We start from the raw sequence: 72,089 nt of genomic DNA on the forward strand, positions 1-72,089 counted from the left end.
CCCTGTTCAACCTGTCGAAATCGAAGAATCAGAGAATCATCCACTAACTGGTTAACCCAAATCTGATCAACCTAAGTCAACTTAACTTGCAACTCAGCTAATGGACTACCATCATCAAATAGACTTAGACGAGCAAACATCACCCTTAAATTAGACATCATTCTATGACTAAGAGCATCAACCACAACATTGGCCTTACCAGGATGATATTCAATGGAGCAGTCATAGTCCTTAAGCAACTCAATCCATCTACGTTGCCTAAAATTCATCTTCTTCTAAGAAAGTAGAAACTTGAGGCTCTTGTAATTAGTGTAGATGATACACCTCTCACCGTAAGATAGTACCTCCAAAATTCAAATCGAAGACAATCGCAGCCAACTCAAGATCGTGCGTGCGATTGTTGCCTTTGTGTGATTTAAGCTGTTAAGATGTGTAAGCCACTACCTTATCATATAGCATTAGAACACAACCTAACCTGATGTGAGAAACATCATTGTACATAATAAACTCTTTACTGGGTTCAGGCGATATCAGAACATGTGCTTGAGTCAAAATAGATTTGAACTTCTCAAAGCTCAATTGTTGCTCATCTACCCACAAAAAATGTGCATTTTTATGCAACAACTTAGTCATAGGAGCTGCAATAAGTGAGAACCTCTCAACAAATCTCTTATAATACCCCACTAAACCGAGAAAGCTTCGAATTTCAGACACATTCCTAGGTTATTTCCACTTGTGTACAACCTCAATCTTTTTAAGGTCTACACAGATACCCTCAGCAAAAACCACATGTCCTAAAAGAGTGACTTTCGTTAACCAAAACTCACACTTGCTCAACTTAGCGTAAAGCTTTTTCTCACAAAGTATTTACAAAATCACTCTAAGATGTTCATTATGATCACCTTCAGACTTAAAGTACACAAGAATATCATCAATGAAAACCACAATGATTGATCCAAGTACGGCTAGAAAGCCATATTCATGAGATCCATGAATGCAACTGGAGTATTTGCTAAACCTAACGGCATGACTAGGAATTTGTAGAGCCCATAACGAGTCCTAAAAGTGGTCTTATGTACATTAGCCTCTTTAACCTTTAACTGATGATACCTATAACGAAGATAAATTTTTGAAACATGAAACTGATCGAACAAGTAATCAATCCTTAAAAGTGGGTGTTTATTCTTTACTGCCAATTTATTCAACTAGCGACAATCCACACAAATCCTCATAGTAACATATTTCTTCTTCACAAAAATAATTGGCGCTCCCTATAGGGACACACTAGGCCTGATGAACCCTCGATTTAAAAGTTCCTAAAGTTATACTTTCAATTTCATAAGCTCTTTCAGTGTCATGCAGTAGGGAGCAATGGACACCAGATTTGTTTAAGGCAACACCTTAATACCAAACTCAACCTCCGTGTCCGGTGGTTACCTCGGCAATTGATAACTCTTGAAAAGGGTTATATCTCAAGCCTCTAAACTTGATGAATTGTCTTTACTTAAGTGGATATATTTACATTTCTAGGTTATTATTAGAATATCGCATAATAAAGCTTGGATTGTGCCCTGGATGTCATTATATGTTACTTTTTTGTTGGGAAGAAAGGAATTGGTTATTGTATGAAACAGGTGCAGGAAGGATAAAGAGAATGAAAAAAAGGAGGAAGGGAATGAAGGAAGTGAAATATTGCCATGGCTAAAGGTTGGACAAATTGCCAACAAAAATGCCATGGCAATTTTAGGAAGATGTTGATGTAACACTTAGTCCTCGTCACTCTCAGCCAGCTATATGTGTACGAGATAAATTCACTAGAAAAAGAGAGCAAATATGTGTGTTGAGAGAGGGGGAACTACCCCATAAGGAAGAAAGAGAAAGATAAGAAGTGTAGTTTTTTTTCTCTAGAAAAAATATCGTGGAAATTTGAAAGAAAAGAGGGTAACAAAAATAAAGTTTAGGAAAACACGATTCAATTTTGAAATACTATATTTGCAGAAATATTTGGTATCATCTAAAACGTTTTAACAATTCTAAATGAGTAATAAAAATCAAATCGATTTTAAAAGCAGTCCCAAGAGTCCAAAACAGTCCAAGAGAGTGGAAATAGATTAAGCAGGACAAAATATAAGGAAATGCAAAATAAATACATAAAATTGAGCTCCCGTTACACCGACCCATCCTATGCCTGAGGATTACCTGAGAATGAAACAAATAGAGAGTGAGTACACAAGTTTAGTGTGGAACTCATTACATATAATAAATCAGATACTCATGCTTAAACAAATTATAGAACTAATACAAACATCGATGCATAACAGATACACAAACAGATGCATAATAGATACAGATACAAATTTTACCCCCATTCGCTACACACCATCTCTAACCAACTATGCACAAAAATTAAGGTATTAAATACCCATCCAACCCTACACACTGCTAAGCAATCGTATGTCACTTTACAGAATATATGCAGACTAGCTGCCAGGTCAAAATGCGGTAACTCGCATGAAACTGATATATGTGGTTGAGCCACCAAATATGACAAATTCAAATAATATTAGCATATAATAGATTATGATATCACATATAACATACTACTCATGCGTTCCTAAATCATATTTAACACTAACAGTGCATCAAAAATTATGATTAATAGACCAATTTGTACCATAGGAACCCTATGGAAGGGCTACATTTGATTCGTACGATGAACATGGCCCGAGGGAAAAATTTCAGAATTTGGGTCCATACGGCCTACTTGGCTAGCCTATGTAGCCTACATGGCTTGGCACACGGTCTCACACACACCCGTATGGCCCACATAGCCAAATTGACCTAGACTGTGTGGCTCTTACATGGCCATGTGGCATTGACAATCTAGTTTTTTTAGCTTTCAGTCGATCGTGATTTTCTAGGTTTTCGTTACACACCTTAACTATTTTTTATGCAAATCCACCCATGAGACTTCCAAAACCTAAAAACGTCAATCAAACCATTAATTAAAACGATTTGTCACACCTGATACACAAATCAAAATTACCAATAACAAAGTTTTAATTATTAAAATCGACCCTAAACTTCGAATTGAATTATTTCCCTCAAGAAAATAGTAGCCCATGCACTTAATTCGCTGGAGGTTCGTCGAATATCACACGCTCCTTTCCTATTAGAAAACCAGCAATCAATACACACTTAAACAACTAACCTGAAACATGATATTTCACCCTAAATCAAACCAAAACACTCATAACACCATAACCACATCAATTTACCAAAAAGAAACACAATAATCGACTGTGCAAATGAATGGATACCAAAATGGAAATGAAAGCAGATAAGAAAGAACAAAATAAGAAGAAGAAAAGAAAGAAGAAGAAAAACAAATGATAGGGATAGATAAGGGGAAATACGTCAGATGTGACTGTGGGGAGAGAATTTTTATGGACTTTTTTTTCAAAAATACATTTATTATTATCTTATATTTTTTTAAACAACTTACTACTTCCCCCCACTAACACAACTACCCACTCCTATCAGATTCCCAAAGACTTCAAGATCCACTCAAACTCTACCACTTGGGTGGCTCAAGTAGAAATAGTAAAAAGAAATTCCTCATCGACACATGTGGGGTTTCAAACATAGGACCAAAGGGTAAGCTGACACCTTACCACTAAACCAGCAAGCTTATTCTGTCACAAGTTGAGTGAAGATAATATTTAAGTCAAATGAACAGAGATAGGGATATGAACAAAAATGGAAAAAAATTTCAAAAGTGATATTTGAACACATGACCTCAACACACATCCAAAGCACTTAACCACTGAACCAAATCATTTACTTCGAAAAAATTTAACAGACCAAAAATTTAACTTTTGGGGAGTTATAGAGAATACATATGAGGTGAAATTGGAGAGTTCTCAAGTAGGAAGAGAAAGTGAAAAGCAAGAAAATACTAATGCAAGAATGAGGAATAATTAGTGGACTTATTTCTTTAGAGGATTTTGTTGATCCTTTGAAAGGAGCTCAATTAACCCATTCCACATATGATAAAAAATATTTCTTATTCAACCAAAGACAAGATTCGAGGATGAATCTTTTTGAGGAAATGGGGAATGATACAAACACGAATGGGGTGAAATTTATTAAATACCATTCATTGAAGTTTCCAATTTCAAGTTTGTAAAATCAATCGACTTGAGTTGACTTTTTGGATGGGATTCAGTTATTTCTCGGTTGAGATGTCTCCATAGAATTTGAAGATCTATCTTTTAGCTTTGAAGCATACATTGAATCACTTGATTTCGAGTTCGATAACTCAAGTTGTAACCATTTTAGTGAAGACTGCATGAAACTAGAAAATACCTCACACTAGGCGGAATTGGCAACACCTCGATTAAGCCTCTCCCTGATATTGTTATCAACAAAATTTCCCCGCTATTAAGTGAACCATCTTCCTTGATAAACCATATTTATCAGATTACATAAATCCAATGTTGCTCGAAAGTCCTCTATCTATCGATCATCTCGAATACGACCTCTTTTTTTTTCCTGAAAGGAAGTATCTCATTAAAATCACCTAAAATCATCCACAATAAACTTTAATCCTGCCCTAGTTATTGAAGGAAATCCCAAGATTCAGCTGTTTTTTTTCCTTCTAATACCCATAAAAGCCTATAAATCTCCGGTTAATACTATAAGATATAATATATGGGGTTGAGAATTCTTCTCTTTTTTCAATTGACAATTCTTTTCTTATTTAATTGTTATTTTTTATTTATTTGTTTTTAACTATATCAATGTTCAACTATTTGTCTAATTTAATAAATGTAATTCATATGAGGTAGATATTTGAAAAAAAAAATTTAGATAACTATTTAATAATAAAATCACATTAGTTTGTTTAAATTTAATATATATTTATACTATTAATAAAATATCTTACTGAGTTGGTGTTACGAGTCAACCGGGCATTAACTTGATTAAAAAATTACAAAATGACCTTCCATATTTAAAGTAAGTTATATTATTCGAGTGCAGTTTAATCTTTTTAATTAAAAAAAATACATATAGTGGGATTTAAATCCATACCAATTACATTGAAAAACTTTAAATTCACCACTCAAACAAATTGAGTCATCAGCTCAGTTAGAGAAATTACAAAAATACTCTTTCATAGTTAAAATAAGTTATATTATTCAAGTGTAATTTAGTCTTTTTATTTAAAAAAAACAATAAAAGTATGAATATGATGAGATTTGAATTCGAACCAATTGCATTAGTAAAATATTTAATTTACCACTTAGCTAAAACTTTATTTTGATATTTTAATTTTAATTTTTATCATGCACACTTTATTACGTATATCAATTGTGTATCTATGTTAATGTATTTCGTTGAGTTGGTGTAACAAGTTAACTCGACACTCAAGATTGATGACAACACCATAATGAACAATTTTAATCTAATTTATTTTCATTTTAACATCGCACATATTTAATGTGTTATTATTAAGGGTAAATTACCAAAATAGTTACTTTTGTTTGCCTCATGTTACATTTTAGTTACTTTTGTTTGAAATGTTACGTTTTAGTCACTTACGTTATTGCATTGTAACATTTTAGTCACAGAGCCGTTAACGGTGTAACAGTAAGCTAACGTGACACGTTAAATCATCATTTCAAACAAAAATTTTAGGTTAAATTCTACAATTGGTTCATATATATATATTTCATTTTGAGCAATTTAATTTTTTTTATGTTCTTTTAACTTTCCTTTTTTTTTCATTCTCTTCTACTTCTCCCTCTGTTTTCCTCCCTTCCTCATTTCTTTTAACGTAGTTTTTCTATATTTTTCATTTGTTAAAACTAGTCCACAATCTCACCTCACTCGAAAAAATTAAATTGTTCAAAAAAAATAAAAGTATAGATTCTAATTTTAATAAATGAAAAACATAAAAAAATTATGTTAAAAGAATTAGGTAATGAAGGGAAATAGAGGGAAAAGCAGAAGGGAATGGAAAAAAAGTTAAAAGAATATAATAGAAAAAAATTACTCAAAACCAAAAAATATGAGATCGATTGTATAAATTAACCTAAAAATTTTGTTTGAACTGATGTTTTAACATGCCACGTCAGTTTATCGTTATACTATTACTGAAAATTAATGGTTCAGTGACTAAAATGTTATAATGCGATAACGTAAGTGACTAAAATATAATATTTTAAAACTAAAATGTAACATAAAATAAACAAAAGTGACTATTATAATAGTTTACCTTATTATTAATTAGTTTCAACTCATATATTTTATTATTATATACTAATTTTAAATATTTATTTATATTCTAAATTTGTACTTTCTATATGTATATGGTGTGCTTTAGGAATAAAGTACACTAATTAGATCCTACCCGATGTTAAGATATGGAAAAAATTAAATTTTTTATTTTCTGGCAGGAGGCAGGTACGCATCCCTTGGAAATGGATAAAATATTAAAGGACGAAAAAAAAGGACGGTGCCTGTACGCTTGCTCCTCTTTCCTTTTTCACATAATTTTCTAACCTCAGCATTTATTATTCTGTCACATTTTCTTTTTCCTATTTTGTCCATCGCATACCATTTCTATTTCTCTAACTCTTTCATATTTTCATGAAAAAGAACCGAAAAAAAGTTTAAACAGAAACAGTTACACCGAAAAAGGAGTAAATGGCTCCACTACTTCTTCCTTCCTCTCCAATCCACTCCTTTCCCGCCACTCCAAAACTTAGCTTCCGTTCAAAACCACGCCCCATCATACGCGCCGCTGCGGGACTTGAAGTTGATTCTTTCACGAAGAAGTCAGGTTACCTTTTCCAGCTCAGTGCCTTTGAGGCTGAGTCCTTACTCGATTACAGCCCTTCACGAATCGCCGCTATTTATAGAAGAAAACCCCTGATTTTGTTGCGTCGGCTTATTCAAGTCGGTACTACTTTTGGAAAATGGTTCGGAGTTCGATATATTGATAATCTTATGGAACGATCCGATCAAATGTTCAAGGTTTAACTTTAATTACTCCTTACGTTTAAAGTAGACTCACTTTCTGAGAAAATTGATGCTGACGTCGAATTTGTTTGACTCCGTTTTCTAAATTTTTACGCCATTAGAATTATGTGTTGTTACTCCCAAAAGTTAAAAATTCAATTTTTTATTATTCCAAAATTTTAATTTCAGCCGAAGGAAGCCTTACATATTTTGAAGTTTTCTTGAAATTTTGATTTTTACTGTTTCTGATTTGCAGGTTAGAGCTGCCGAGCTTCGAAAAATTCTGGTGGAACTTGGGCCGGTATATTATTTCAGTATTGTGCATAAGATTCAGTTATAAAGCGTTTGTCTTGCATGTTAAGCTCGGGGAGATTTAAATTTCTGTTAGTTCATCTATTAACTGATTCCCTTTATAATCAAACCGACCATCATTTGGCTGATATCTTTACATTTTCACCTGTCCCCTATTTAAATTTTACTGTTAAGTTATGATTTTTTTCTACTGAACATTGCGCTTTTTTGTAGCTTTGTTTTTCTCAAAATTCCAGTTCATCGGTACTTAAAAAAGTTAAATGGTACAGAAAATTCAGTCAATGTTTAAAATATTTGTGGAAAATAGTGGAAAAAGGTTCACAATGTTTTAGAGAATGCAAAGTGCAGCTGAACAAATGATTCGATCATCATAGAGATAAAGGGAAAAAGGGAGCAGGGGCAGCAGGAAGTAAAAGCTTGTTCACTTTAAATGTCACCTGAAAATTCTAGAAAATCATGATATAGATATTAATGTGATGTTTACTTTATCATTCATGTTTTAGCCACTAGAGCGGTTTATGCTGTCATTTCATTTTTCTGCAGATCAGCTATACTTCCCATTTTTCCATTAAGATGCACTGTTACTCAAATTCAAATTCTTTCTGGGTCTGTCTTAAATGTATCTTTGAAAAGTTGTCTGAAAAAAATTGTTAAAGAGAATTTCTTCTATGGAGTTTTCTGCCATATAGACTTTTCTTTTGGCCATAAGCTATACTGTCTCTTAATGTTTAGCCTCTTTTTACTAACACACAAACAATTATATACTATTGTGCTTGGATTTAGATTGCTAATAACTTGGAATCACCTTTGATTTGATTTCATTTTTAAAGAAATTTAGTTTTCTTTCTTTCTTCTTTGTAGGCATACATTAAAATTGCTCAAGCTGTTTCATCACGACCTGTAAGTTCTCGTAGCATCTAGGATAAGTTTCATGTGCTTCACAAATTTACGTGCTTTCTAATTTTCCTTTAAACTTGTGATGCATGTTGGGTCCTCTGTCTGCTTTGGTTTGTTAAACTTGGTTTTTGCAATGGGTCTTCTTGTTATATGCACTCAAATTATAGGAAAGGGCTTTTCTACTATAATGAAAAGCTGCATTTTTTTATTATTGATAAACTCATCCTTTTGGCTTTTGAAGTTCATATGAATATTACAGGAACTAATCTCTTGTACTGTCCGAGTTCTTTTTCCTTCCTTTTTTATGGGTTGGAGATACACTTTTTTTAAACAAAGTGGAGACAGAAAATGACAGCTGAAACTAGATTTTTATTTCTATTGAAACTACCTTGGTTAATGAAATTTCTACATTCCTGTTTGGTTCCTTTAGGGGCAAAGTTGCATGGTCTCAGAATTTAGGAACAGCTAATAGTTCTATTTGGTTAGTTCAGGATCTGCGTTTCGAAGGAATCTTCTGTGCACTATGTTAAAGGCTTAGTTTAATGTGCTAATATAGATTTCGAACAAGAAGTTTCCATGTATGTATATATATATATATATATATATATGAAAGATAGTTGATTGGATCCTAACCACATATCATTGTTCTTGAAGATAGTCTCTGGAATCTTTCAAACTTGATTAACTTCATCCCAGAAGTTATTTGTTGAGAACAAGTCACTGGAAAGCAAATCACAAAAAGAAAATTTTGATGAATGGTTATTTGGAACTGTATTTTTCATCTCCTCAATCATTTTAAATATCACTTAGCATGATGATGGATATGTCATTAACTGCACCCTTGGTTCTTCAAATGTAGTTTTACCTATTAAGTTCACATTTACTTTCCTCGAACAGCAGTTTAGCTTTAAGTTTGGCCTCCTATAAAACAACTAGCAGTACATGTAATGTAAATTGATGGGTTGGTATTTTAACATGGAGGCTGATTTATTGACTTATTTTCTTGTTGCAATATGTTTTACTGCCTTTCTGTACTCTCTAACTCTGGTTTTCCTTGATCTTCTTTTTATTTGTGTCACTATCATTTTAGGTATGTCTAGGATAGGGTAATGGATAAGGCATTCCTAAAGTTTGTGGCCTTGGCCATTCCAAACAAAGATCATTCTACAGAAACATCAAGTTTCAGAATCAGTATTGCTGGTATCTGGCTTAGACATTGTGCTTGAAAATTAGATCGCACATTCCTGTAGCTCTACGTGTAGGATTTGATGTTGATGGGTCAGTAATCACTTACAATCTGTTTTAAGCCTTTCCAGCAACATCCTGAAGTCAACTGCATGCTTCATATAGGGCTTTCTTAATGCTCATACTGCTTTGCATCATATGATACATAATGTGCTGTATTCATTTCCAATATAAGAACCTTTCAAGATGCTTTTATGTAGGATCTGATACCACCATCATATTTAGATGAACTCTCATTGTTGCAAGATCGAATAACTCCATTTTCTACTGAAGTTGCACTTGATACTATAGAAAAAGAACTTGGTTTACGAATAGATGAGCTTTTCTCTGAGATTTCGCCGGAGCCAGTTGCTGCTGCATCCCTTGGACAGGTTGTATCTACTTATATTCTCAGCTTACCTATCCATGAGTGCTTTCTTTCTGAGTGTTTTTGGAATTTTCTTAGAAAACTAAACCCAACATTCAGTACTCTCTCTCAAGTAGGTATATCAAGCTAGGCTTCGCCGTAGTGGACAGGTTGTTGCTGTCAAAGTTCAGAGGCCTGGTGTTCAAGCTGCAATTTCCTTGGACATATTAATCCTACGCTTTCTAGCTGGGGTGGTTAAGAAAGCTGGTAAATTTAATACTGATCTTCAGGTAATTTTGGGTTTGCATTGCTCTTCAATTGAGTAGAGTTTATTTCCCTGCAAATATGTTTCTGGATCCAGCCCATCTAGTTTAACTATATATTTCTGCTTATTATTCATTGACTGGTATTAACCAAGAAATATGCCCCATATTTAGGCAGTCATTGATGAGTGGGCTTCGAGTCTTTTTCGGGTATGTACTCATTTCCTTCTCCCCTTACGTGCTTTAACTCTATCTATTAAAATGCGGAAACAGCTTCTAAACTTCTTTTATGTAGTTGCAAACGATGTCTATTGATGTCTTCTAATGCAAGGGCATCTTGCTTTGAATAGGGACCTGTTAAAACATTATAGACCATTAGATATTTAAGTTTAGCCTAGGTGTTAATGCTTTAAGGCCTGAGCTTGCTCAAATGATTGAAATCAAAGCTGTTTCAAAGGGTAAGATCAAGTGATTTTCAACTATGCTTTTTGAATTTGCTCTCAATTTATTAATCCATCCGAGAGGAACACATACAAAGAATAGTAGATTTTAGGAAAAATTATCAAGGACTTGATCACTCTAGAATTATTTGAGTTTCTCAGTTTACAAGTAAGTGGATGAATAGATGTTTAATTTGTCTAATTTTCATCTTTGAATATTCCATGTTATAACATGATTTTCCTTGTTGATGAACTTGAATGTTTCCTTTTAACTTATCAAAAAGCTATGAGAAATATACTAGAAAAAATTGATTTATCTTACATCAGGTTTTTGGATTCAAATTAGGTCTTTTCTCCTTTTACACTGTTACCATTTGTTTTAGGTTGGAGGCCTTGACATGTTATCTTATTGGCGCCAAAATTGTTCATCAATCTTTTTTTTTTTTTTTTTGTGTGTGTGTGTGTCCATTTCTGTTAGTTGTTCATTTGAGGAGGGTTGTTAAGTTGTCTTATCATCCGACAATTTTAATTTGAGGGTATATTGTGGGCTTATGCATATGGAGTGCCTTTCCATCTATTTTGAATTGGTTTTAACTTGGATGAATTGATAAAGAGAAGCTAAAAGAGTTCTACAGTTCTTTAATCAGTGCATCTTGGATTGTGAAAATATGTCTTACTTATTGTCATTTTTCAGAGACTTAATGATGGTAGAACCTGATATAAACATATTATGCAAGTGCATGAAATGGGAGTCTTTGGTGAAAACAGTTAATTGTGATGATAAATTCTCCTCTTTATAACTGTACAGTGGAATGTTTGTATCTCAACCCATGAAATCTTCTCAAAATTGATCTTAAGTAGCTAACTCAAAATCTTTCTTACCACTTTTTCTTCGTGAGCATTCTTTTATCTTCCTTTATCATGTTCATTATAATAGATTGCCCTTTTATCTATAAAACGTATAGTAAAATATCTTTTGTGGTAGACAAATTTTAAATTGTTATAAAATTTGTCTATCTAAGTCTTTATCCCAAACTATCTGAAATGTTATTTTGCTTCTTCCAGAAGATGCTTAGAACTTCATATTGAATACAGGTGAATCACATTGTATGCAGGAGATGGACTATAGGAAAGAGGCTGATAATGGACTCAAGTTTAGGTAAGAGCGTTGTAACAGGTGTGCCTCATCTCATGACCTGGAAATTTTCACTGGCTAAATGTATGACGATTGAGCTCTCATTATGGTAGTTTTCTGCATTCTTAGTTGGGCGGGTCATATTATATCCATTGAACTTTGTTGGCTGTAATGATCTATATAATTATATATATTATATAATTACATTAGTCACATGGTTATGGTTCATCCGCTTTATTAACCTTTACATCAGTAAATGCAGATCAAAAGTCATTTTTGTTTAGTCAACTGCCCTCTCTTCCCTTTTCCTATATTTATTTGGGGACTAAAACTTAATTGACTACAAGGACTGCAAGAACTTAACAGGACAGGGAAAAATCTTTAGCCCAAAACCTTGCCTATTGATAAAAAATGCATGTTTTTGCTTATGCCCTCTGTCCTCGTGGTACATAAATCTTTATTTCAGCTGGATGATCCAAATCTGTAAGATGGTGGTTCATATGCATGATCAATGATACAGCATTTAGCTTTATTTCTGGAGCTTAATTCCTTAATATGATGCTTTCCAATTTTTTTCTTCTTTGATGCCATCTCTCCCTCCCTCCCTGTCTCCCTCCTCGTGGTACATGATCTACATAAATCATTACTTTATTCCGGCTGGACGATCCAAATCTAAAAAAAGGTGGTTCATATGCATGATCAATGATACATCATTTACCTTTATTTCTGGAGCTTAATTCCTTGATCTGATGCTTTTTGTAGAGATTAGAAGAAATCTTATGTAATCTTTGACCTTAGGTAATCAATATCCCTTGAGATTAGGATCCCTTTAATTTAGGAGACAAACCCCCTTAAGTTTAATATTTAGTTTCTATTCTTTTGTATAATCTTTTCCTATAAGTACTATGGTGCAACATACTGCTGGATATATAGAAAATAAAAAAAAAATATTTTTTCTTCCACTCAATTCTTCATGGCATTAGAGCTGGAATAAAATTCCCCACTGTTTATGGTTGAATCAGTCATTTTTGGAAGTAGCAGACCAACAGCAACAACAGAGAGCACCGTGAGTCTTGGTGGAGATTCGTTTCATGATTCATTGCAGCTGACCCTTCATAAGCTAAACGGAAAAAAAACTACTTGGAGTGGGCTCAATTTGTGAAGTTGGCCATTGACGGAAGGGGGAAGCTTGGGTGTCTGACAGGGGATATGAAGAAACCAGAAGAAGATGACAAACGGCTAGGCATATGGCGGTTCGAGAATTGTATGATCATTGCTGGCTTATTGAACTCTATGGAACCTTCAATTGGTAAACCTTATCTTTTTCTTCCTACTACAAAAGATGTATGGGAAGCTGTGAGAAAAACCTATTCAGATGTTGACAATTTTTCTCAAATATATGAATTAAAAACCAAGTTATGGAGGGCTAGATGAGACAGAGAAGTTACAGAATATTTCAATGAAATGGTGTCACTATGGCAAGAGTTAGACCATTATTATAATGGTGAATAACATTGTTCTTCAGATAGTGTAAGATTCATGAAAGAAGAAAATGATAGAGTCTATCTTTTCTTAGCTGGGTTAAATTGAGATTTTGATGAAGTGAGCTAGAATCATTGGAAAAAAGCTGTTACCTTCTATTAGAGAAGCCTTCTCTGAAATTAGAAGAGAAGAATTTAGGAGAAAAGTCATGTTAAAACCTGACCCTGATCGCAAATCTGCCATTGAAAATTCTGCACTGGCTACAATGAGAAATGACTTTGAAAATGATAGGAAAAAAAGGCCATTGTGTGACCATTGTAAAGAACCATGGCATACATGTGAAACCTGCTGGAAAATGCTGAAGACGGATCTACTCCAGGCATTGACTGCCGAGCCTTCCGAGCAGCAGGTGCAGAACAGGAGCAACAATCTACTAAGGAGACACCTCCCTTTATGAAGGAGCAGTTAGAACACCTGTATAGACTTCTCCAATCTCCGCAATTTCAAGTTGTGAATCTCCAAACCAACCAACTTCTTCCGGCTCTTTTGCTCAATTAGGTAACGTTGCTTCGGTTTTCCTCAGCGAATATAAGCCTGATTGCTCTTGGATCATCAATTTTGGTGCAACTGATCACATGACAAGTTGCTCCCAATTTTTTTCAACTTACACACCTTATGCAGGAACCACAAAGATCCATATTGCTGATGGTTCATTCTCGATAGTTCCCGGAATAGGAACCATTAAACTCTCCCCTTCATTTTATATGTGTTGAAATATGTGAAACTCATATATTTTGGGATATATTGTTAGGTATATAAATCTTAAAATAAATCATTTGAGATATTCTAGTAATATTTTATTTTATCTTTTAGTAGTTTATTAGAATAAGGGAATTATTTTCCTTATGTTTTAGTAGTTGATTAGAATAAGAGAATTATTTTCCAATTAGGTTATGACTCTTTTCTCTATTTAAATTCAGTTGTTTAGTTAATAAAAGATAGGACAGTTTTATTAAATGCTCTCTTGAAAACTTTCATGGCATCTGAGCTAGGTTATCTCTAGTAGCATCATGGTTAAAACAGCCTTTATTGGAGATAAGAGATCTAGCAATCAAACAGAGGAAGAAAGTTTTACCGTTAAAACAACTAATGAAAATTATGAGGGCCAAAGTTCTCTAGAAAGGTCTCCATTCACTAAGAAACAACTAGAGCATCTATACAAGCTTTTTCAATCACCACAATTTCGGATGAATTCTTATCTTCCTAACTTATCCAATAATCCTTCTTCCTCCTTTGCCCAATTAGGTACGAATTTTTCTTCTTTTTTTTTTCAGTGCCAAGCTTTCTAAAACAAACACGTGGATCGTTGATTCCGAAGCTAGTGATCACATGACTAGTAGTTATTTTCTTTTTTCAACTTACACACCTTGTGCAGGAAACAAAAAAATCAAAGTAGCAGATGGGTCGTTCTCAGCAGTAGCCGGGAAAGACAGTGTTAAAGTTTTGCCTTCCTTGGTTTTACATGATGTTTTACATGTGTCAAGTCTAGTTTGTAATCTCATATCGGTCAGTAAATTATCCTAGTCCTCGAATTGTCATGTTATATTTGACTCCTCTATGTGTAAATTTCAAGACATAGTCTCAGGGAGGATGATTGGCAATGCTACAGAATCTGGTGGAATTTACTTTCTTGACGACGATCATCTAAGTCAACCAACAACTACTTTCTGTTTAAATTCTGCTTCTAGTTTTGATAAGGTTATGATTTGGCATTATAGGCTTGGACATCCTAATTTTTACTATTTAAGATATTTGTTACCTGATCTATTTAAAAATAAAAGTCCTTCATATCACTATGAATTGGCTAAACATCATCGGTCATTCTTCCCACCTCAAAAATATAAAGCTTCCAAACCTTCTTCGTTAATTCATAGTGATGTTTGAGGACTTTTGAAAGTCTCAACTTTTTCAGGAAAATGTTGGTTTGTCACATTTATTGATGATCATACTCGCATTTGTTGAGTGTTTTTATTAAAAGATAAGTCTGAAGTTAAAAATGTGTTTCAGTTTTTTTATACTATGGTGAAAACATAATTTGGCGTGTGAATAAAAGTACTTCGGAGTGACAATAGTGGGGAATTTTTTAGTGACCAATTAGATGTTTTCTTAACCAAACATGGTATAGTCCACCAAAACTTTTATACAAATACACCACAATAAAATGGGGTTGCAGAAAGAAAAAACCGACATATTTTGAAATTAACTAGAGCTTTGATGTTCACTAGTCAGGTACCACATTATCTTTGGGGCGAAGCCTTGTTAACAATTACATATCTTATTAATAGAATGCCTAGTAAAGCTCTAAACTATAGAACTCCTTTCAATTTCTTTAAAGATAACTTTCCTAACTCTAAATTGATCACAGATTTATCCCTCTGAGTTTTTGGGTGTAGTGTTTTTGTTCATCTTCACAACCAAGGTAAACTAGATCCTAGAGCAAAAAAATGCGTCTTTGTTGGCTATGCTTCTAGTAAAAAGGGTTACAAATGTTACGATGCAATTGATAGAAAGATTATTGTTACCATGGATGTCACATTTGTTAAAACACAATCTTACTTTGATTCTAATCTTCAAGGAGGGAATTATAATAAGGAAGATTCTATAATTGATTAAGAAAATACTAGGAATATACAACATAGGGATTCTAATAATGGGGAAGGTGAATTTATGATTAACACAGAAATTAATGATGTTAATGTTGTTAATGAAAAGGAGTATGAAGGTGTAGAGTCTGATCATGAGAATAAAGAACAAACAAGGGAGTTAATTATTTATTCAAGAAGAAATCGAAATCAAGAAAGTGGAATCCACCAGATTCATCACCAAGAATCCGACCCGCAAGTTCTTGTCAAAAGTCCAGGTAAAGCTCATAATCCAACCAATGAATTTTCTGATTTAGATATTCCAATTGCTAAAAGAAAAGGTGTTAGAAATGTTGTCAAATATCCCATGTCTAACTTTGTGTCCTATAAAGCTTTGTCTTTGACATTCTTAACCTTTGTTTCGTGTCTCAATACTGTGAAAATACCCAAAAATGTAAAAGATGCTCTACAAGTTCCTGAGTGGAAGGAGGTTATTTTAGAGGAGATGCGCGCTCTTGAAAAAACAGGTACATGGGAAATAGTGGAATTACCTGTAGGGGAAAAAACTGTGGGCTGTAAATGGGTGTTCATAACCAAATTCAAACTGGATGGATCTTTAGATAGATACGAAGTCTGACTGGTGGCTAAAGGGTACACTCCAACATACGGGATATACAAGATGCTCCAAAGGTTCTGGAATGGAAAGAGACTATTCGAGAAGAGATGAAAGCTCGTGTATGTTATAACACATGGAAAATTGTAGAGTTATCAAAGGGGAAGAAGATGGTTGGATGCAAATGGGTATTCATAATCAAGTTCAAATCAGATGGGTCGATTGAAAGATACAAAGTGAGGTTGGTCGCTAAAGGTTCCTTTGGGATTGACTACCAAGAGACTTTTGCACTAGTAGCCAAGTTGAATAATGTCAGAGTTCTTTCAATTGCAGTGAATCTTAATTGGCCTCTTCAGCAGCTAGACGTGAAAAATGCATTCCTTAATGGGGTTCTAAATGAGGAAGTTTATATGGATTCATCGTCAGGGTTTGAAAAAGAATTTTGAGCAAAGGTGTGCAAATTAATGAGGTCTTTGTATGGTTTAAAATAGTCACCTAGAGCATGGTTCAAGAGATTTACCCTGCTCATTAAAAAATAGGGGTATTCTCAAGGGCAAGCTGATCATACTATGTTTATAAAGCACTCTAGTGAGGGGAAGATTGCTATTCTGATTGTATATGTTGATGATATCATCCTCACACGAGATGATGAAGCATAATTGAAACTGTTGAAGCAAAAAATTAGCATCTGAATTTAAGATTAAGGACTTAGGAAACTTGAGATATTTTTTTGGGTATGAAGATAGCTCATTCAAAAAGAGGTTTGACGGTTTCATAGAAAAAATATGTGGATGACATGCTTAAAGAAACTAGAATGAGTCAATGCAAACTAGCATAACACCAATCGATGGTAATCTAAAGTTTGGAATATCAATAATTAGTAGGAAAACTCATTTACGTATCTCATACTTTGCCAGACATTGCATTCACTGTAAGTTTAGTGATTCAATTAATGCACTCACCACATGAAGAGCGCCTTGAGGTAGTTTATCGTATATTGAGATATCTAAAAAGTTCTCTTGGAAAAGGGTTATTTTTGGGGAAAAATGAGCAGTGAGGCATCAAATTTTACACAGACGCAGACTGGGTAGGTTTGATTTCAGATAGAAGGTCCACCTCAGGCTACTGTACATTTTTTTGGGGAATTTTAGTGACTTGGAGAAGCAAAAAACAAAATTTCGTAGCTCGTAGTAGTGTTGAAGCTATTTATTGATCTATGGCTCGTGGGATTTGTGAAATAATGTGGCTAAAGAAGATATTGGAAGAATTGAAGAAATCTACAGCCATGCCTATAAAGTTCTATTGTGATAACAAGGCTGCGATTAGTATTGCCCATATTCCAGTTCAACATGACAGAACAAAGCATGCTGAGATTGTCTAACACTTTATCCAAGAAAAGATTGAAGCTGGGATGATTTGCTTACCTTTTTATTCCAACTTCACAAGAAGTTGTGGGTATCCTTACCAAAGGATTATCGAAGCCTTCTTTTGAGTCTTTAATTAGCAAGTTAAGCATGACAGATATCTATGCTCCAACTTGAGGGGAAGGGTAGAGATTAGAAGAGATCTTTTATAATCTTTAACCGTAGGTAATTGATATCACTTGAGATTAGGATCCCTTTAATTTAGGAGATAAACCCCTTAAGTTTAGGTTTTAGTTTCTAGTCTTTTGTATAATCTTTTCTTACAAGTATTATGGTGTAACACACTGCTGGATATATAGAAAATAGAAAGAAAAAGGAGAAGAAAAATTTTCTTCCACTCAATTCTTCACTTGCATTTTTTTTCTTCTTTGATGTCATCTCTCTCTCCCTCCCTCCCTTTCTCAGCAATCTGCAACATTTGTTCATGTTTGCTTGTTCAACAATGTCTTCAATACTTAAGCATGCAATCTAGTGACTTCTTACTGCTCTCACCTTGGTAAACTTTTATTGGAAAACGATCATTTTGGTCGACTCAGGTGTTTCTTTTTCATATGGGTATGCTTCGTTATGTAAGTACTTTCTTTCCACTAGGCACACCTGTCATCTACTGTAGTGAGCTTCATGTACTTGTGGTTCTTTTGAAGCTGATAGGCAGTGGGTGATGTTCATAATGTCCTTAAACAAACAATACCGATACGTTAGTTTTAAAAGACTCATTATTATATATTTTTCATGACTTGTCATTTGGTTTCACTGTATCTTTCAATTGGGAGTTCTTACTGTATGTCTTTTATCTCGTCAAGAATGTTAATCTTCAATCTATTTCTTCGTCGTTACTTTATTTAACTAATTTTTCCTTTTTTATTTTTTTAAAGGTAACTTAATGCTCTAAGCTGCTAACCACTATTGTGTTTTTCTTAAGCAGACGTCTATATGGTGGTTTAAAAGATGTTTTTGTTCCAAACATAAACATGGAGCACACAACTCGCAGAGTCCTTGTTATGGAATGGGTGGAGGTATTGTCTGTATAGTCTGTTTTTAAACTAAAGGAGTGAGAACCACAAATTTATTACTGAAAAATGAAAAGAAGGCTTTGAATTATTCTTTTGCTGCATGAATAGTAGTATCTTATGTTTGGTATATGATAAACAAAAGTTATTTGCAATGTTAGTAAACAACTTTTTTGCCTATTTCTTCCTCCTCAACATGAAAAAGGACATGGACATGCCACCCATTTTAAGTGTTCTATATTGTTTTCGTTCACCTTTTATGGAGAATCTAGAGCAGGATTCTATTAAGCCTTGCATCTTGTTTGAGATATTTCTTCCACATCAATCAATTAATAAATGCATATTCATTCTGCTTATACTTTATTGAAATGAGCCTAAATCTCCCTCCCTGTCTCTTATTCTTTCTATTTGGAATGGCAAAATTAGTGTTCCTTGAATAAGACAAGTTTCATTGTGTCTGACTCCCATTCTTTTCTTTGTCCACCTATGAGTAACTACATCATACTTCAGGCATACTTTTTTCTGGATTCATAGAATAACATGCTCTACCTCATTAAAAAGTGATCATTATATCTCTTAAAAGTGCGATAATACTTCTTGTGTATTTACTTGATGTTGTGCTGATTGTCTTTTATTTTTATTTTAGGGGCAAAAGTTGTCTGAAGTAAAGGACCTATACCTAGTTGAGGTCATTTTTAAAGCTATTTGCTATTGTTTTATTATTTAGCAATTAATGTCAATAATTCTGTTGTTTGTGTTGTGGCTTAATGACTTCTGAATATCTTTTCCGTGATGCTTCTTAGGTAGGAGTTTACTGCTCATTCAATCAACTTTTAGAGAATGGGTTCTATCATGCTGATCCTCACCCAGGAAACCTTTTTCGTACATTTGATGGGAAACTGGCATATATTGGTATTCCTCTTGAATATGGATAAATTTTTGGTTAATTATAGTCGGTTTGAGGCTTCTGTTTTTAGTTTTTATTATTTTTGCTTGACATATAGATTAACATTTTTTTTTTGTTATCTTTTAAAATTTTCCTAATTTTAAAGATGATTTCATTATATATTGACCATGTTGTCGTTTTATAAATGCTTTTCACTCTCTATGTAGAAATAGAGATGGGTAACTTTTGAAGGTTGATAGTTTGTTGGGATGGCTGTCCATTAAATTAGTTATTTAAAATTTGTTTATTTCATATATTTTTAACAAATTTGCTAATAATATGGGAATGATTTTTTAATTGATGTTAGCAATCACCTTGCTACATTTAAATATCCAATATATTAGTTTTCTTCTTTTCTACTTCTCTCTCTCTCTTTGCGTGTGGGGATGGGGGATTTGCCTATTAGCTATACTCTTCTACCCCATATAAATAACACCTGAACCATTATCATCTATCAATAATTGCTAAAGGTCCAGAATTAACCTTTAATATCTTTAATGACCAGATTTTGGTATGATGGGTGAATTTAAACAAGAGTTCAGAGAAGGATTTATTGAAGCTTGTCTCCATCTTGTAAACCGTGATTTTGATGCACTGTCTAAGGATTTTGTCACTCTCGGGTACTGCAATTTTCACGTTTTCCAATTATATCTGAAAAAAAAATTATTATATTGATTCAACATGTCGAAGCCTGGATTAATTATTAACTAACAGTACTTACCGGGAATCTTATTTGTTTTGGTTAAATTACAGGCTTCTTCCACCAACTGCGGAAAAGGAGGCTGTTACAAAAGCTTTAACAGGTTTCCTTTCTATTTCTAGATGAGACTGCGCTCCAAAGATCTGTACTTTTAGAAATTGATTGCCTCTCTGAACTAATTAGTAATTATCGCCTCTCCTTGATCATCTGTCTTTAGGTGTCTTCCAGGATGCAGTTGCCAAAGGAGTCCGAAATATAAGCTTTGGAGACCTTTTAGGAAATTTGGGAACTACCATGTAAGGAGTTCTGTTTGATTTTTATCATATGCATTGAAATTATGTTCATGTGCTATTCTCCAATGTTTGTCCTTGTTATGTTGGTAATTTGTATGTTTGTAAGTGTGTAGATCTTCTCTCTAGCATGTGCAAGTCACGTATGAACAAAGGTTGATTACTTGAAACAAATAATAATATATTGAAAGCACTGAAAATAGAAACTAGGGACATTTCTTGAAGTACGTAAAATTAAATAGACAGGAAAGTGAGGGAACCCACAAAAGAGATGCTCCAATGGTGAAGAGAGCTAACTTGTGAACAATGCCATGCTACCAGGAAAATTTAAGATGGTTAGTTCTGAGTTAAAACTGATGTACAGTTGAGATGAAATTTTGATTCATTAATTCAGGAAGCATTTACTTTTGCCAGTATAAGAATTGAAAGCACATCTGTAGGTATAATACAGCTTGTTAAGTGATAGGAGCTGCAGAAAAAGAATAAAAGGAAAAGTATTTTATTTGCAAACATGAGTGCAAGAATCTTAAACGCCCAAACATTGTTTGTGTGGAGTGGACAAATCTCCAATACAATGAACAAAATGACTTGTGCTGAAATTGAACCGGTTAAACAGCTTATTTATACTAGTAAAGCCTTAAGACATTTCCTCAAACTCAACAGAATAACATATCAAAAGAAAGTGGCTGTGCAGAATCTGCAAGTAGTTGCAGATTCCCCTTGATATTAGGAAGTTTGAATCTGCAAGTAGTTGCAGATTTCCATTGATATGAGGAAGTCATGTAGACTTTGCAAGTTGTTGAAGATTCCCCTTGATTTTTGTGAGACCCTATAATGGCTGACTTCTTCCATATTCATGTGATGCTCATGTGGTAATTTATATTTTTCCTCCTAGGGTAAGTTTTTAAGGGAGGTGTCGTATCATTAAACTTTCTTAAAGAATTCTAGCCACTAAAAACTGTGCTGGTATTTGTTGTGTAATAAAGAGTTGAAGGCTCAAGGAAAGTTCCACTTGTCCATCTGGCACGTGCCCTGTCTTTTGGAAAGCATAGACTTGCATGAAAAAAACAAAACATTGAACCAGTTATCTCTCCAATAGATTTTCCTTATTACTACCTGCATCAGCAGATAATTAGTTGTTGAAAATCAGAAACGAAATTAGAAGAAAGAAATGAAGAATTTGTGTTTATTGAGAATGAGAAAATACATGGGTATTTATACAACATATGTAGGCCTATCTAAGGAAATATTATAGCTATAAATGAGTAATCAATCCCTAAATATCAGTAATATAACTTAATCTTGATTTGGTCAGCTTGATTTGATCACCTGTCGACACTCCCCTCAAGTTGGTGCATAGACATCACACATGCCCAACTCACGAACTAAATTGTGATAGGTCTTGTTGCTCAATCCTTCTTTAAACACGTTAGCTAACTTCTCGTCAGATGTCACATGAATTAAGTTTAAGACACGCACTTGTAGTCAATTTTTCTTTGATAACGTGATGATTGATCTCTATGTGTTTTGTTAGATAATTTTAAACTGGATTTTGAGCTATGCTTACAACAACTTTGTTGTCTCTGTATAAGTATAATTTTTCTTTTCGTGGAGAGTTCAAATCCTCCAACACTTTTCGTAACTACAAGAGCTCACAAACTCCTTGAACTGTAGCTTTGTATTCTGCCTTAGCACTTGGTTGAGCATCTGCAGTTTGCTTCTTGCTTCTCCAAGTGACTAGGTTGCATCCCACAAATGTGCAATACCCAGATGTAGACCTCCTATCATTTAGAGTTCCAACCCAATCTGCAACTGTGTATGCTTCTATTTGGAGATGACCATGTTTAGAGAAAAGAAGACCTTTTGCTGGAACATGAATCATGTACTTGTCTGTCTGAATATGAATCATGCATGAACTAGCTTATTATATTGATTGCATGTACTTTGTCTGGTCTAGTGTGTAAGAGATAAATCAGTCTTCCAACCAATCTTTGATATATCTTCTTCTCCATTGACTCTCCAATCCTTGTTTGCAACTTATGATTACTCTCCATAGGTCATTCTGCAGGCTTGCAACCCATCATACCAGTTTTTTTCCAGAAATCTAGGATATGTTTTCTCTGTGAGATGAAGATTCATTTTTTCTTTATTTGGCAACTTCAGTCCCTAGGAAATATTGTAGCCTCCCTCCCTCTTTTATTTCTAATTCCTGAGCCAACCACCCTTTTAGCTGAGTCATCTCTTCTTTTTCATTTACTGTCATTACAATGTTGTCAATATATACTATAAGAAGAGTGATCTTACCCTTGTAATGTCTTATGGAGAGGGTATGATTATCATTGCTTTGTTGCTAACCAAACGAGATCATGATTTTGTTGAATCTGTTAAACCATGCTTTTGGAGATGTTAAGTCAGTTTGGTTAAATCGGTTAAGACTGTGAAGGTTGGTCAGTTTGATTATAGTAGGAGGGTCTTTGGTTAATTCGGTTATGTTTAACAAAACATGATCAAATCAATTGATTTAATCGCTTGCTTGCCCTTATTGATGCCTAAACTTTGCCACTTGGTCTAGGTTGGTGCATAAAGGTTTTCTGGACTAAGTTGGTAGTTCTACCATTACACGCTTTGCCCCTAAAAGTTAGCACTATTAATTGTTTGCTAATTTAGCATCTTCAACCACTTAGGAAACATGTTGGTTAAAAAAATTTAAACCATGTTAGCTTTTTGTTATATATCTCTTTGCAGACGTGTAATATACATATGAATAATTTTTAATTTCTTTCAGTTTTCAGTAAATTAAATACATTTAATAAATAAAACACTTTAATTTTTTTACTTTCTCATCCTTTAAAACCCTCCCAAAAAGACGTAATCTCCTTTCATCTCTATCTCAATTTTTGATGGAAGCTTCTTTTCGTTCCCTTTGATCCATTCCAGCCCTCTTAATCCTTGCCCAAACAAAAGCTGTGCCCTAGACCCCACAATTTAAGCTTTCCTTGCCTTATTCAGCACCGTTAAAAATGACTTGAATCTGTATGGCTGGTGAGTCAAATTCGTGGGTTTTAGCTTTGTTCCGGAGTTGTAAGCATAACATAAAAAGATTCCTTACAAGAATTGGTGGTGGGGGATGAAACTTCGACAACGTCAGTTTGAGACAACAAGAAGTTCAAAGGGAAAAATGGAGTGAAAGTTTGAAGACGCAGTGCAAATTGTATTTCATCTTCAAATCCATTAAGTTGTATTTGCCAAGTTTTTGGTTTATAAAAGAAAGTGAGAATTTGTAGCTGACAGAAACTTATATAATTTTTTATATGATCTATATTAATTTATAATTTATCTATAATTTCTTTAATTTCATTACTTTTTCATAATTTATATATTTGAGGTTTTATTTTTTAATAATTTATTTATATTTTTTGAGATTTGCAAAAATTATATATTCTTTTTTGAATTTTTATTGTATTTATATGCTTTTATAAAAATTGATTTTTTTTAATATTTATAGTTTTTTATTTTTTATTTTTGAAACTTTTAAACTAAAGTTGGCAATGTTTTGACATTATTAATAATACAGTGAGAAGCGATTGTATGAAACTGTGATCTCAGGTCATATATATTCTTTTCCAATATGAGAATGACAAATCGGATTTTTCCTCCTGATTTTTAGCATTTTTAGTTGGATTTGAATTTTTTCAGGAGAAAAAAAAACTGAAAATCAGGTGGAAAAATCTGATTTGTCATTTCCCAATTGGAAAGGGATATAGATGACATGGAATCACAATTTCATACAATCCTTTCTCATAAGACAATAGGATGATGTGGATTAATTTAGGGTGATGTGAATTCAACATGACACGCTTTGATTAGGTAATGGTTGCTATAAAAGTCTTCGTCAAACAAAACTTTACCAACCTAGACCAATGGTCCATTTCAGGTGCAAAATATGCATTAACCCAATTATTTACATTGACAAACTGCTTTTGGTGGAGATGGAATCTTTGGATGATCGAGCGGAAAGAATGGCTTTTTTCTATTGGGAAAAGAAAAATAGCTTTATTTGGTAGGAGTAAGAAGGAACTATTGCTGTGGGTGAGCAGATTAGTCATCTCAATAAGTTTATTGACTAGTATTGTGTTATATGATCTTCTAGAGGTGGCACTTAAATTGTTCTCAGAGATGTTCCCAATATTCATGATTTCATTTTCAATTTTTGGCAGGTACAAGTTCAAATTTCAAATACCTTCATATTTTTCTCTGGTTATTCGTAGGTAATGGTTTTCCTTAGAGATTTGATGCGTCTTCCATACAACTTCATGCTGTTTGTTCAGAAATTTAGAATCTTATATGTTGCCATGTTTATGCCTATTAATTGGTTTACTTATCCTTCTCTAGTCTAGCTGTATTGGAGGGAATTGCAATAAGTTCTGACCCAAATTACAAAGTTTTGGGTAGTTCATATCCATGGATTGCAAAAAAAGTATTGACTGACAGTTCACCTCAACTGAAGTCTTCTTTGCAGGCTCTTCTTTATAAGGTACATGTATACTGATTCTTCTTTATTGAAATGTTATTGTTTACTGTGTTGTACTTTACATCATGGACATAGCTTACCAACATTCTAATTAGGTTTGTAATCTGTTAGGATGGTGCTTTCAGAATTGATCGTCTTGAATCCCTATTGACAGAGGTGAGATTTTCCAATCTTTTTGCTTACTCACCATACTCCCCCCTTTGTTTCTTCTCTCTCCTTTTACCACACAGATTACAACATATGGCATCCTGTTGTATATGTGAGAAACAAAACACTTGATAAATTTCCTATTATCTTTGGTCCAGTTTTGCCTTTTTGTCTTATTCCTGCAAAACAACCGCCACTGGAGTTCTGAGTTTTAAACAGTCCCAAGTATTGAAGGAACTATTTCTGCTTCCCAGTCAAAAAGTTAGTAGTATATTTGTTTGTATCTGCATCCTTCAAACAATTAGGTCATCTTCAAACTATTTTTTCTCACCAGTCTAAAAATTTAGATCAGATGTGTATTGATTAGGAGCTTCTTTCAAACAATTAGGTCATTTCGTGCAGCTTATACTCATGGACATTTTCTTCTATAATAATTTCTAATCTTTCCCTTTCCTATTTCTTTTCCTTCTATGAATATCCCTGCACCTTCCTCAGTTTATTCTAGTCCTAAAATGATTCATATGGCAGTCCCTTCGTGCTCGAACTGAGAAGGCCTTGGTTAAGATACAAAGAGAAGAAGCAAATTCCAGGGTGGTTTTTAAGGAAATCCTTTATTTTACATTAACAGAAAAGGTATCCGGAAAATTGCATCTCTATATTATATGTATACTTTTAATGGCCCAATTGAAGTTGATATTTTTCCTTTCTTTTTTGGCAGGGCAGCTTTGTGAGGGAAATACTTATTGAAGAGTTCGCTAAGGTATGGTTTGGGGCATAGATCTCATACATGCACCCAAAAATTACTAATAGTAGTAGTAAAAAATTAGATGTCTATTATGTTAAAGGTTATGTTAAAGGTGATCTGCCTAATTTTTAGGAAATTCTGTTGAAAGTTCTGTTGATATATCTGTTCTAAAACTAAAAACAGAAATAGAAGGAATTTATGCAAATGAAAATAGAGAATAGAAGGAATTTTTGTAAATAAGAATAGAAAGAAATTCATTGTTATTTTTCATTGAGGGATTCTAATCTAGGCTATTTAGAATTTGTAAATTACTAAAACTTAGGTAGCAATAAACTGGGAAATGATACTGAGTAATTAAGAAAAATAGAAATAAAATAATATCCCTTTGCTAAATCCTAGAAATCTAGCAATTAATAAATTGATGAACTATCAATACTCCCCCTCAAGCTGGTGAAAGATGCTCATCATTCCTGACTTGTCTGGTAGCACTTCAAAACTTGGCTTAGGTAGCCCCTTAAGGACATCTGTTGTCTGTTGGTTGCCCGGCACAAAGATCAAGGAAATTACCCATCCTCTATTTTTCTTTGATAAAATGTTGATCTATGTCAACATACTTTGTTCGGTCATGATGAACTGGATTATGTGCAATACTTTGGCTGCCTTATTGTCATAACATAGCTTCATAGATCCCATATCAGGAACTTTAAGTTCTTCCATTAACTTTTTAACCAAATCAGCTCACTAGTTCCTTATGCAAGGGCTGTAAATTCAGCTCTGTGCTACTGCAAGCTACAACTGGTTGCTTCTTGCTTCTCTAACGGCACGTTTGGTTCACTGGAATTGAATAGGCATAACAGTGGTTTGGTTGGATGGAATGGAATGGAATGAGTATTGTAATAGTATTCATACGTTTGGCGGAGAGGAATAGATATAGAATAGATCACAAATAACAATTTTACCCTGAGACTGAGATCACACCAAATTGGCGCTGAAAACAAAATCAGAAGAGGAAAAAGGGGCAAACCCCTCAAATAGCCATACAAAAATGTAGACTGAGATCACAAATGGAAGACCCAACAACTTCAAGAAACCCTAACTCATGGACGAGTTTAGAGAAAAAACACTTTCAAGAGCAGTTAATTCTCCTATTTAGTTGAAGCTATTATCGAATCCATTTACATCACTGTCGACAGTCATCGGAAGTTCATGACAGATTTTTTATAACATCAGCTTTCTGAATTTTGGCTTGATTTTTTTTCTGAAAGCTTACCAATAAGCCTAGATCTATAGAAAAAATGGTTGACTTTCAATGAATTTTCGTGGTCCACCTCTCTACCTGCCCCCTCAAATTTTTTTATTTATCGCTGTCTTCTATTTCAAAATTTCAAGCTCAATGCCCTTTATTTTTAACCAAAAACCTCTTATTTCTAACTTTAAAAAGAAACCCAAAAAGTCTCTTTCCTTTTTTTTTTTTTTGTTTTATATCTGGTAATCCATTTGCAGATGAGGTTGAAGAATACCAATTAAAAGCTCAATTAGGTTTTCTCTTGTTTTAGCTTGAAATAATGTAGGGAAAAATTGGAAAAGAAAATTTGCATCTATTCATTGTTGTGCAGAATTGCCATCTTTGGTATAGTTAAAGAATAGCTATTACGGGAGCATTCGTAATCAGACTGTAATGCATATTCAACCGAATAGGTAATTCAGTGAACCAAATGACTGAATAACTATTCCCTTAAGTATAGACCTGGAGTTGAGATGCTATTCATCCCAACCAAACGAGCTGTAAGTAACCAAATCCCCCACAATAACTTGATGTGGACTTCCTATCTTCAACTGAAACTGCCCAATTTGCATCAGTAAATGCCTCCACAATTCTTTGCTTGTTTTTCTTGAAAAACATGTGTTGACATCTTACTGCTGTCAGTGTTGACAGCTTAGGCAATAATTTCTAACAGCCTATGCTTGACTAAGTGGCATGATCTTAGGAATTACTGATTATTAGGGATTAAATTACAGATTATTAGGGTTTTCTTGGATTATGCACAACTTACTAATTTCCTTAGATGCCTATATTGCTTGTATAAATACCTATGTATTCTTTCATCTGAATTCATAAGAGAAAATCAGTTTTATCTCTAAATTACTTTCTAATTTTGAAATTTCCTTTGAAAATACTTTGATTTCTTCATGGTATTAGAGTTATAATTCCATATTTAAAGGACCAATTTTGAAATTCTTAGATTCTCTTAAACCCTAGAATTATAAACTTGGTATGTACCCCCTTAGCCCCATTTTTACTTCTCATCGTCATTCATAGGAGATCCACAGCATCATTTTCAGCAAAACCCTGAAGTCTGATAGCATCTCTTTGCATGAGTCTCACACGTCGCTAGAAGCATTTATGCCTTCATCCACATGTTGATGTGTGAAGCACACCCCTTGGAGGTGGTTTTTTCGATCATCATCGTTAACTTCCTTGGGTTATTTCCTGCCTCTTGCTATTATTGGGTCCACTAGTGCTGGTTTGAGTTCTTTCATTGGAGTTATATTTGGGTAGAAGATTATCTTTTTGGTGGTTGACTATTCTTTCTCTTTTCCCCTATTATTAGTGTAACAGCTTTCACTCGTCCTGGCGTACGGTACAAATGAGAGGTGTTACCGGAATACAAACGTAATGGAAATTTTGAATCCCTTAAAATTTCAAACCTTAAAACATTTTATTAAATCATAAAATAACGATTAGGATCATTTGAGGGTTTTAGAAATATTTTAAAACCATTAACAAAAAGTTTGGGAGTGATCAGAGGTGTCCAAGACCTAAAACAAGCCACCAAAAGTCCGAACGGGCCAAAATAGTGTAGTGGGAGACAATGTGGTGTATGATTTGTGACATCGCATAATGCCGCGACATTGTATTACTTGGCGTCGCGGCGCCACTCTATGTATGATCAATGTCACAACATTGCGAGGGACGATGTTGCAATGTCTGTATGATCAATGTCGTGACATTGCGAGGGATGATGTCGTGATTGTAGCAAAGTAGCTCAAAAACATTTTAAATTATACCAAAACACCATCAAATCACACCAAATTGTTTTAATTCATTTCAAAACAATAAAAATACTCATTTGAACTTAACTTCACCTTAAAAACATGATCAAATCAAATTAACACCACAACTTATCCTATAAGTGTTAAAAACATTTATACACATCAGGAAGTTGACAAATATAACATGAAATCCACTTGGTCTATATACATGTCATTTCAAACTCTTTCAATACAAGGAGAGCAAAACTAAGTTATCTAAGTCCTTCAAACCTCGCACAATTCATTTAATAAAACATTGAAAAGCTTTTCTTATTATGGGACTTATGAATATATCATTTAAGTTTATTTCACTTGTTAATTACACTAGACTTTAATTAAATTCTTGTTTCATTAATTCATTTACTATTGGGATCAATAGTCTCTCTTAGGATCTTCTTTAATTATTCTATCACTTATACTTATTAAAAATGTCATTTTGTTCGTGTTCTTTTTAGCTAACATTGTAATTATAAATTTCAATTTTTGGTAATTTATAACACTTGGTACACTCTAGCAAAATAGGACTCGGATCCTTAGGATTCCAACCAAACATCATACATTTATTGAACTAAAAGTACAATCTAAACATCGCACCAAACACTAAAGCCCTCGCTATGCACAAAAGTGCTATGCCATGAGGCGTAAAGCATTGTCTTCAAACAAAACGCTATCTTGGCAACATGGGCAAATGTTTATTTGATAGTTTACTCCATATGTCCGAGTGAAACCCTTAGCTACCAATATGGCTTCGAACCTCTCAACTGAACCATCTGCCTTATATTTTATTGTGAACACCCATTTGCATCCAACCAGTTTCTTTCTCTACGGAGGGGTAACTAGTTCTCAAGTCTCATTGTTTTCTAGAGCCTTCCTTTCTTCAGTCATGGCATCTTTCCAGCTTAGATCGTTGAAAGCTTTTCGCTAATCTTGTGGAATAAACATACAGGACAAGGCAAATGCTTTATAGGAAGGAGACAATGATTCATCAGAAATAAAGTTAGATATAAGATGTTTGGTTCAAGACCTAACACCTTTTCTTTGAGCTATAGGTAACTCTAAATCATTAGTGGAATTAGGGATTATGGATGACTCACTGATAGGTAGATGCTTGGATTTAGTAGGGTGCATGATATCTTCTACCTTATTCCTCCATAAGTCCTCAAATTTGGCCTATCTAGATGTCCAATAATCTCTCCCTGAATAGATTCTTCCCTCCGGATACTATCTTTTGTTTGACATGGAGAGTGGTTAAAAAGATTTTTAGAAGATCCTGTCGTGTCTACTCACTCCAAAATTAATAATCCATGACTTAATATGGATGTGGGCATTAAAAGGCATTACCTAATTTCACAAAATTAGATGTTGCATTAGCGGAAAAGCTAAGTTGGGGCAAAAGACACTTTAGATGTTGAATTTCATCTAAAGAAAATGTCCCGATGGAAGTCTATTCGGATGAATTGTGGTTTTAGATAGGTTGGCTTGACAATCATAGAGGAGTAGGGTAGTGCGAGACGCGTACAGGGAGGTGGGTCACCAGAACTTGGGGTTTTGTCGACAGTGAGGTCCTAAAGCTTCTTAAGGTTGCGATGAGAGAAGAGAAGGCTAGGGTGGAAAGTATCACATTTGGGTTTCTAGTGTTCTAAAAAAAAGAAAGAAAAAATGAAAAAATAGGTTCTCAAATTTTGATTTCTAGCTCTGATACCATGAAAAAAGTGATGGAAATGAGTAGTTTTGAGGGTCTTGTGAATGATAACTTGTATTTCATCTCAAGAATACAAAGGTATATATATAAATTATGTAGGTCTAAATGAGGAAATAAAAATCTATACAATAAGTAAGATCTCTAATAACCAGCAAAATAAATCCCTAAAACACAGCCTATTAAGGCTATCAATAGTCAACAAGGACTAAAAGAATGTGGCATCCATGGTTATTGAAAAGAAAATTGTTTGAGGACCAAAGCATCAATACCCATTTTTGTTGGTGCCTAACCAAGAAAATACATTTTAAAGCTTGTTGGTCTAACTCTTGATGGCATTCTATTTATTAGGTAAGTAGCAGTAAGAATGCCTTCCTCTCATAAGTATATAGGCTCTTTAGTTATAACATTTAAAGACCCAAGCACTTCTAAGAGATGCTTATTTTCCTCTTTGCCACTCTACTATGTTGTGGTGTATCAGTACAAGAGCTTTAATAAATGATTCCTTTTTCCAACTAGCAGGCTCCCGAAGTAGGTTAAAGTACTCTCTCCCATTGTCGCTTTGAAAATTTTGCAGTTTTTCTTGAATTTGAGTCCGAACCATGTTATATACTCTTTTCCCTAATTTTTTTTTAATAAATAAGCCCAATAGAAACGTGTCTGATCATCAATAGATATGAAAATTGAAAATGGACCATAAACTGGTTGATAAATAAACCCATGTACTTCAAAATTTGAAAGTTACGGTGGCCTAACCTATAATGCCATAAATCATATCATTACTGAAAACTGACCATGAACTGGTTACTTAAGCTTGTCGACATGTAGAACTTCCATCTTCAAAATAAATAGAGCCCATCACTTTCCCTAGCATTGCCAATCGTCTTCCCCGAATCCATTTCCTGAAATTCACAGTGATTAGGAAAGTATACAGCACAATTACCTAGATAATGAGTTAGCTTACTAATAGATAACAAATTGTAGGAGAGATTTGGGACATGAAGTACGTTATAAAGTATAAGAGATTTTGAGATGGCTACAAGTCCTTTTCCAGCAGTTGGGTGACTAAAGTTAATAGACACATTGATTTCCTGCACATGGACTATAAGAAGAAAATAATTTAGAACATTCTGTCATGTGATCATTTGAGTGACTAAAGTTAACAGACACATTGATGCCTCGTTTCGCTACTAGTGTAATAATATGAGGAAAAAACTTATTTATTACATATGTATTACAATAGTTAGACATAAAGCAAAGAATAGTTAGTACAATTTTAAACTTGAAATTAGAAATATGAGTAAAAACTCTTGCAAAAAATAAGATCTCTTCAAAATAAGCGAAAAATAAGTCATGAAAGTGGCCAAATATTATCAATTGAATTAGTTTATTACTAACTCATATACTAAAAATGCGTAAAAAATAATACTTATACTAAACGTACCATTAATGCTATGGTTTGAAGATAATTACCATTTTGTGCTATGGAACAAGTGGAAGACACGCTTGATAATTGTGTGCATTGAAACAATTTACACAGTAGATATTGTGATGTCTCAGTAGTTCCTTCTAAACTATTCAAAACATTTTCCAAAGTACCATTGATATTGACATCTGAAGATGTTGAAACCCACTCTCTAGCCATGGCTGTTTTAACTGTTAGGATCTCTTACAAATTGGCTTTGATACCATGAACAAAATGGTTAAAGAACAGAAAAATAATGTATGAAATCATTTTCACTCTATTCAGAACTAGATTTACATGGGGAAATTCAAACCTTAAGAATCTACATAAATCTCAAGAAATCTCCATAGATCAAGGACCTATCACAACTATATGATTCTAGATCAGATATTACTATCAAATCCAGATTTATTGGACTAAAAATCCCTAAGAATCTTGCCTAAAAATTTGGAATTTTCTACATCAACTAATAGTGCTTGTATTTGGTATCAAATTGCTTTCTGAAAATTGGTACAGGGTTTGGATGCACTTGGATTAGCAACACTTGATTCGTTGACTTCTGTGGCTACAACAAGAATACCCTTTACTGGATCCTCAGTCTCTTTTATGTCCAAGGAAGACATGATCAACTTGAGAACATTTCACCGCCTCATGTTTTTGTTGGCAGGTCTTGAAAGCAATAAAAAATCCTTTGAGGTGAGAGTTTAAGTATTTGGCATATCATTTTAGAATGTACTGAACAGTTGACAAATGAAGGGGAAAAAGGCAAGTTTACTTATCTTTGATACAAGTCCACTTGTTTAGACGAAGATGTTGAGGCCTTGTGGATTTTCTAAATCGTTAGAAGTTGATGGACCTATACGGGTAGACAATTAAATATTACTGTGAACATGGAATTTTGATGGAACTCTCAGATTATATTTAAAACACTTCTAACAAATGAATATGTTTGCAAGGTTGACCACATTAAAAATGCCGCACTCAGATAAGTAAATATAATCTTGGATGGTAAATCATATTCCACTTTTGTACACTATTCAAAACCCTATAATTAAGCTCAGTGCAATGATGTATAATATTCTTGTATAGTTTCAATACTTTCTTAATGTTGGCGTTCCTCTCTTTCTGTTGACATGTAAATCCTCCACAACAGCAAAAGTTTTCACCTCTATGTAACTACTGCTAGGAGATCAGTGTTAAATCAAAGCTCATTGAATCTTAAACCCTAGTTCTACTTTCTGCAATAGCCATAGTTGTAGAACTGAATTTTCTCCTAACTTGGACCACCTCATAGACTAGAAAAGGATTACTCAAATGTGTCAAACATCAGTCATTGTTCTACCGAGGCTTGTTATATTGAGTTAAGCTTATTAAAAATAGATGACTTTCATAAATAATATTCTGTTATAATTGGTTATGAAATTGAATATCTAGAAGTGAAACTTTGATCTGTCAGGAATGTAAGTAGATCTGTACTTCTGTAATAATTTTAGAGCTTTGTTCATAAATCTAATTAGGTTCATACAATTTATAGATGTACTATTATCAAGCAATCTGATCCTATATACTAACTGGAATGTTGATCAGCTAACATTGTGAAGAACGCATTTGATATCTCATAAAACGTGAAATGGTCATTGCATTTCTTATGCTGCCTATAATCTAGTGAGGCTAGTACTTTAAATTTATTACTGTCTTGGAGGATAGTCTGACTTCAAATTCTTATGCTTTAGGAAGTTAATGGAATTGGCAACCCCAACAATAATCAAAGCGCATACCTGGAGGAATCATCACTGCTTTCGTATCAACCTGCATTAGTTTCAGAAATTCTGGCCATGCTTTCTATTATTCCTGAGGTAATCATTAAGAGGAGACATGTTTTATAGGATCCTTACACCAATTAATTCATTTTTTCTTTTTTATAACCTCAACGTTTGCTTGAAACCATTTGCCTCTGTTCCATTCAGCTGTATGCTTTCAGCCCAAATTTTTGTGCAGCTGGGGTTTTCCTTGGCTTTGGTTCCTGGCCGTTTCTCTCCTGCTTTTAACTTTTACAAGCTGTTTGATATCATGTATTTCTATTTTCTGCTGTTGTGATTTAGTTTATTCTTCCAATACCTCGTCCAGATTGGTGCTTACAATTTTAATAGAATTAGCTTTATTATAATGATAAAGATTCTTTAAGTAGATCCACACTGCCTTGAACTGTAGAACTACATTCATATGCTTGAGCATCTTTTGTATGCATGGAAATCTGCACCCTATTTAGCTATTACTCTAAATGCATGTGGCAGCTGCCGCCTGAATTGCAACAGCAACTTCTTCGCTTACCAGCTGATCTGGCTAGAAGGCTGATTTCCCGTGCTTCTGCTCGGACTATCCAGAGAATCTTTTTATGATTCTTAGTTACAGCTTTTCATGATTGTCTCAACTGGATGAAAACTTCAAGCAACTGCATAAGGGAGGGTTTTGATCGAAGCAACATTGACTTGCAAATTAAGATGTCAACAAAAAAGTTGTTCAAAACGAGAGCTTTCAGTTGGAATGACATGTATGTGTCTTGTAATTTAGTTTCTTTTCCCAAGCATCTCTAAATATGAAAGTTAAAGCTTATTACAAAGTCCCAGCTGAGCATGAGCAGAGCATTGCAGGAGAATGTTCATGTGAGATCTGAAACCAATAAACAGTGGAATTTTTTTTGTAAAATTACTGGCAATTCAACAACGGTTAGTCTAAACTTTGATTGTTTTGGAAGTCCTGGAAATTTTGCCTCTCTGGTTCATACTGTTTTTTTTCTGTTTGCAAGTTATTTCATAAGAATTTTAATAGTTGAAATCCATTGCCCTGGTCTGGGTCTACTTGTGGGAAAACTGTAACTAGTTAGCTATTCTAGGAAATTGCTAGATAAGAGACTCTGATGGATTGCATCCTTAGAATTAAGCCTATGTTGATTTTTTTTTCTAATTTATTAAGGTATAGTATGTGATCTGATGTAGTAATTTATGTTTTGGATGGTAAGGGTATATATTCAACAGTAATATTCAGATTAAAGTGTAGAATTCTTATTTTCAATTTCCAACACTTTTCTTTTCCAATTAAACATAGCAGTTTTCAATTTTCAGCATGATATTAGTTTTAGGGTTCTTTCCTGGGGTTCATTGTTTTAGCCTTAATTGCCGTACACCTTGTCAAGCTTAGTGACCTTCTTTGCCTTGTTTCCCTTTTGCCTAACCTTGTTTAATCGAGTATTTAAAAACTCTGTTAGCCTTCACTGTAAATTTTTTTTCTTCCCTTCCTCTCTTACTAGGGATGGTAAAACTCAAATCACTTGATGAATTTCAAACCATTTTACTTTATGTACAGCCCAATTATTGCCCGGGCCCAATTAACAGAGCCCAAACGGCCCAATAAGCCCAACAGGCCCAGAACCCAGTCAAGGGTTTCAGAAAACGGAAACCCTAGCCAAGCCTAGCACCGCGCCCATCCCTTTGCCATCATCATTCGTTTTGTCCCATCGCCACCCGCCGCTACTAGCTTCATCAACGCCTGCAAAAAATGATAAAAAAGGCAGGAGCACGCAACAGAGAGTGCAAGACAGCAAAATACAATAAAAATACAATGTAAAAGGCTATAAAAGCCAAACAATATCTCTGTACAATTTTTTTTTACACAGCGTTTTGAATTCAAAAAAAGAAAAACAGGTCAAAAGGTTGACTCCAATTTATTCTTCTCTATTCTTGTTTCTTATTTACTTTACTCTTTTTTTATTGTTTATTTTTTTTTCGCACTCGTTCAACAAAGAAAAAGGAATTGAAAGGGAGAGGAGAAAATACCTTACCGCTTCGACGGGCTGGTGTCGGAACCCCACCCTTACCGTCGTCGGAGTCGAGCCAAAAGGGGCGTCTCATCCCTTTTCCTTTTGATCTCGCGGTTGAGAAGGCTTAGCTTAGGGGACGCCGCAAAAGGGGGAGGCCTAGGGGCCGTTCTCGTGCAACTCCGGCCATTGGCCATGGAAGCGGAGATGGGGGCCTCAGCTTAAGGGCCGAGAGAGGCGTAGGGAGGAGAGCATTCGGGCTCTCAGTTTTCCTTTTTTGCTTTTTTTTTTATTTTCTTTTTCTTTGTTTGTTTAAAAAATGAATGGAGGCTATCAGATTAGGGTTCTTCTTGGCCCTTATGTGATGTTTGAAACGACGCCGTTTGGAGTCTGATCAGTGACTCCAAAACGGCGCCGTATTGGGCTCGACCCGCGCATTGACCCGATGGACCCCAAGGATCCGCGTGTTTCGGACTGAGGGTCTATTTACCCTTTCAGTCCTTCCGATTCTGGGTTTCCCTCCAATCTGGTCCTTTTTTTTTTAACTTTCCTCCCCAAGGATTTTGCTTTGTTTTTAATTTAGTTCCGCTTTTTATTATTTTATTTTAAAATAATTATTTTTTATCTTAAAATTAATTAGTTTTATTATCATTATTATTATTGCTTTTATTTTCTTATTTGCCTTATTATTTATCCATTTATACTGTTTTTGGATTATGTTATATATATGCATACTTATACACATATACTTACATTTTCATACATTTCATAATTATATATATATACATATTTTTATAACATGTATACTCGTATAACTTTCCAAGTTTACTCACATATGTATAGCTACTTAGATATATATTATTTATATTTTATACTTTAATATACGAACACACATATTTTATTTTTATGAGCATTTATACATATTTATCTTTTATTATTTTATGTATATAGCTGCATGTCTATATATATATATTTTCAATTTTCATAAATATATACTTATATACTTTATATCTTATACCTTATATTATATACGTATTTTTAATTTCCACATCTATATACTTTATATCTCATTTATGTATATATCCTTGTATACATATACTTTCATATACTTTATAATGCATACATGCACATAATATATATGTACGTTTTATTTTCATAAAAACATATACATATACTTACTTTTATACTTTATATATTTCATAACTTTATGTATATACATAAACGTACACATACATATTTACATATATTTTTACATACATAGATTTTTCACATTTTTATAATTTTACACACACACATATATCTTTTTACCTTTTTTATAATCTTACTCATCTATTTATTTGTTTCATTTTCATTATTGATTTGAATGAATGCTTTAATTTTATTTACTCGTATACATTACTATTTCGTATGTTATTGATTCGTACTTTGTATTTATCTTATTTTTGTTACAATCGCTCGTATTATTTTTGCACTATTGTATTCAATATCGTTTTGTTACGAGTATTAACATCGTGTTTTATTATTTCATGTTGGATTAATTTATTTCAATGCATAAACTACGATTTTTTGAATAAGCAAAATCTTGTGTTTAGATTTGAGAATGTCGTACCCTAACTTACTGGGTCTCGATTTTCCCAATAAATCTAAATACACGAATCTTTTCAAACTCAAGTTTTAAACGATATCGGGAATTTAAAAAGGATCGTGTCCTAACTTACTAGTCGTGATTCCTTTTCTAATCCAAGATAGTTAAATACTTTTTAAATAAGCATTTTTTTGTATATTGGGAATTCGAGATATTGTGTCCTAACTTACTGGATACGATTCTCTTTCTCGATTAACATAAAATATGCTTCTTTTCCCAAATTTTTAATGTTTAATACAAGGATCGTACTTTTAATTCTTTCAAGTTCTCAATTTTCAACATCAAGACGTTAGATAATTAACTAGGTACCAATTTCTGGGCGTTACGAGGGTGCTAACCCTTCCTCGTACGTAACCGACTCCCGAACCCGTTTTCTAGATTCCGTAGATCAAAATCGTTGTTTTAATAAAATTAAATTATTTATTAAAAACAACCTCTTTCCAAGGTGACCCAATCACACTTCAAAAAGGATTGGTGGCGACTCCCATTTCATTTTCAAAACCCAAGTCGACCCCGTTTTTTTCCAAAAAATGGTGCCAACAGCTTGGCGACTCCGCTGGGGACATAAATAAGAGAGTCAAGCCACGAGTTGATTATCTCTTGTCTTTTTGTCGAAAGTTGAAAATTTGATTTAAATATACGATCCTCTCATTGCATTTTATTTTGAGTTATAGTTTTTTATCATGTTTTGTATTTTAAATTTTTTATATACCTCTGCACATTGCATTGCATGACCGTTGGTCACACCTCTTAAGTGGGAGTGAGAAGCTACGCCTTCGTGAGGCTTTCACCTCCGCATGGGATAGTGAATCGCTTCCGGGATACATCCGTACCTATGTCTTCGTGAGATTTTCATCTCCGCATGGCCATAGGGAAATGTATTCCCCTGAACTGAACTCAGTCCGTATGAGCCTATAATGGGTGAGGATTGAGGAATCTGCTGGTTCAGGTACCCTACTTAGAACCAAACCACATGTAATGAGCCATAAGAACCGACCTAGGTAGAGCTACGCCAAACCTTAGTGCTTACCTAAATGGATGCTATGTTTATCGTCATTTACGTTAAATCTTGTTCTGCGTAATACTATTTTTGCTTTATTTTTTATTGTATGGCATTGTCATTCTAAAAGAGGTGTCGATTCATGTTCAGTGTCTAAAACGAAAGCTTATCATGGAAAAGGGATTTCTTGATAAAGTAGAAGATAATGCGGCTGTGCAAGTATGGGCTGAGACGACACAAAGGGAGAAAGGCGATAGCCTCACCGAAGGGCACGTGTCAGAATTGTGGGATTTCACCGTATCAGTGTAATCCAGAATGACCTTCGAGAAATGAAAGAAGTCTGGGATCAGTGGGATGTCGAGACCAAGCAGCTGTTCTATTGTAACTACGGTGACCTACCTTATCTGCTCAGTGTCAAAGTGGACAAGTATTTATTCCGAGCCCTTGCTCAGTTTTGGAATCTTGCCTACAGTTGTTTCACTTTTGGGAAAGTAGATTTGACGCCTACTATGGAGGAGTATACGACCTTGCTTCGGTGCCCAAAGTTTCAAGTCGACAGGGTTTATTCTAGAGCTGCTTGTGTCCCTCCGTTATTAAGGAAATTAATGAACATCACTGGGATGAGCGAGAAGTGGGTCGCTGCCCAAATCCAACAGAAGGGCGACAATAAATGTGTCCCTTGGAAAAGCTTATGAGATTTGGTGCTTGTACATCCTGACGTAAAGAAAAGGGTCGATGTTTTCGCTTTAGGTATCTACGGGCTAGTGGTCTTCCCCAAAGCTTTAGGGCACATAGACGAGGCTGTATCTGATTTGTTTGATCGGCTTAGTAAAGGGGTTACGCTGGTTCCGGCAATACTGGTTGAAACTTTCAGATCCCTGAGTGCATGTCGAAAAACAGGTGAGGGAAGGTTTATTGGATGCGCACAGCTTTTATTGGCATGGTTTCATAGCCATTTCTGGAAAGTGGAAAAGGTCTCTTATCGAGTATTCTCTAACAGCTACTCCCCTCTAGAGGAATTGGTGGCCACGCCAAAACGGGATGATATTTCAGAAGAAAGATGGATGGAGATACTCTAGAATCTCCAGGATGAAGATATTGAATGGAGGGCTCCTTGGTTAATTCCTGATGAGATAATGTACCGATGTGGAGATTTCGACTGGGTTCCTCTGCTCGGGATATGGGGAGCAATCGGATATGCTCCCCTACTCGTATCCAGACAGTATAGATCATGACAATTCGTACCAGCAACGCAGGGGTTGGCCTATTGTGATTTTTCCTATAGGGAGGACAATTACAAGAAAAAGGTTCGAGAAGTGTCTAATGCCTGGAACCAAACTCGCCGAATGAAGATTTTAGCCGTGGGTCTGACAATGACCCCCGAGTATAGCCAGTGGCGTGATCAAAGGGTCAACGATAATATCTCGACGTCAAATCCAGAAACTGCTCGATCTTTAGAGGAGCACCTACAAGTATTGCCCTCTGAGAGAAATTATCAAGTAAGAATTTGAAAAGAGGAGTTTGGAGATAGGGAAGAAAGTAGAGCAGTTAGAGGAAGAGAAAATGCAGTTAGGACTGGATTTGGACATTCAAAGATTAGAGGCCGACAAATTAAGAAAAGGAAAGAACAAGGCAGAAGAAGATTTAGACAGCCTGAAGACGGATTACAAGAAGTTGCGTAGGTCGATAAGAACTGCTGGCTTGGGTAAAACGCCAGAACAATGGCGACAGGAAATTCAGGAGGAAAAAATGAAAGCTAATCAGTGAGAAAAGAAATTTCAGAATACTCAAACTCGAGAAGTTACTTTGGGAGAGAGTCTACTAGTCTGCCAAAACGAGAAGACGAAGTTGAATGCCCGAGTAACTGAACTGGAAAGGCTACTTCACCAAAACCGTAGTCGTAATTCGACGGTTGAATTAAAGGCAAGCTTGCACAAAATTGAAGAATTAAAGGGACAAGTAAGAGAGCTCGAGGACCATTGCAAAATAGCGAATTCCGAATAGAGCTTCTGAAAAGAAGTAGTGAGCAGTGGCAAGGGTAATTCTAGCGGTCTCAAGATCAGATTAGAGACACAGATTATGTTATGGGTGAGGTAGTGGTTCAAGTACGCGAGGTAGCTGATCACCTGCAAGCCCCAGCGGTTCAAGCTGATCTATTAAGTTTAAAGTATGAGTCGGAATCGGACCGGGGCTGAGAATTAGCTTGGCTTCTTAAAAAGGTTAAGACTTTGGGTATAAGGGCAAAGCCGTATATGTAATCTATTTTATGTAAAGAAATTTCTTCTCTAGTAAAGTTTTCTAATGAAGTTGAATTAGAATCAGTGCCTCTTTTTGCATTCATGCATCTACATATCATCATATGCATCAAGTTTTAAAAAGGGAGCCTAATTAATTTAAAATTATGACAGAACTACCCTGGAAACTAACAAAATTTCGCCAACTGTTTATCACTAAGGTACCCGTCGCAAAACAAAAGCCATGGATCAAAGACTCGAAAGACTTGAACAACTCCAAAAGGAGATGCAAGAACAAATGCAAGAGCGGTTAGAGAAGATTCAACAAGATATGAAGAACGAAATGATAGAGTCTCAAAAAAGCATGATAGCTGAATTAACGCAGTTGTTCAAAGGGGGAAGCGACAAAGGAAAAGACCCTGTGGTTAATACAGAAGAAGAAAATAATGATAGCCCTCTCTATCCCCCAGGTTTCACTCCTCCTCATGCGCAAACCCAAGCTGAGGTGCAACCACGCAGATCATCTGTTACTATCAGGCCTCAGTAGTTTCAAACTGGTGCCTCAATGCCAGTAAATTTCCAAACTGGAATAGGTTCTCATCTCGGAGAAGCCCCTGCTAATCCCATAGTACCCGATTTTGACGAAATGATGGGAAAAGAGAAAACAAATGAAGAACTGCCGAGCCGATTGGAGGAAAGATGTAAATGGCTCGAAGAGCAATTCAAAGCCATGGAAAGTAGCGAGAATTATCATGGGATGGACGCTAAAGATCTAAGCTTGTTACTAGATTTGGTCCTCCCTCCTAAGTTTAAGATGCCAGAGTTTGAAAAATATGACGAGACAAGTTGTCCCGAAGCTCATATCACTATGTTTTGCCGAAGGATGACCGGGTACATCAACAATGAGCAACTGTTGGTTCACTGTTTTCAGGACAGTTTGATCGGGTCAGCGGCTAGATGGTACAATCAATTGAGTCGAACCGAAATCCACTCCTGGAAAGATTTGGCGCAGGCCTTTATAAAGCAGTATAGACATGTGATGGATATAGCACCCGATCGAATTGTATTGCAAAACATGGAAAAGAAAACTAATGAGAGCTTTCGCCAGTATGCTCGGAGATGGAGGGAGGTAGCAGCACAAGTTCAACCACCACTTTTAGAGAATGAGGTAACCATGCTTTTTATCAATACCTTGAAAGCTCCATTTCTCAATCACATGTTGGGCAGTGCCACTAAAAGCTTTTCAGACATAGTGATGTCTGGAGAAATGATAAAGAACGCCATAAGATGTGGCAAGATAGAAGCAGGAGAAAGTACTAAAAGGTCGGCTCCAAGGAAGAAGGAGCACGAGATAAACAATACAAGCATGTTTAACAAGGACCATTCTAAAACAATCATGGTGGGACAAGCCAGAGTAGTAACCGTTAATCGGCAAGGTTCTTCGAAACAGGAATCTAATCCAAGGCCAAATGTAGAGAGACTTCAATTCACACCCATCCCAGTGACGTATAGGGAATTGTACCAGAGCTTATTCGATGCACATGTGGTATCTCTATATTACCTGAAACCAATGCAACCCCCATACCTTAAGTGGTATGACCCAAACGCCCAATGCGAGTATCACGCGGGGACCAAGGGGCATGCAATTGAAAACTGCACTGCATTCAAGAAGTTAGCTGAAAAACTTATCAATTTGGGGATCGTAAAGATTGGTGACTCATCAGGACCAAATGTAGCAGAGAACCCGTTGCCCAATCATGACAATAAAGGGGTGAACGCGATAATTGAGAGCGGAAGAAAGAGAGTCAAAGCCAACGTAGCCGAGATAAGGACCCCCCTTGAATAGGTTTGGAAACAAATGGTGAAAAGAGGTCTCATCAGGCAAAATTCAATAGAAAGGTCTGAAGGAGCAAGGAAGTTTTGTGAGTTCCATGTAAAAGAAGGCCATGACACCCAAAAGTGTACCGAATTTAGAACTATGGTGAAAAGCTTAATGGATAGCAAAGAGTTAGAGTTTTATGAAGAGATTGATGGACTAGAAGAAGGAGAGGTTTATGCTACAGAAGAAGGATCTACGGGGAAAGCCCAAAAAGCTAATTACCCGGTGGTAATTATTTCAAAACCAATGAACAGAGAATCTGGAATACAAATAGCACCAAAGGTCATAATCCAAAAACCTGTATCCTTTCCCTACAAGGATAGCAAAAAGATTCCTTGGAATTACAACTGCAACGTAACAATCCCAGGAGAAGAGAGCTTGGTAAATGCTTCAAGAGAGGATGAAGGATTCTATACACGAAGTGGAAAACGCTATGATCCGGCAAACGCAAGAGTGGAATCTGGAAAAGGAAAAGCCTTAGCGGTTGAATTGGGAAAAGCAAAGACAGACAAAATTGAGCCGCGTATCAATCAGCCGGTAACTGAAAATGAGGCTAATGAATTTCTAAAATTCTTAAAACATAGAGAGTACAGCGTGGTAGAGCAATTACATAAGCAACCGGCTCGTATCTCGATGCTTGAATTGCTCCTAAGTTCAGAGATACATCGTAATGTGCTGATTAAGGTGCTAAATGAAACTTACGTCGCTGATGATATCTCAGTGAATAAGTTGGACCGTTTGGTTAATAATATCAGTGCCGACAATTTCATTTTCTTTAATGATGATGAAATACCGCCCGGGGGAAGATGAGCCACCAAAGCCTTACATGTTTCTACTTACTGTGGGAAACATATGTTATCAAGAGTGCTAATTTATAATGGATCAGCCTTGAATGTTTTACCCCTATCCACCTTAAATAGGTTACCGGTGGACAGCTCTCACATGAAATCATGCCAGAACATAGTGAGAGCATTTGATGGTACCGAAAGAAAGGTGATGGGAAGAATAGAAGTACCTCTCTTGATTGGCCCAAATACGTACGAAGTGGATTTCTTAGTGATGGATATCAAGCCTTCGTATAATTGCTTACTGGGGAGACAATGGATTCATTCAGCAGGGGCGGTGCCTTCATCATTACACCAGAAGTTGAAATTAGTGACAGAAGGCCGTTTAATTACGGTTGACGCTGAGGAAGACATCATTGCATCGGTAACCAGTGACGTACCATATTTGGGAGTGGATGATGATGCGGTCGAATGTTCTTTTTGATCCTTAGAGTTCGTAAATGCAACTTTTGTCACTAAGGGAAAGAAAATCCCAATGCCCAGCATATCTAAAGCCACAAGGATGGGACTACAAATGACAGTTGGGAAAGGAGCTGTGCCTGGAAGAGGACTGGGAAGATGCCTTCAAGGAAGGATAGAGGCACCAGTGGTGAAAGACAAACAAGACCGTTTTGGTTTAAGATTTAAACCAAATGCCAAGCAGAGAAGGAAAGAGTTAGAGAAAAGACAAGATAGGAGGAAGGCGCGTTTGAACGGAAAAGGAGTTGATTGGGAACCTATGGCTTCCCCCCACATATCCAGGACATTCATATCGGGAGGAACCATGTATTCTGGACTGAGGACTCCAAGAAAGAAGACCGCAGAGGAAATGTTAGGAAACTTAAGCATCAATGCCATATTTGAAGAAGAATCTGAAGAAGGAAGTACATCAGGCATCTATCCCGTTGAACCTCGGAATGTTTTAAACAATTGGACTGCAGAAGAAATGCCTGAAGTTTTTAGAGCTTTTCCAGAGTAATATTCAAAACATATTAATTATTCTAAGCCTAGAGAAAATGAAAACTTTTGTGAACTGAAATGGGCTTATATGTGGACATTGTGATTTCAATGAAATATATCTTCGCATTTTGAGTATATATTCTTTTAAAATTCTTTTCATTCTTTCATACGAATAGTCATCTTGAATGCTTTTATTCTGAATCATTCTTTTATTCATGGTCATACTAAATAAGAATCCTTAAATTCATACATTCCCTGTACATTCTTTGATACCTATAACAGGTCCCAAGATATCAATGATATGAGTGACTCTACTATAGACTTAGAAAATCCTTTTGAACGAGATATGTGTTTAGAGGAATCTCAAGATTTTGAAGATAACACAGATTGCAACCTATATCCAGACTTGTTGAGGATGGTAGAGCAGGAAGAGAAACAGATTCTACCTCACGAGGAGACGATAGAGACAGTGATCCTGGAAGAGGGAAAGGTGGTAAAGATTGGCACGTGCATAGCTGAAGAAGTGAAACAAGACCTTGTTAAATTGCTTCGAGAGTTCAAAGATGTCTTCGCATGGTCATACCAAGATATGCCGGGGTTAAGTACTGACATCGTAGTTCATCGACTTCCTATAAAGGAAGATTACAAACCAGTTCAGCAAAAACTCTGAAGAATGAGGCCTGATGTTGTGTTAAAAATAAAAGAGGAGGTGCAAAAACAATTCGACGCTGGATTCCTGCAGGTGGTCAAATACTCCGAGTGGGTAGCCAATATCATTCCTGTCCCTAAAAAAGATGGGAAGGTACGAATGTGTGTAGATTATAGAGATTTAAATAAGGCTAGCCCCAAAGATAACTTTCCCTTGCCGCACATCGACGCCTTGGTAGACAACACGGCAGGACATTCGCTGTTTTCTTTCATGGATGGCTTCTCTGGATATAACCAAATTAAGATGCATCCTGAGGATATGAAGAAAACTACATTCATAACCCTATGGGGAACCTTTTGTTATAAGGTGATGCCATTTGGGTTGAAAAATGCAGGGGCAACGTATCAGAGGGCCATGGTAACACTGTTCCATGATATGATGCATAAGGAGTTAGAGGTCTATGTTGATGACATGATTGCAAAATCTAAAACAGAAGAGGAACATGTGCAGGTCCTTAAGAAATTATTTATGAGGTTGAGAAAATTTCAGCTAAAGCTAAATCCAGCAAAATACACATTTAGGGTCAGATCAGGAAAATTGCTTAGGTTCGTGGTCAGTGAGAGAGGAATTGAGATTGATCCTGACAAAGTAAGAGCAATACAAGAATTACCCCCGACGCGTACTCAAAAAGAGGTTCGAGGTTTTCTAGGAAGGCTGAACTATATTGCTCGGTTCATCTCACAGCTAACTGAGAAATGTAACCCCATATTTCGCCTCCTCAAGAAACATAATCCTGGTGTATGGGATAAGGAATGTCAAAAAACTTTTGAAAAAGTCAAACATTACTTATCCAATGCCCCAGTGCCGATGCCACCCTGCCCAGACAAACCGCTCATACTGTATTTGGCAGTATTTGAAAATTTCATGGGATGCGTGTTTGGTCAACATGATGAATCAGGACTAAAGGAAAGAGCAATCTACTATCTCAGTAAGAAGTTCACTGAATGTGAAACAAGATATTCGCCAATCGAGAAATTATGTTATGCCCTAATCTGGACAACTCGGAGACTGAGACAGTACATGTTGTACCATACGACCTGGTTAATCTCCAAATTGGACCCTCTGAAATACTTAATGGAGTCAACCGCTCTGTATGGAAGAATCGCCCGATGGCAAATTCTTCTATCTGAATTTGACATAGTCTATGTAAACCAGAATGCGGTCAAAGGGAGTGCAATAGCGGAATTCCTAGCAAGTAGGGCTCTGGATGATTATGAGCCATTGAACTTCGATTTCCCAAATGAAGATTTGAAGTATATCACAACTATAGAGAAAGATTTCCAAGAAGGTGGTCCTTGGAAGTTGAGTTTTGACGAAGCTTCAAATGCTATAGGCAACGGAGTTGGGGCAGTACTCGTGTCTCCTAGTGGGGATTATTATCCTTTCACTAGCAAATTGGACTTTGACTGCACAAATAATATGGCTGAGTATGAAGCTTGCATTATGGGCATCCGGGAAGCCATAGAGCGGAAAATTAAGGTGCTAAAGGTATACGGGGACTCTGCATTAGTAATTTATCAGCTCAAAGGGGAATGGGAAACAAGAGACCCGAAGTTGGCCCGCTATCGAAAATTGGTTATGGAATTGATTGAGGAATTTGATAGTGTCACCTTTAGTTACCTCTCGCGAGATGAAAACCAGATGGCAGATGCTTTGGCCACTTTAGCCTCCATGTTTAAAGTGAACAAATTAGAAGATATGAAGCCTATCCAGGTCAGCATCTATGAGGCTCCAGCCCATTGTTGTAACATTGACAATGAAGAGGGAAAGGATGATCACCCTTGGTACCATGACACATTACGATATGTGAAGAGTCGTGAGTACCCTGACCATGCGACAGAAAATGATAAGAAGACATTAAGGAGATTAGCCATTGACTATGTCCTAGATGGGGAAATTTTGTATAAAAAGGGAAAAGATCAAGTATTGTTGAAGTGTGTGGATGCTGTCGAGGCAAAGGAAATTTTGGAAGAAGTGCATGAAGGTATCTGCGGAACGCATGCCAACGGCTTCACGATGGCCAGACAAATTATGAGATTTGGGTACTATTGGTCCACCATGGAAGGGGATTGCATTACTTATGCCAAAAGGTGCCATAAATGTCAAATTTATAGTGACAAAATGCATGCACCACCTTCACCCCTTCATGTTATGGTTTCTCCATAGCCTTTTTCCATGTGGGGAATGGACGTTATCGGGCCAATATCTCTAAAAGCTTCCAATGGGCATTGTTTTATCTTTGTGGTTATTGATTACTTCACTAAATGGGTGGAGGCTGCTTCATATGCAAATGTCACGAAGTAGGCAGTTAGCAAGTTTCTGAAAAAAGAGATCATATGTCGATATGGGATGGCTGAAAAGATCATTCCGATAATGCGATGAACTTAAACAACAACTTAATAGCGGATGTTTGTAGTCAGTTCAAGATCAGACACCACAATTCGTCACCGTACCGTCCAAAAATGAATGGTGCCGTGGAAGCAGCTAACAAAAACATCAAGAAAATTGTAGGAAAACTGACTGAAACCTACAAAGACTGGCACGAGAAATTACCTTTTGCTCTCCTGGCATATCGTACTTCCGTTAGGACCTCTACTGGGGAAATACCGTTTTCTTTAGTCTATGGGATGGAAGCAGTTTTACCCATAGAAGTTGAAATTCCTTCCCTCCGAGTATTAGCCGAACTAAAGTTGGATGAGGCTGAATGGATTCAATCTCGATATGACCAGCTAAACTTGGTAGAAGAAAAGAGGTTAAAAGCTATTCGTCATGGTCAGATGTATCAGAAACGAATGATGCGAGTCTATAACAAAAAAGTTCGTCCCAGAGAATTTTACGAGGGGGACCTGGTTTTGAAAAAGATCCTTCCTCTACAAAAGGATTTTAGAGGAAAATGGATGCCAAATTGGGAAGGTCCTTATGTGGTAAAAAAGGCCTTTTCAGGAGGAGCTTTAATCCTGAGCGAGATGGATGGTAAAAGCCTGCCAAATCCTGTAAATTCAGACTCAGTCAAGAAATATTTCACTTGAAAAAAGGGGCATTCAAAAAAAAAGGGGAGAGGCCAAGGTGAAAACCCGCAAAGGGCACCTTGAGACCAAAGGGGATTTGAGTTGAAAACCTGAAAAAGGCGGCTCAAATTTTGAAGAAACGTGAGGTGGACGGAACAGCTCAAATTTTCATCAGGATCTGAGGCATGTGGTGGTCTTACTATACCTGAATCACAAGGAGTAGGTGACATCTTGGGGTATCGACAAAATACTGTAGATTCCCTAAACACATATTAAATGGTCTTTAGAAAACTTATGCAGGGAAGCTCGTGCTGCGATATCTGGGGCACCTGTTGTCATCTTATATTTTGAATCTTGGCAAAATTTGTTGTCTTGATTAATGTATTCATTTCAAGCGTTGCTCCCCAATAAAATTTCATTTTATTTATTGTCTTATTTCATTTTATCTTAGCAAAATTTGCTATCTCGATTGACTCATTCATTTTGAGATTTGTTCTTAATAACATTTGTTTGTTCGTTGTGGTAATCTTTTCGAAAAACATTTAGAATAACTATTAATGAACTGAAGGTTCAAGCAAATGGAGTTTTGCATATTACTCTAGAAATTTCTAAATAATGAAGGAACCTGAAACAGGACTGTTGTTTAGAGCACACCAAATTCAAAGTGTCTAAAAGGGAAAAGTCCAAGTCAGGACTATCCTTTCAAATTTTGTTGTCCAAACATTGAACAAAATGACAAGATGTCGTGTTGGTGGCAAAGCTTGAATGAACAAACAAGCGATGTTCACCAAGCAATAAGAAAAGATCTTCTGGGAGAAGAAAACTCTTCATTGAGCATAAACATTTGGTATAACACCTTGGGAACGGAGTAAAGGACCAAAGAGCTTCACATTCTGTATCATTGAATTGTGATAGAAGAGGATTGAGAAAAGGCCAGATCTTTCTACCTTTGGGTTACAGCGGGAGAAAGATGGTTCAAATTTTGCATCCAGTGGATTAAACTTGGAGGTTTACAGTGGGGGCAATCTGATTAAGTGTTTCTTTGGATTTGCCAGTCGAGCAAGAAGGCGTTATAGCACGTCAGCGATAAACCTTAATAAGCTTTTACGTGATGATAACCTAAGCATTAAGGAATCACTTTCACGACATTTCGGCATTCATTCAAATGTCATTCATACACGTCTAGTTAGGAGCATTTGATTCATTCTGGTCATCCTAATTACTAGGCACAAATAAGTTCATAAAATAGAATATACAGGTCATGTTCCCTAGAGAACAGATCAATAAAGATAGTAGATCTTGCCTTCTTGCACTGACAGCGAAGCAGATCGAAGAAACCATAGTTTGCAATTTAAAAGATCGAAGCTACAGCGGCGAATCTTACTTCGGGCGATGCAGCGGAGCAGATTGAAGCTACAACAGCGAATCTCACTTCCCTGACATTGCAATTTAAAAGATCGAAGCCACAGCAGCGAATCTTACTTCTGGCGATGCAGCGGAGCAGATTGAAGCTACAACAGCGAATCTCACTTCCCCGACATTGCAATTTAAAAGATCGAAGCCACAGCGGCGAATCTTACTTCTGGCGATGCAGCGGAGCAGATTGAAGCTACAACAGCGAATCTCACTTCCCCGACATTGCAATTTAAAAGATCGAAGCCACAGCGGCGACTCTTACTTCTGGCGATGCAGCGGAGCAGATTGAAGCTACAACAGCGAATCTCACTTCCCTGACATTGCAATTTAAAATATCGAAGCCACAACGGTGAATCTTACTCCTAGCGTTGCAGTGGAATAGATTGAAGCTACAACAGCGGATCTTACTTCCCTGACATTGCAATTAAAAAGATTGAAGCTACAACAGCGGATCTTACTTTCCTAGCTTTGTAGTGGAGCAGATTGAAGTCACAATGGCGAATCTTGCTTCCCCGACATTGCAATTAGAAAGATTGAAGCTACAATGGCGAATCTCACTTCCCCGACATTGCAATTTAAAAGATCGAAGCCACAACGGCGAATCTTACTTCTAGGCAACACAGCGGAACAGATTGAAGCCGCAACGGTGAATCTTTTCCTCGGTAAGACTGGGCAAAAATTGGTCTTTCTTAGTCTTTGCTCTGTTATCGTTACACGATAACGAGCAAAGAGGGGCAGCTGTACAGCCCTATTATTGCCCGGGCCCAATTAACAGAGCCCAAACGGCCCAATAAGCCCAACAGGCCCAGAACCCAGTCAAGGGTTTCAGAAAATGGAAACCCTAGCCAAGCCTAGCACCGCGCCCATCCCTCTGCCATCATCATTCGTTTTGTCCCATCGCCACCCGCCGCTACTAGCTTCATCAACGCCTGCAAAAAATGATAAAAAAGGCAGGAGCACGCAACAGAGAGTGCAAGACAGCAAAATACAATAAAAATACAATGTAAAAGGCTATAAAAGCAAAACAATATCTCTGTACAATTTTTTTTACACAGTGTTTTGAATTCAAAAAAAGAAAAATAGATCAAAAGGTTGACTCCAATTTATTCTTCTCTGTTCTTGTTTCTTATTTACTTTACTCTTTATTTATTGTTTATTTTTTTTCGCCCACGTTCAACAAAGAAAAAGGAATTGAAAGGGAGAGGAGAAAATACCTTACCGCTTCGACGGGCTGGTGTCGAAACCCCACCCTTGCCGTCGTTGGAGTCGAGCCAAAAGGGGCGTCTCATCCCTTTTCCTTTTGATCTCGCGGTTGAGAAGGCTTAGCCTTCGGGGACGCATCAAAAGGGGGAGGCCTAGGGGCCGTTCTCGCGTAACTCTGGCCATTGGCCATGGAGGCGGAGATGGGGGCCTCAGCTTAAGGGCCGAGAGAGGCGTAGGGAGGAGAGCATTCAGGCTCTCAGTTTTCCTTTTTTGCTTTTTTTATTTTCTTTTTCTTTGTTTGTTTAAAAAACGAATGGAGGCTATCAGATTAGGGTTCTTCTTGGCCCTTATGTGATGTTTGAAACGACGCCGTTTGGAGTCTAATCAGTGACTCCAAAACGGCGCCGTATTGGGCTCGACCCGCGCATTGACCCGATGGACCCCAAGGATCCGCGTGTTTCGGACTGAGGGTCTATTTACCCTTTCAGTCCTTCCGATTCTGGGCTTCCCTCCAATCTGGTCATTTTTTTTAACTTTCCTCCCCAGGGATTTTGCTTTGTTTTTAATTTAGTTCCGCTGTTTATTATTTTATTTTAAAATAATTATTTTTTATCTTAAAATTAATTAGTTTTATTATCATTATTATTATTGCTTTTATTTTTCTTATTTGCCTTATTATTTATCCATTTATACTGTTTTTGGATTATGTTATATATATGCATACTTATACACATATACTTACATTTTCATACATTTCATAATTATATATATATACATATTTTTATAACATGTATACTCGTATAACTTTCCAAGTTTACTCACATATGTATAGCTACTTAGATATATAATATTTATATTTTATACTTTAATATACGAACACACATATTTTATTTTTATGAGCATTTATACATATTTATCTTTTATTATTTTATGTATATAGCTGCATGTCTATATATATATTTTTTCAATTTTCATAAATATATACTTATATACTTTATATCTTATACCTTATATTATATACGTATTTTTAATTTCCACATCTATATACTTTATATCTCATTTATGTATATATCCTTGTATACATATACTTTCATATACTTTATAATGCATACATGCACATAATATATATGTACGTTTTATTTTCATAAAAACATATACATATACTTACTTTTATACTTTATATATTTCATAACTTTATGTATATACATAAACGTACACATACATATTTACATATATTTTTACATACATAGATTTTTCACATTTTTATAATTTTACACACACACTTATATCTTTTTACCTTTTTTATAATCTTACTCATCTATTTATTTGTTTCATTTTCATTATTGATTTGAATGAATGCTTTAATTTTATTTACTCGTATACATTACTATTTCGTATGTTATTGATTCGTACTTTGTATTTATCTTATTTTTGTTACAATCGCTCGTATTATTTTTGCACTATTGTATTCAATATCGTTTTGTTACGAGTATTAACATCGTGTTTTATTATTTCATGTTGGATTAATTTATTTCAATGCATAAACTACGATTTTTTGAATAAGCAAAATCTCGTGTTTAGATTTGAGAATGTCGTACCCTAACTTACTGGGTCTCGATTTTCCCAATAAATCTAAATACACGAATCTTTTCAAACTCAAGTTTTAAACGATATCGGGAATTAAAAAAGGATCGTGTCCTAACTTACTGGTCGTGATTCCTTTTCTAATCCAAGATAGTTAATACTTTTTAAATAAGCATTTTTTTTGTATATTGGGAATTCGAGATATTGTGTCCTAACTTACTGGATACGATTCTCTTTCTCGATTAACATAAAATATGCTTCTTTTCCCAAATTTTTAATGTTTACTACAAGGATCGTACTTTTAATTCTTTCAAGTTCTCAATTTTCAACATCAAGACGTTAGATAATTAAGTAGGTACCAATTTCTGGGCGTTACGAGGGTGCTAACCCTTCCTCGTACGTAACCGACTCCCGAACCCGTTTTCTAGATTTCGTAGACCAAAACCGTTGTTTTAATAAAATCAAATTATTTATTAAAAACAACCTCTTTCCAAGGTGACCCAATCACACTTCAAAAAGGATTGGTGGCGACTCCCATTTCATTTTCAAAACCCAAGTCGACCCCGTTTTTTCCAAAAAATGGTGTCAACACTTTAGATGGAGTGGATATTTTTTATTTGAAAAGTGGATGATGGGTGAGGTGATTTTTATCTTTTGAAAAGTGAGAAGGAAGCAGTTATGGTAATTGGTTGTTCCGACCCGCTCCACTATATAAAAATACTATTTTATCCTTATATATATATAAACCATTAAAAAAGATAAAAATATAAGAGCGTAATATAGGAACAAAATCATATATTATATGTTTAAATATTTTTTGAAGAATTATGTTTAAATATATACTTAATTTAAAAAAAATAAAAAAATATAAAGATAAGTAGCAATAATAAAATTGAAGCGGAGCAGGGTAGGGTGAAATTGAATGCATCCAACATTCAAGGAAATGATAGAACTTTTCAAGATTATACATTCATAGTAGAGCGGATAGGTGGTGGAGCAGAGTGTGTTAATTGTGGAGCGGTAGTGAATTGAGCAATATTTGTTCTCGCCCTGCTTCGCTTCTTTGTCATCCCTATCTCTTACATCACGACACTTATCTCAATTGACATTCTTATTGATTTGAAAAAGGTGGAGTAGAACTGCTAATTGTGGAGCGGTAGTGAATTTAGAAACATCTATACTCATCTCACTTCGCTTCATTGTCATCTCTCTTTTATATTATAATACTTGTTTCAATTGACATACTCACCGATTTGAAAAATTGAGACTTCTAATAGGAGAAAGAATCAAACCCCAAGAAACAAACCTTACCTTAGTATTCTTACAAAATTTTACATTTTTCGAAAATTTTACATTTTCGGTGGTGATGTAAATTTTCGTAATTACATTACATTTTCTTATTTGGATTTGGAAGATTACCTTGAATCAATAAAATCTTAATCATGCCAAGATATCACCTTTTAGGTCTCCATGGTAATATTAATATTATGAGAATTTTATCATCATTTTTATTCAACTTTTTTATTCTATCCTTTATGATAATTTAACAACTATTAGATTATACGAAACAAATGAACTAATTAAATTAAATTAAATTGATTTATTTTTAATTTTAACAGCTATAGTGAAAGTTCAAAAATTTTCAAAATCAAATCACTTTTTGGTATTTATAACAATAAACATTTATCGAAAAGTACACATGCTTTGTGCAACAAGACGGATTCGAGTCGATTTTGATTTTCAAAACGACATTCTCTGCTATCCTCGTACCCTGAACAACGTTGAATGTGGGCTCGAACAACACAAACCAAACACAGAAAAAGAAATGATGTAACTACTTTTAATAGAAAGTAAATTTTCTCATTAGAAACTAATAAATAAAAAATTCTTAGAATATAATTTATTCTTAGATATTAAAGTTTCACTATTTTTTGATAGAATAGCAGTGTATGAAACTTATGTTTTTAGGTCAATCGGTGCCATCTATTTATAGGGCGAGATACATGAATTCTGGTTGAACAAGCTTGGTAAAATAATGTTATTTAAATAAAAAAATATTCCTACTCTAACTAGAGGGTGGGTAGTACACCCTAGTAAATATTACTAGGGTAGTCACCCTTCTCATTTTTTACGAGGAGAATTAGACTATCATATATTGTATTCAATTGTATGCTTTTCTTAAATTTTTAACCCAACACTTTGTATTTTAATCTAACTGAATATTTATTTTCTATTTTTTAAAAAATATTAATTAATTAAATTAACTAAATTAATTTTTCAGTTAAATAATTTTTTCAACCCAATTCTAAATTTGTTAAAGTTATAACAACTTTACTGTAAAAGAATCTACAATGAAATATATTTAATTTTATTATTCAACGGATTCACAGTGACTAATTAATTTAATTCTATTTTTGAACTTCAATTATTTAGTTATAATTAATTAAAAAATAATTTGAAAAACTTTAAATTAATTGTCAAGTCATTTCTATACCTAACAAGAAAAGACATTTATTTGTGAATGCAACCCTTTTTCTCTTACTTTATTATTTTCATTCATTTCTATCCATTTGATTATATATGAAATTCATTTCTAGTTTCAACGAGCTAGCGGAGGGATCAATTGGACATATATAATTAGGGCTCAAATAATTTATATTTAGGTTCTGACTTTTCACCTATTAATTATAAGCTTATTTAGTTATTAAGTCATTTCACTAAAGTATCCTGATAGAGCTCTTCCTAATTATATACCATTACGAAAGCCACTTAATAAGTGCTCTTCCAAGTGGCATTGTCATAAGTTTGTTACTTTTATAAGATACTACTAATCTTTGTGGGATAAATTCGCTCTCTCAATATTATCATATTTGATCTCACGGTAACTATTATATTTTTCTTTTTGAAAAGTCAATTACTATTAAATAGTAATCAAGTCATTTATCACAAAGACAAAACTTTTCATTTTTCATGTAATACCAATGAGAGAATATCATTTATCCTTTAGTTGAATTATGAATTTCACTATCGTGAATGATGCTACATACTGCAGAAGTCATATACCAACTTACTAGCTTTCAGTTAGTTATCTATTTGAGCTTAGGCTTTTACTTACATCAAAGCATACAAGTTATACGCATATAGTCTATCATCTACTTAGGATTAAGTTATGTCACACTATGAACATCACAAATGAATAAATCCATAAACAAAACTAGAATGTACTCAACTTGAGTCATGTTCAATGTACTGTCAGTTTAATCAGTCACATCTATGTCTCTATGTTTTGGCCATCCACTCCAATGCTCAAGACAAAGCATATGTCTAATTGGACTTGATAGACGACATATTAGTGTGGAAAAATCTAATCTAATAAATGATTTTTGTCACAGTAAAAAATTAAAAGTTTGAAAATCAAGTTAGTTTGTGATATTTATAACATTTTTTTCCAAAAAGTACATGTGTTTTGTGCAAAATAGATCATTGACGTTCTCGGCTTTCAACTAAATGGCCTCTGCTATTCTCATACCACGAATCATTTTAAGTGTGGGCTGGAATAATCACAAATTAAATATAGAACCAAAAACAATTTTCTTACTTTCAATAGGAAAGTAAATATCTTTTTATAGAAATTGGTAGAATTGTTATTCCCCAAAAATAGAATTTATACTTAAAAAATAAATTCTCAATATTTTTTACAAAGTAACAATATTCCAAAGTTACGTATAACTTTTGTATATGTTTATCCCTATCAGTGTCATCTACTTATAGAGGAGATAGAAGAATCCTGCTTGAATTAGTATAATACAAATAATATTTATTTGATGGAAAAACTAATCGCCTAGTTCAACTAGGAGAGCGGGGCGACAAACCGTCGCTAAATAAACCCCTCGTATGTATTATCAGGGGTTTTGGATCTCTCTTGTATTGGGTCCAATTATATGTGCTTCCTGGCTTTTAACCCAATGCTTTATAATTTAATTCAACTCATTACATGTTCTTCTATTTTCCAAAATAAATATTATTTATTAAATTAAATTAATTTTTTCAATTAAATAATTTTATCAACCAAATTGGAATTTCATTAAAGTCATGACAACTTTACTTTAAAAGAATCTATAAGAAAATATATTTGATTTTCTAATCCAATGGATTCATATTGACTAATTAATTTAATTTCATTTTTAAACTTCAATTATTTACTTAAATAATAATTCAAAAAATTAAAGTTAATTCTCAGGTCATTTCCATTGTGAGAAATCACATTCATTTTCAGGTCATTCTGTAGATGAGTGTAGATGGGCATGTTGTAAAGAAAATTTTTCTACTAGTTAATCATTCGTATAATTAGAGATTTCATATGATAAGTATTTATAGAAATATTTTTTTAGTTAATTAATTGGGTTAAATTTGTATGTGAACTTAGCATTAAGCTTGGCGAATAATTAAATAAATTAGAAGAATGAAATTAAGTAACCCAGGATAATTGTAACATTCAGTACCCAAACCCGACGATCGAGTTAGGTATAGGGTGTTATAGGAACCTTTATCATGCATTCTTTTTCTTTTGTTATCTTAGGACAATCCTCTAAAGAAAGATGAAAGATCGATATAGAGGGTTGAGTTCCCCTTTTTGAATTAACATTCCAATATCTTGTCTATGCATAAAGCTTGTGATAAAGTTATCACTTTGTTCTTTCGATCCCTTAAGATTCAATTAGCTAGAACAAAACTACCTTATCCCAAGTCATTTATGCTAAACTATTGAGTTAACCATAGTTTAACCGATGACAATGTCCCTATATCATTTCCAATGAGTAGAATGTCGTTGACATATAGAATGAGAAATACCACATTTCCATCCCCAATACTTTTGCCAGATCTTATAATCGAGAACTGCCGAAATGGACAACAATATGTGGATCGACATGAGCATGAGAGTTGGAGAGAAGGTTTCTTCATAATCGATACATGAGGGATACAGACATTAGCATGCACAAGTTTTAAAGGTTTAACAATTGTAACATCCGCATTATTCCTTGGAACTGGGGACAGTGCTATGTCGGGTTAGAATTTTTTAGTATTAATTTAGAAAAACTAGTTAGAGGTGATAATGAGTCAAGAAATGCTCTTTAGATGAGAAAACTTAGTTTAGGACATTAACTTAATTGTAGAAGAATAAAAGTGTTGGGGCAAGGTAGGAAAATTGGAAGTTAGAAAAGAATTCATGGAAAAGGAGGAAGGACTAAAGATGAAATTTTACAAAAATAAAATTATAATTCATACATGGTATTATAGAATAGATGAAGGATAAAATAATAATTATTTGAATAAGATAATTATGGAGATATAGTGACTAAAGGATGAAATTGGGTCAAACTATGTGTACCCAACAAAGAAGAGTTGAAGCAAGGCATTCTTTATGAAGCTTGCAGTGGTTCTTTTATTGTACATCCAGGAAGTAACTAGATGTATCATGATTTGAAGCCGTTCTACTAGTGGAAAGGAATGAAAACAGATACAATTGCTTATGTCTACGAATTCCTAACTTGCCAACAAATAAAAGCCAAGCATTAAGTTCCATCAGGGTTATTACAACCAATAGTAATATCGAAAATAGAAATGAGGAAGAATTACTATGGATTTTGTGATTGGGTTTGTAACATCTCTCTCGGTGAAGTCTTAACTATTTAAGTATTGTTCATAAAAGTAAAGCTTAAGGGTAAGTTTCAAGTGCTCAACATTATGACTCGATTAAGTGTAAGGACCTTTTGAGTGCGCCAATGATGCCCTGGACTGGCAAGTTCTGAATGAAAGGAAATGAACCCATGGTGAACTCTAGTATGTACAACATATAGGATACTCTGAAAGAACAACGTTTATGGCTAACTCTGAAGAAGGACAAGTATGACGAATCAAGGAGTACTGGTAAGAATATATATATGGTGTATAGAATAAAAAAGTACTATTGGCAAAGTAGTGTTCACCCAAGAGCCCTTTTCGACGTATAGAACGAACGGACTCCGACATGAAAATAAATAGAAAATAACTTCAATATGAGAATAAAGTAAGGTTTCAAGTCCGATTACTATGAGTGGTGAAATGAGATCTATGGTTATGTAAAATGACCTTTAGGATGTGAGTTCATGTCAATGGCGTAATACACCTATAACAACCTGATTTTAAGTTGTGACAGAATAGTGGTTTCAGGACCACAAATTTTTGCCGTGTCGACTAGTAAATATTATTTTTAAAATATTTATAGAGTCACTAAAGTCGTATAAAAATTTGGTGCAAAAATATTAACGTTTAGTTAGTTTATTAAGGGAAAAGGACTAAATTGAAAAAGATGCAAAAGTTGTTAATTAATGCATTTAGGTGATTAAATGGCTTATTTATTAATTGAAGAAGGAGCTATAAGGTAATTATGCCTTAATTAATGAGGTGGGACGACATTAATAAGGAAAAAGATAAAAATATTAAGTAATTAATGGAAAAATGGTAAATAACTTGAAATTAGTTAAAAACAAATTGAAAAAGAAAACAATTCCTAATCATTTTCTTCATCTTGGCCGAGTTCAACATTTGGGGGAGAGCTTCACATTTTGGTTCTTTTATCTTCATGCATGTAAGTGATTTCTAAGTCATTTATTGTAATTTTTATGTTTTTGATATCGTTGCAATTAGGTCCAACTGGCCTATACCTCTGTTTTGATTCTGTTAAAAATTTTAGAAGTTTTCATTTATGAATATTGAATTTTTTTATGAATACCATATATTTTGAGCATTGATTATGCTATTTGATGAATTTGTAAAGTGATTTTTGTTAGATTTTGGTTTTAGGATTAAATTGTGAAAATGTCAAAATATTAGGGTAGGATAGTGAATTTGATATTTATTAGGGGCTATTTGAGGGCCTAGTATATTTGGATAAAATATTGACTTGAGAAAATTTGTTAATCTGATGATATTCGAGTTAAAGGACTAAATTGCAAAAATGGTAAAAGTTTAGGGAAATTATGTAATTTTGGAGAAAATAAAAGGGCATTAATTGTAAAATATTTTGGAAATGAAATATATGCTAATAAATTAAGAATTTTACATTTTAGATCAAGATCCCATAGATACTCGTGGAAAAGAAAAAATCACGGATTAGTCCCTGAACTTCTGCAACTACTACAATTCAATCCAGGTAAGTTCGTACAGTTCAAAAATTTAATATCTATATGAATTGTTAAATTGTATATCATGACATAATAGGTAAATATATTTGTTGATATTGAATGATTATTTGAGTAATGTAATTGAAATTGATGTTCGGATTTGCTTGAACGCAAGATAGAGTACTGTCATGATTTTGTGTGTTAAGGGGGATTGGAATGTAGATGGTTGTGGAGTGACATACATTCATGTTACCTGAGTAAACTAAGGTTCAGCATTTGTTGTAACTCTCGTGTTATACTATCTGTTTGGTGTGTTGGTTGGACTAGCTCTTATGAGCACTAGTGTGTTGGTTGGATTAGCTCTTCTGAGCATTGGTGTGCTGGAGGATTGGCTCGTGTGATTTTTGGTATGTTTTGGGTGGACTGGCGATGTACTTCTATCCGTAAAACGTTCTTTGAGTTGAAAATCTCGGTAAGGTAATTTGTTTAATGATTTTGATAGATTACTATACAATTGAGAATTGAATTGATAGAATGTCATTCGTTGGATGAGATTGTTAATGATAGGGAACCTTTGTGGTTGAATTGTTAATGTTTGATTTGTTGTATTTACTTCGGTAAGATTTATCATCTTAATACGTCGAACTTACTAAGCTTTATTGAGCTTATTCGTGTTAAACTTTGTTCTTTTAGATACTCGGAAGGTTAGACAATTGGATCAGCTCTCAAGTCACACTATCCAGCTAAATTCAGTAGTTTTTGGAATGTTTATTTCAAATTATATGGCATGTAGTAGGTTTGAATGATGTTACTAATGTTTTGGATTTGTAAATAGTTAATTATGAACTTAGTTGTATAAATTGTTTTGGTTGATCTCCTTTTTGGTACTTTTGGTGTCTTATTAATATGTGTTAACATGGCTAAATGATAATTGTTGGAATGGCTAAAAGAGTAAGTAATGAATAGGTTATTATATGGTAAGATATGGTATGTTTGATATGGTATTAATAGAAAATAGCTTCATTGAATTGATAGGTTAAATTGATGTTATGTTTTGACATTAAATTGTATATACTTGTGGTACCAACGAGGGTACATTGGTTTGGCACATAATAGGTTGTTTTGGCATGTTTTAGGCTTAATTAAAGTCACTTTGAATCTATGTTTTGGTTGGTAAATGGTTTGCTTAGGTCCCAAGCAAGCTTGAAATGTTAAACTTATGTTTTAATGTTCATTTTGGGGCCACACGGCCTGGGACACAGGTTAGGGGTGTTACAACACCTTATAGTCATTATGGTCCCATGCCAGCTAACTTGTGAGGAAAGTCGGTTTGAAATTAACCGAATGTGAACTAAGAGGGTTAAATGCTAAAGGAGTAACTGAGTAAGTCCTTAAAGGTGACAGATTTTGATAAGGCCACTCAGTCTTGATGTGACGTTTGCCAAGTTCCTATAAAGACTTGGGTTTAAAAGGACACTCCGATTGGGTTAAGAAAAATGTTATCTTCTTTCCCTTTTTCCTCTAAAAAACAAAAAGGATTTAAGGCTAAAGAGAGATATAAACATTTCTCTGAGCAGATTTAGAATCCTAGATATTTCTAGTGATTTTCTTCACTACAAGGCAGATAAGGTTGTAACATCTGGTTGAATGATGGATCTGGAGCCTAAACTATTGATTTCACAATGAAAGGCTAGATCAGAAGTTTAAACTGCCTTTGAGATCATCAGGTGAGTTCCTAAACTGACTCATGCATGCATAATATGCTTTCTAAAAACTTCTATGCTAAGTAACCAAACCGTGAAATAGAACTATTAAACTATGATGTGGTGACTCTAATAAGGAATATAAGATTTATGAACTTACATGTAACAACCCATTTTTTAGTGGTGTCGAAAAAAGTGGTTTCGGGGCCACTAAACCTGATGAGTAAGTTCGTAAATATTATTATTTAATATTTATAAGTCAAATGTGACTTTGAAAGGTTTTTGATTTGATCATTTAAGTTATTTAAGCGATTTATTAAGTTCGAGTGGTAAGACCTTAAGGTCAAGTGGTTTTAGAAAATAAGGTATCGGGACCTCATTTCTATAAATCGAGCCGTAATTATTTTTATAAATATTCACGGAGTGTTATTAAGGTGGTATTAAAGTTTCGTTAAGAAATTTTAACGTTTCGATAGTTAATTAAGTAAAAAAGACTAAATCGTAAAAGTTAAAAAAGTTAATCGCTATTAGTTTAAAGGTGTAAATTGATTAAAGAATTATAGTTGGACGGCCTTAGTGGGTAATTTACCCATACCTAAGATGGTGGGATGGTTTTAAGCTTTAAAATCTTTTAATTTTATATGTTTTATAAGTTAATTTATTATTAATAAAGTAAAATGGTTAATATGGTAATAATAATACAAAAAGTGGCCATCTTCAACCTTAAGTTTTATTTGCTTCAACCGAAAGCCATGGCTATGGAGAAGTGAGGTTCGACCATGTTTCATTTTGTGCATGTAAGTCCAATTTGCACCCGTTTTTACTGATTTTTATGTTTTTGAGATCGTTGCAACTAGGTCCAGCTATCCCGTACCTTTGATTTTGAAACTATTAAAGATTTTGAATGTTTTCATTGATGAATCTAGTGAATTTTTATGTTAAATGGTGAACTTGAAATATTAGTTGTTATTTAAAAGTATTTTGTTAAGTGATCTTTGATGAATTTATCGATTAGGGACTAAATTGTTAAAATAATAAAAATACAAGTATTTTTGTGAATTTTTTTCATAAATGGTTTGTATTAGATGCCATAAGCATTTGGCTAGGCTCGATTTTTGGAAAAATGGTTAAATTGCATGTTTTAGGCTCAATGACTAAATTGAATAAAAATAAACTTTAGGGGTAATTTTGTAAATAAATAAAAAATACTAAATTGTATAAAATACATTGTTTTACTATCTTAATTAATATATTTAATGAAATTATTAATTCAGATCAAGATTGGGTGGAAATTGAGAATAAAAAATTACCAAAATGCCCATGTACTTTGACATTTCTGCAATGTAGTGAGGTAAGTTCGTATGAACTGTACTATGTATAATTTTGATTAAATTGAATGTTATTATATGATTGTATTAAAAATGAATTAATATATATATGTTAATTATACAATTTATCAAGTAAAGAAACGACGAAAATTCAACGACGTACGATGACTATCGAGCCCCATTTGAACCTTAGAAATATATAGGATACAAATGACATGTCATTAGAGTTACCATGTTTTGGGTGTTGGTCCTGAACATCCTACCGTGCTGAGTTTCGGCATGTATTGCTGATACTTGACAGCTTGTGTGAGTAGCACCGTGTAGCTACGTTCCGACCGACAACTTGTGTGAGCAGACCCATTTATGGCTCGAGAGAGAGCATCTATGTAAAAGAAAAGGAAAGATGGTTTCTTCCATATGTTAGCCCACAATGTGTGAGATTTTCGTGTATCTGATATTATTCTAAGTGGTTCAACGGGCATACAAAGGGAAGGAATGGTAAGTGTTTCGATTGGCAATGTCATGAAAGTATGGAAAGGTATAAATTGTTGATGATTAAAGTATGTATAGCCATGTTCATGAAAATTATGAATGCTTATATGCTACATTCATGAAAGTTAGTTTATCATGTTGTGATTTTTGCTAATTTATGTTTTTAATCACTAACTTGTGATTATGGTTAATGCTATGTTTATGTCTTATGTGTTATGAAAATGAAATGGTAAATGTTCAATATAAATTAAGATATGTATGCATAAAACTCATTGAAATGGTGATATATGGAAAACATGATATGTTATGAGATGGATGATAAATCCAATTGAATTATGCTCAAGTATAATGATTATCCATGTCAAATTCATTTGAATCATGTTTAAATGAACTAACATGTGTTGTTGATGTGCTTAGGCTTATGCCAAGTTTGTGGATATGAATGATGTTTATTAGTATGCTTGTACAATGCATATGAAACAGGTAAGAAAAGGGAATGAAATGGTAAGTACGTAATTGAGATGTATTATGATGTTATAAAAGGTTTAATGTGATAAATGATGTATTTATATGTGAGTAAACTGCTTATGCTATGGATGAATCTGCCTATATTATGGAAAAATACATTGAGTTGAGAATTAATAATACTTTTAAAGCTTATGATAAGCATTGGGGACGGAATGGAAAGTAACTAAATTGAAAGCTGTATAATCTTATAGAAAGGGTGATGGTTATACATTATGTCCCATAAAATCCTATCATGTTATGAATGATTACTATATGCGACTTTAGTGAACTTACTCATTTATGAGTTGATGATCATATCAATTTATGAACCTTATGGCATTGGCATAGATTTATGTTTATTGTATAAATTTTATACGAGCTTACTAAGCATTCATTGCTTACGTAGTTATTTTTTCTTTAGTTTACAGTTTACCGGAAGCTTGATTGGGTTAAAAGCTATTCGGAGATCCATCACACTATCCACTGATTTTAATCGGTAGATTTTGATGCTTTGGTTGTGGTTATAATTGCATGTATAGGTGGACTATGTCTAATGTTTAGTTAATGATAAAGGCATGTAATATTTCTTTGAATTTGTGAAACTTATGTTATTTTGATGCCTTGATGGTTGGTGTGCTTTTGGCACTTTGATGTTTAAAGGTTGGTGTTTATAAAATAAAATGGATGCATGGTTTTATGGCTAAAGTGGTAAGAGTTGGCATGTTTGGAAAGTGATCATTTAGGGCATGTTTTGAGATGAAATTTAGTCAAGTATATTTGGTTGAGGTATGACCATTTGGCCATAACTTGGTATATATATATGTTGGTTGATGGAATCATTTGGAATGCCTAGAATAAGGACATTTAAATGGTTTTGATGCATGTGAGAAGTGGTCCCAATGGTAAGGCCATTTTGATATGTTTGATATAGAAACAGGTTAATTGATAAATGATTATATATGCACATGTATAAGTATTTTATGATTGATGATATCTTAGCATTTTGGTGTTTTCATGGTTGATGTTAGAATTGTCAAATTGATGTATGTTTTAGTGACCATTTTGGTATGTTTGTATATGATTTTGGCATGTGGTCATGGTGGTAAATTTGGTTAGGAAATTAGATGAGAAATGTATGGTTGGTTAATGGCTAAAATTATGCAAAAGTTTTAAACATGTTTGGTGTTTGTGATTGAGGTGCCTTTGGGCATATTGGTTGTACGGATAGATACCATATTGATTTAGCTCTATTATGCATGTTTTAGGTACATTTTTGAATGCTTCAAATAAGTACAAATGGTTTGAATGTGTGAGCATGTTTACGGTGAAGGAAATGGCTTGAAAATGGCCTATTTCTCATCCACACGGCCTAAGACACGAGCGTGTGTCTCAGCTGTGTGTGACACACGGCCACACGACACGGTTGTGTGTCCCCTGTAGGTTTTTAAACATTACATTTCAAGAGTTACACAGCCTGGCACACGAGTGCGTGACTTGGCCGTGTGAACTAAGTTAGAGAGTTACACGGGCTGGGACACGACCGTGTGTACCTACTTCGAATGCCTACACGACCTGAGACAAGGGCGTGTGTCTCAGTTGTGTGAGTCATACGGCCTAGCCACATGGCAGTGTGACCTCTGTAGTGTGCATTTTTATGACTTTTTTCCCTAAAGTTTTAAATGTTTCTGATTTAGTCCCGAATCATTTCTAAAGTGTTTCTAAGGCCTCGAAGGCTTGAATAAGGACGATATGCATGTGTTTGAATGGAATATGATGCGATTCATGAAATGATTTGTAATTGAATGTTTTAAGTTAAAAAATTTCTAGTAATGCTCCGTAACCCTATTCTAGTGACAGATATAGGTTAGGGGTGTTACATTGCATGTATAGATAACATGAAATTTCGTCGTCAAAGTATGAAACATAAATCTTGAGGTTAAAGGATGCTTGTGTTTGGATAATAAAAATGTGTTGTGTCTGAAAGGTCTGGATGTGTCAATTACGTGTAAGTCAAGATATCATTACTTCATGAAAGATTGGTTTAAGTGTGAAGAGTTTGTGTTCATCTTCGGAGTCTTCAAAGGGGTTCGTTGGGACAAAAACACACGAATCTCTGAAACAACAAGTTCATGGACATGGCATTGAAGGACCATATCGTGTAAAACCGTAACTTGTGGGTTATGGCATCATATGGAAAAAAGACTGTATCGTGTAAGGCTGCAACTAGTGGGTATTGTAACACCCCTACCCCATCTATCTCCGTCGTCAGAGTAGGGTTACGGAGTATTATAGTACAACACAGAACATTTAGTATCAAATAGAATCAAATTTTCTAACTAATTATCAACATTTATATTATCATGTAATTTAAAGTGAAACATGCACTCATGTGCCTAAAATCGGGTCTACGAGGCTTTAAAAATAGTTTAGTAATAATCGATGACCAATTGAAAACAAATTAGAAGATTTAGAGAAAATATCAAAAATTTCAAAGCAAGGGTCACACGGTCATGTGTTCAGTTTGTGTGACAGAGCCCATACCGTGTGGCTCAAGACATGGCCGTGTGGCTACTTCACACACCGGTGTGACTACTTCACCTGTCCGTGTACGTTGATCATGTAACTAACTATGCCTATGTAGTATAAGGTCACACGGTCGTGTGATTAGACCGTGTAGCTCAAGGTTACGCGATCGTGTAACTCTCTGTGCCCGTGTGGACCAACCTGCACTGAAAACAAATAAGGCACGCATCCGTGTGAGTAGACCGTGTGTGACACACGACCGTGTGACAACTCGTGTCCCAGGCCATGTGCATTCAAAATTGGCCCAAAACTTATCCTTTTCACTCCCAAAAGCTTAGATACCTAAACATACCAAAAGTACATGCATGTAAGCCCTCAAAACACATTCAAAAACACTCAAAGCATGCCAAACAATCAACCTATGTGCCTAACCAATGTGCCATCACTGACACCACAATTCAAATACTTAAACAATCCATCATCCTAACTAGATACTCAAGCTATAAATACATTTTTTAAATGACTTGCATTCATTCACAAAGCACCACACATCACTTTATGCCAACTTACCATTTCTTCTTCACATTCAAGCCCTTTCATATGTACCATAATTTATCACTCATGCATGCATATATTACATGATCATTTAACACCAGCACTTGTCCGGATGGTGTCTCCTATAGTCGCTACAGGTTTGAACCTTGGTCGTTGCAACTGATGCCCAGTCCTCGGAGGCCCGTCAAATTTAGCTCATTTCTTAGGATGTTGAATAGAACTAAAGGAACCTGAATCCCTCTTAAGCTTACTCTAACCTTTTTCTCGATCTCTCCTCTCGCGCTCAGTGCACTTCAATTCCTCCGCTATCGTCGCCTTGTCAACCAAAGCTACAAAAACCTGCTCCCTCTGAAGAGCTATTTGAACTCTGGAATCATACCTCAGTCCCTCCTTGAACTGGATACTCTTCTTATAGTCATTCGGAACCAAACAATGAGCATACCTGCTCAATTTTAGAAACTTGGCCTCATACTCAACCACAGACCTCTCTCCTTGAACTAAGCTCATAAACTCGCGTCTACGAGCCTCAACATAACTCACCCACACATACTTGCTCTAGAAGGCATTCTTGAAAAAATCCCAAGCGACTTGTTCAGGTTGGGAGCCTTGCTCAACTGTCAACCACCACTGGTAGGCCTCATCTCAGAGTAGAGATATGACACCCCTCAGTTTCTGTGTGGGATTGCAGTCGATGTCATTCATGATACGCTCAATACTCAACCACTGTAGGGGGACTCCTATGACACATCTAAACAGCTCAGAACCATTTGATCGGAGTTGTTCAGTAACTAACCCTCGCCCTCTAAATCCAGAATGGGTCTCAGTGACCCTCTCCAAAATGCTCAACATAGCTTGGGACAGTATGTCATCCCCAACTGTTGGAGTCTAAAAGCCAGTCTCAACAGTAGGAATACCAAAGGTCTCGCAAACCTCCAGATTGGGCATATTGCCCAAAGAGGATGACTCTAATCGATCTTTGCTTCGGCGTCCACGACGCCTACGAAAACCATGTCCACGACTGCAATGCTAACTCATTATATCAACTTATCTACAATGCTAGAAGTTCACAGATCAATTCAAAATTCTCATCAGATATCTTATTTTATAATTCATATCATAGTCTCTAAGTAAAACCACAAGTTCAATCATCATAGTATTTTCCTAGCCAAATAATATAGCTAAAGTAGGAGTACTTACAAGTTCGACGTTAGAGACTTGATCATTTATAAAATCAATTTTCAGAGTCACTCGAATAATTTTTTCCTTCAAAACACATTTTAACAAAAGTAGAAGCCCAGAAACACAACCCAAGTTTTATAAACCTGGCTCTAATACCACTAAATGTAACCTCTCATACCCAGCCTAGAAGTAAAGGCCAAGTCTAGAGGCTACATCAATTTATATCAAAACAAACCAATCTTTAACTACTTGAAATTTACCTTTCAGAAATCATGTAATTAATTAAAACAAACATAGAAATTCAGACGCCAGAAGCATAATTTGAAATAAACACACAGTAGCATAAGTTTATAAAAGTGGTAAAATAACTAAAGAGAATTGGCTGAGCTTCTGCCACGTCGACCCGCTTAAGTCTGTGGTTACCTGTAATCCAAACAAACAAACTAAATGAGTTTACACTCAATATGTACCTTATATTCTCAATTAAACAGTAATATAACAGATGTGATTTTAGATCATCTTTAATCAATCAAATTCTTAGAATCGGGTATAGAAACAGACACAGAGTATCTTAGATAGAGATGCAGAACATATCAAATATAGATGTAGATTCCTACCCTATCCGCTACACACCATCTCCGTCCATCCCAACACACCATATAGGGCATAAAGTACCCATCTATCCCTGCACACCGTTTAGTGATGGTATGTCACTTTTTAGAATAATTGCACCCTAGCTGCCAGATCAGAATGTGATAAATGGACAAAATTAGCAACATATGTGGCTTAGCCACAAGAATTGGCAGATTACTAAACTGCTCACACTTTCTTCTTTATATAGTCCCAATCCCGATGTAGATGCATATTTCATAAATATCAGATATAAGTATACAGTAATACAATTTCATATCAAACTCACGTAATGCTATCACACTTATTTATCAGATCTCACAACAAATGTATATATCATAATAATAGGTTATTCAGTAACAGAGTGTTAGATGACAGTTTCCATGTCTAATTCAGATCATACAAACCCTACAATAGCCCTACGTTCAATTTGAACGACAATTACAGCCTTAGGAAAAAATCTTGATTTTTGGTCCACACACTTGTGTGGATTCACACGACCTGGGTAGTTGACCCATGTGGTCCACACAACTTATCACATGCTTATGTGGCCCTCTTGAAGTTACACACGGCCTAGCACACGGTCGTGTGGCTCAAAATAGTGAGTTACACGGTCAAGCACACGTCCGTGTGACTTGAAACACAAAATACCTCTCACACGGCTTGGACACACGCCTATGTCCCTAGCCCGTGTGACTCTAATTCCAAAACAGTGAGTTACATGACCTAGACACACGCACATGTCCTTGGCACGTGTGACCCTAATTGACAAATAGTGAGTTACACGGCCTGGTAGACGGCCATGTGGCATCAACAACCATGTTTTCTGGTGGTCAAAATTTGTAGAAAATTGGGTTTTCATTACACACCTGGTATAGTTCCGAAGTAGGAACAACACAGAAGAATCTCGGAACCTGAACAACCATCCAATAAATGATTAAACGACTTAATCGACCAAATTTTCATAATTTAGCATTGAACTAACTATGTCGAAAGCTTCGACGCAAAACCATTAAATGAAACTAACACTTACCGATGAATCAATGGAAATTACTTGAGTTAGCACGTTGGAGATCACTACCTTCGATATCTACGCCTAAAAATGAAGTTAAACGATCACTTAATAGAGAATTCAAACAAATCAAGTTGAAACCAACTTCGACATAAACGAACGAAAACGAATGTTTAATAGAAATTCTATAAGAAAACTCGCACAATTAACCTTTCAGTTGACAACAATGAAATGCTCACTTACCCAATCATACAGCAGCAATATTTTAATGGAAAAATTCAACGATTGAGAAAACCAAAGAGATAAGAAAAGAAAAGAAGAAGAAAAAAGTGAGCATGTGTTTCGGCCCGTTCAACTCGGTGGACTGTATTTGATATTTGTGGGAGTTCAGAGATCCATTTATTCGATGTATGATCACCCGATTAAGCCATGAGAAATGAATTCCAATATATTTATATATGATTGTTGCTATATCAATTGATGATTGAAAGCCATGAATGATTGATTTTTGGTATTGAAAATGCTTATGTAAATTAATTTGACATGTTTAATTATTTTTGGCTGAAAATTGGTGAATGTTTGGTTGTGATTTAAGCATGAATTTAATGTTAATTTACTTTTTATTTTTATTAACATTCACTGAGCTTTTTAAAGCTCACACTCTCATATTCGTACAGATAATCGTCGGGATTGAGGAGCTGAAGAGACGAGTAAGACAGTTTCAAAAGATTTAGGCTTGGTAGAGACTTTATTTCGCATTTTAAATACTGTAGTCAGGCATTGTAGAACTCCCAGGAATTAGTTTTATTATGGTTGTAGTTGGACTTTGGACATTGGACATTTATTTTGGATGGTTTCATAATAATTTTTAGGCATGTTTGAGTTATCAAATGATTTACAGTGTTTTGTTGCTTGATAACACGATGATTAATAACACGGTGTGTGAAGCATGAAATTTTTACTAACGATTGTTTAAACGAAGCTTCCATGGAGTGGTTTACTAGCGACTAAGGTACGCCACTTATTTAATTTATTCGATGTTTGTTATGGACGAATTAGATTGCATAATTCTATTTAATTAAGGCTTAATTGATGTCCATAATTCCAATTGAAGGTGTATGTATATATATGTTAATTAGTAGTAGTTAAATCGGGTTTAATTGGTAATTAAAATACGCAAAATCGAGTTTTAAAACGAGTTTTTTGCAAAAATAGTTGCAGTGGTTTTCACACGAGCGTGTGTCTGTCCACACGGGCATGTAAGGGGTTGTACACGAGCGTGTGTGATCTGCCAAAAAGTTTTTCATGACATGAACACGGGCATTTAATAACTCACGGTCTAGGAGACACGACCGTGTGGGTTCTTGGGAGTTTGAATTTTGTCTTTTTAAATTGGTATTTTAATTTGTTAAAGTTACTATTTAATCCTAAAAATTTATTAGTCTAATTAGAGCCCTAGATGATAAGGAAACTTGGTAAAATTTTAGGATTAGTCTCGTAATGGGCAAAATTCGATAGAAACACACATAATTTGTAAATTGGAATAGGTCCTAATGGTTGGTATCTATTACAATTTAGTCTCTAACAGTAAAAATTGAATTAGACATAGCAAACGAACTCAATTTAAACTGAAATTTTTAGGTTTGCATAATTTTGACTAAAAGGTTGGTAAACATTTAGATATAAAATCATGTTAGTTTTACGATAGGTGGTAAAATAACGAAAATGCCCTTAGATTAAGTTACCTAAGAAAATTTTAAAATTGGCTCATAATTTACTTCTGCATTAATAAATAACTAATAATCAGATAAGATTGAGGTGTTATAAGGTCGGGGTGTTTATTGGGTGGTCTTTAGCCGGAGAGTTACTTAAGTGGCTAATGTAACGCTTCGAATTCGGGCCGGTTAGTTCCAGTCAGGTTTGGGGTGTCATATATGTTATTGATATTAATTTATCAATGTCTACTTCTTGGATTTTAGATACCAGTTGTGGTTCTCATATTTGTACCTATGTATTGGGACTGCAAATGAGTAAGAATCTCGCTAAAGGAGATGTGGACCTGCAAGTTGGAAAGGGAGCAAGAGTTGTTGCATTAGCTGTAGGAACACATATTTTATCATTTTCTTAGTGAACTTGATTTATGTTTGGAGGATTGTTATTTTTTTCCCAATTTGACTAGAAACATTATTTCAATTTCTTATTTAGACAAAATTGGTTTTGAGATAATTATTAAGAATAATTGTTGTTCATTTTATCTTGATAATGTTTTC

General features: G+C 34.8%; 1 protein-coding gene across 6 annotated transcripts; it reads left to right on the forward strand.

Annotated features, from left to right (window-relative positions):
* The first annotated feature begins 6,578 nt into the window (after positions 1 to 6,578).
* On the forward strand, positions 6,579 to 35,205 carry LOC107889745 (uncharacterized aarF domain-containing protein kinase At1g71810, chloroplastic). Of its 6 annotated transcripts, XM_016814299.2 has the most exons (21): positions 6,582 to 7,041; positions 7,283 to 7,327; positions 8,200 to 8,238; positions 9,681 to 9,851; positions 9,964 to 10,116; positions 10,264 to 10,299; positions 11,645 to 11,688; positions 18,751 to 18,841; positions 19,482 to 19,523; positions 19,639 to 19,747; positions 20,287 to 20,401; positions 20,535 to 20,584; positions 20,699 to 20,777; positions 24,989 to 25,039; positions 25,164 to 25,305; positions 25,414 to 25,458; positions 25,978 to 26,082; positions 26,168 to 26,209; positions 32,968 to 33,147; positions 34,185 to 34,307; positions 34,746 to 35,205. In XM_016814299.2, the coding sequence occupies exons 1-21, from the start codon at positions 6,712 to 6,714 to the stop codon at positions 34,848 to 34,850; spliced, it is 2,097 nt and encodes a 698-aa protein (XP_016669788.1). In that variant the 5' UTR covers positions 6,582 to 6,711; the 3' UTR covers positions 34,851 to 35,205. The 6 variants fall into 6 exon arrangements, with proteins under 6 accessions (XP_016669827.1, XP_016669818.1, XP_016669788.1 ...); XM_016814338.2 differs by lacking the exon at positions 32,968 to 33,147 and having other exon boundaries at positions 6,579 to 7,041; XM_016814329.2 differs by lacking the exon at positions 34,746 to 35,205 and having other exon boundaries at positions 6,579 to 7,041; positions 34,189 to 34,307.
* The last annotated feature ends 36,884 nt before the right edge of the window (positions 35,206 to 72,089 follow it).

This window comes from Gossypium hirsutum, chromosome D06, assembly GCF_007990345.1.
Source record: "Gossypium hirsutum isolate 1008001.06 chromosome D06, Gossypium_hirsutum_v2.1, whole genome shotgun sequence".
Taxonomy (NCBI): Eukaryota; Viridiplantae; Streptophyta; class Magnoliopsida; order Malvales; family Malvaceae; genus Gossypium; species Gossypium hirsutum.

Coding starts and splice junctions, on each gene's coding strand:
- LOC107889745 (XM_016814299.2), top strand. CDS start 6,712: ATGGCTCCACTACTTCTTCCTTCCTCTCCAATCCACTCCTTTCCCGCC. Junction 9,852..9,963: donor CTGCTGCATCCCTTGGACAG/GTTGTATCTACT, acceptor TCTCTCAAGTAG/GTATATCAAGCTAGGCTTCG. Junction 25,459..25,977: donor TTGAATCCCTATTGACAGAG/GTGAGATTTTCC, acceptor TTCATATGGCAG/TCCCTTCGTGCTCGAACTGA.